Source organism: Papaver somniferum, chromosome 5 (genome assembly GCF_003573695.1).
Source record: "Papaver somniferum cultivar HN1 chromosome 5, ASM357369v1, whole genome shotgun sequence".
Lineage (NCBI taxonomy): Eukaryota > Viridiplantae > Streptophyta > Magnoliopsida > Ranunculales > Papaveraceae > Papaver > Papaver somniferum.
Genome location: NC_039362.1, coordinates 170,347,473 through 170,419,561, shown reverse-complemented (window position 1 = coordinate 170,419,561; position 72,089 = coordinate 170,347,473). Strand labels below are relative to the sequence as shown.

The following is a 72,089-nucleotide window of genomic DNA, read 5'->3' as shown; positions in this document are numbered from 1 at the left end:
AAGAACTGTATGATTTTTCAATGTTTGTTTATACTTCTAGCTCTAACATGATGGTCTTATTACTTTATGTGGATGACATAATTTTAACTGGAAATTCAGATGCTTTACTTGCTGATCTTGTACAGTTTTTAAGTAATAAATTTGCTATGAAGGAATTAGGAAATCTACAATATTTCCTTGGTATAGAAGCTGTCAGATCAGAAAGTGCAATTTTATTAACTTAGAAGAAATATACATTGTAGTTGCTTGAAAAGTCTCATATGTTGGAGTGTAAACCTTGTAGTACTCATGTTTCCAAAGGTCCAAGAGTTCCAGTTACAGAGGGTGTTTTATTACAAAATGCTACTGAGTATAGAACACTAGTAGGAATGTTGCAGTATTTATGTTTAACAAGACCTGACATATGCTTTGCATTCAATTATGTTAGTCAATATATGCATGCTCCTACTAACATACATATGTTATTGGTAAAGAGGATTCTTAAGTACTTAAAAGACACAATTGGTTATGGTTTAACTTTAAGAAAGGGAGATTTTGAATCTTTGACAGCCTATGCGGACTCATATTGGGGTAGTTGTCCTGAACCTGCAAGGTCTACTTGTGTATAGGAAATTTTTATAGGAATTTTTTTAGTCTCTTGGTCTAGCAAAAAGCAGCCAACTATGTCAAGATCTACTGTAGAAGCTGAGTATAAATGTTTGTCAATTGCCACATATGAGTTAGAATGGATTGCTTCTTTGTTTACTGAGTTGCATATTAATCTTAAGCAGCCTATTACTCTCTATTGTGATAATATCAGTGCTATCTATTTATCTGCAAATCTTGTTTCTCACTCAAAGGCAAAACATATAAAGATACACTATCATGCTGTTAGGGAGCTTATTGAGCAAGGATTTCTGGTTATTCAACATATTTCTTCAGAGCATCAGTTAGCTGATTTGTTTACAAAGGGACTTTGTGCACCTGTCTTTACTTCTCTACTGAATCAATTACTGGGAGTTTCTTCTTCAGCTGGAAGTTCAGATGGTTCTTCTTCTACAACAACTGAAAATTCTTCAGCTGGACTTCTTAAGTAGTTGATGCTTCTTCTTTTGTTCTTTTATTTTCTCCTCCTTGAGAGTTGAGTCTTTGATGTTTTCTTAGCTTGTGTTTCAAACTGTTAGTGTAATGTCCTATCAGTTTGAGGGGGGCTAATAAGTGTAGTCAAATTGTATTGACTTTAGTCTAGTCAGTTAGTGTGTCTGATTTAGAAATGTGTGTCTAACAATCTTGGTGTATTAAATAGCTGTCTAAAACAGACAGATAATGCATCTTATCTTTTCAAGAAATTGTAATAACATTCATCTTTTTCTTTCAAGTATTGTTTTCTTTGATTCAAGTTCTTATAATTCTGATAATCAAAATATAGATTTCTCAAGCTTATGTTTATTTAAACTTGAACACGTTATGTTTAGTTAAAGTGTATGAGTCGAGAACTGGATCAATTATCATTGAGAACATATACTATCACTTTTCCATTTTAGCCTGAAAATAGGCCAAATTGAAGAAAAAAAAAACAAAACAATAATAACTCTTTTCCAAAAAAATATCATAAATATTCAGATTTTGTCTCTAGGTTTTAGGTTTGGGGGTGCATGTGTGATATTTTTTTAGTCTGAAGTTGTTGGGTTCAAGCCCTGCGTAGTGGGAACTGGGGAGTGCCAAGTGACTCAAGTGAGACCACTGAGATGCATGCTCTCATTTTATAAGCAAAGACCCAAAAGGGCAACAGGTATGCTGCCTCAACATTAGACTACAACCAAACTGGAGGGCGAGACCAGATGCATCATGGATGATCAATTGAAGCCTTTGAAAGTGTTTCCGAGAAACTTACAGAAAGTTCAAGTGTAACTGACTTAAAAGGGACCTGTGAACGACTACTACCGTCTAAGATGTCACCTTTAAAGACTTTCTTTTGAACCATCATTTGGGGCATACCCAAATATTTTGGGGCCTCTTGAATAAGACAAAAACACAAGTGGAAATAGTGTTTCTAGGGTGCCCCTTATCTAGCCATTTTCATAATGGCAAAAATGCCCTCATTATATATATTTGTTAATTATTTTTAAATTAAAATAAAAAAAAGAATTATTTTATTTTTAATTTAATTTTTGACTTTTTAAAAAAAAATGTTACATTTTTTTTTTTTTTCGAATCCAAGTTCGGCGGACAAGTGATATGCTGAACCTAAACATACGTAGGTTCGGTTGATAATATGTCAGCAGAACTTGTGTTTTGTGAAAACATACCTAGGTTCGGCAGATTCGATAAAAAAAATAGTATATCCGAACTTAATATTATTCTTCATAAAGTGAAGTTCGGCTAACATCTTCGTGTTTAATTATCAGCCGAACTGTTCATCGACACTTTCAGGATGAAAAAAAAGAGAAGTTCGGCTGATGATTTTGATTTTATTGTTAGCCGAACTTTGCTCTGTAACGGCCTCAGAGCACATCATCTTTTAGATGCCATCAGTGATGCTACTGTCGCTGTCTCAGAAGACCTACTTATATCAATCACCAATGTTGTTAATCTGTGGCTTTCAGGTGCGTGTCCTCCTGCCCTAGGTGAATTTGTCGCAAGCGCTCCACTGACACCAATCCTCAAACCTGGTGGAGGTATTCGACCAATAGTTGTTGGCACGATATGGCGACGACTTTTTTCTAAGCTTGTGGCATCTGCTGTATGCAAGGATATGTCTAAATATCTTGGCAACCATCAGTTTGGAGTTGGTATTTCATGTGAAGGAGGAGGGATTTTGCACGCTGCTAATCGTCTACTAGAGGTTAAGGGATCTCATGACAATATGTCGATCCTGCTCATCGACTTCACTAATGCCTTTAACATTGTAGACAGGTCTGTATTAATCAAAGAGGTCATAGACAGATGCCCAAGTATTTCGCGCTGGGTTGAGTTATGTTACGCCAAGCCGGCGCGGCTGTACTACAATGAATATACTCTTTCTTCCTCCCAAGGTGTTCAGCAGGGCGATCCACTCGGTCCACTTCTATTTTCCTTAGCATTACATCCATTGGTTTGTAAGATTGCAGCACAATGACCCTAGACCTTTACAGCTGGTACCTTGATGACGGCGCGATAGCTGGTTGATGTAGTTTTTCAAGTCGTAAATAAAGTTCGTTCAACTCAGACTTGTAAAGACTCGATTTTAGACTTTATCTAATAAATATATACAAAATATGGTAACAGGATTACGAGAGACCGAGACACAGGATTCCACCAATTCTTATATTCATGTGGTTCAACTATTAATTCTAGACAATTATAGCTTATAAGATAACAAATATTGACTCTTTCTTTGCCAAAAATAGATTTTATAAAGTATTAGATGTAAATCATAAGTATGATACATCAAAATTTCTTAGACTAAGCATACACCATTAAACAAAATCACAAATAATCAAGAGAAATCATAAATCAATTTAGAATAGTGCAAAAATCATATAAGAATTAAATAGAATTACCACATGCGTAAAGAATGGCTTCCTCCATTGATCCAGTGTTGGGGATTGTCTCCTCATATTATTCACGTGCTCAAAATAGGTGTTCATAGCTCAAATGGGTGGAAAACAAGAGAACTAATAAAGCAGCAGGATTGTCACGGATATAATTGTTACAACTCACGGTTACAGAAGATACTGTTACAGAGGAAATACTAACAGAAGTAATTGTTGGAAAGTTGTTACAGTTTCGAAAGAAAAGGTGACGGTTCTGTCTTCTTCTTCCTCGACTGTGCTTTCTGCAACTCGCCTGCACTTCTCTGCTCCGGTTCCGTGGCTTCTTCCTTCACCCCAAGCTTGCCCCAAAGTCTCGATTATCTTCTGTGAACTTACAGCACCTCTTATATACGTCACAGGTCACAAATATGGCAAGAATATGTTCCGCGTATCTTTATTTTTCTTCTACACAAAGTTACGGCTCTTTCCTTTTTCTTCTCATTTTCTCCGCGTGATTCAGCTGTAAAACCTCTCCAAGTGGATGTGTTAAACGCCAGATAGAGTAAAACTTCCCCTTGTCTCACGTAACTTCCAAGTTAAAATTCACAAAATCCCGAGAAACTTTCCTTCCCATGTTTTAGGAAATCTCCCCATATCTTCCTTTGTTTTCTTGATTGTAGACCCAGTACCTTCCTGTCTTGTCTAACAGGGTTACATCGAACCTTTCCCGTGAAAATATCTGCCAATCTTTTCATGATTCTCGCCTGAAAGTCTCGTGATATCCTACTCCCTGCTTTGTCTCAAATAAATAATCGGGCCCTGTTTAACCCATTCAATCACCCATACTAACTCTGACCAACCAAAACTAGTCCAGCCCAACCAATTTCGGCTATTGAATCTCTTTAAACACCTTCCAAATTTCGAACCCTAACTCTGTTTCGTGAATATACGTTTTCCGCCAATTTCAAATTCAAAGTGGAGAAGAAGGATGCCCCCTATCCTATGATGGGGTGCCAATAGCCGTGAGGTGTAAATAGCAATCAGGGTACCCTTATCAGTGGATTACCCCTTAGTAATTGAGATGCCCCTTATCCAAACCGAGAGTCCGAATAGTAAGTATCCTCCACGTGCCTTTATCAACTTTTCGAGCCGATTTATCCACACATGTTTATTTCTCCAAAAAACACCTACAAAGACATAAGATACCAAAATAAGCACAAAATCGAGTACTAACATTACAGAGAATTGAGACTAATACAGACACATAAACGCGTCTATCACTGGTGATACATTAGAAGTTTCTAAAGCCCTGAAGATCATACAAGCAGATGGCCCAAGTCGAGGTTTACGCTTGAATATCTATAAATCAGAACTATTTTGGCCAACTGTGGATCCTCGTAGTCTAGCCTATGATGTCTTTCCTAAGGATGTAAGTAGACCTACTGAAGGTGTCAGATTGCTTGGAGGTCCCGTAAGCCTGAATACGCAATATTGCAGTGATATGGTCTTAGCCAGGATCAATAAAACTACTCAACTAATGGACTGTATCAAAACACTGAAGGACCCTCAAAGTGAACTCTTGTTGTTTCGCAACTGTGTTGGCGTATCGAAGCTGTATTTCGCAATGCGTACGACGTACCCTCAAGCACTTCGGGAAGCTACAACTCGTTTCGACCAATACTTATTGTTGTTCTTGAGGTATTTGATTACAGCCGATGGTGCAGGATACGGTCCACTTCAACATCGGATTGCCACGTTACCGATTAGATACGAGGGACTTGGAGTATACACCATGCAAGACACCACTCAATACTGCTATCTCGCATCATGTTACCAGACTCAACATCTGCAGCGAACCATACTCGGTAACACTACAGTCTCTGTCCTTAGCCCTCATTACCAGCTTGCACTCGATAACTACTTGAGGGTGTGTTGTCTATCTCCCACTTTCGACGTTAAAGAAATTGCCCCACAGCCCATGCATTCCCTGGCAATTATATTCTTTGATGTCGTTAAACGTGAGATTCCAAACACACTTCCCATGTCGGATCGAGACTCCATCCTTTGGCAATGCAACAGAATGGCCAATGCACAAGATTATCTTAAAGCCATTCTCATCGCCGGCCTCAATCAAGCAATAGGACCTCGTCAATTCCTGTATGTACTTCAGTATCGACTCGGCGTACCTTTATTTGACGAGGACAGTTCATGTGCCGCCTGCAACAGACTTATGGATCGCTTCGGAGACCATGCACTACATTGCGCCAGTGACATCGGTCTTAAATTCAGACACGACTTGGTACGAAATCTTTTTGTCGACTTGTGTTACAAAGCAGGTGTAGCGACAAGTAAAGAAGTTGTTGTTGGTTGTCTATCGAACAAGGCTAATGCTCAGCGACCTGCTGACATTCTAATCTACAATTGGGAAAACGGACGTGATGTTTGCTTTGATGTCACTGGCGTGTCGCCCTTTGCAGGGAGTGGATTTCACAACTTTACACCTGGTCATGCCATCGCTGCTGCTATTACTCGCAAACGGAATAAATATGCTGCTAATTGTTTGACTCATGGATACGGATTTAGTGTCTTAGGTTTCCCATCGCTAGAGGAACTGGGAGACGATATCACCGTACTTTTGAAAAGAATGATGAACTGCATGGGTGCACATGATGCTAATAACAACTTAGGTAGTTTTCTTTTTATAGGTTGGGAATTATTATTCAGAAAGGTGTTGGGGCACAACTTGTTGCTCGCCTTCCAACCCCTCCATCCGATTCTATGTAATACCGCTTTTGCTTGTTTAATAAAAGCCTGGCTCTCTTTATATAAAAAAAAAATTATAAAAAAAATAAACTAAAAAAGTTAATAGTAAAGATTAATTAATTAATCAAGGATATTTAAGTAACTTAACCACTCATTAGACACCCTTTATCACCCCACACTAGTCAGGATCATCCGTATGTAATTATGGATGCCCCAAAATCTCTATATATGCTCCAAAGAGAGTTCTTCCTTTTTTGCAACTGACTTTTTGGACGCACGTTTAGAACTCCGTAAAAGAAAGGAAAAGCATCTTGAAGATCCTAACTGACCTGAAAACAATGGACAGAAATCTGTAACACAGCTAAGCTAGGACCCCCGTCTCTTTACTACAAAAAGATTCCAAGTCTAAAGAAAAGCCTTAAACGATGGCTATTTTTGTTGTCTATGACTCCATTATTCATGTACCCTCTTTAGGATTTCTATTGCACGTATACTTTGGCCACAATTATATAACACTTTTATGTGTGAGTTAGTTATCTGTACTGAAAGGACCTACCTGTATGTGTTCTTTCAGCTAATTAGGCCACATTGGATTCCGAACATCTTCTTGAGCTGTGCTTTTTTAAACAGAGTAAAAGATATTACTTCTTCTTCAATTATCAACCAAAATCTCGGGAACGATAATGACCACAAGTAAAAAAGAGTACTGAGTTTCGGTTGTCGGCCGGCATGGGCTAGTTTGGATTTTGGTGGCATTGGCAAGACTAGCAACCAAGGAATAGGATTGCCCGCTTAAAAATGATGTGTTCTCCTAATCAATATCAAAGTGCCAAAATGATTATCCATTCAAAGTAAAACATCTATGGTTAGTAGTTAGTACCATTGCTTTTATTTCGAATAATATCTTCATTCATTGGGAAAGTAATTAAGATTTGTTCTCTGTTACCAAAAACTAAAAAAGAGAGGAAAAAGTGAGACACATCATACCTATCTCTAGATTTTCTGCAAATATTTTGAGTAAAAGAGGTACGAAATGCAACTTTCCCAATGATAAAAGGAAGAAAAGAGGTGAAGCAAGTACAATCATTTCTTTATAGTTGCATAAGATTTTTGTTGTTTTTGAATGAAATTGTCTTTTTGGCTATACTTTTTTTTGTGATTAAAGTTTTTTTTCGCTGTACTATATTGATGAGCATTATTATTGTTATCATGACTACAATATAAAGTAAGAAAGTTAAAAGTTGTCAATTGGTGAAATGTTATATCATGTCCAAAGGGATGAGGTGTGAAGATGTTTGTGATAGTGGTATAAGGATGGTGGGTTTCGATTGGTGGTGTCATGTCCAAAGTTTCTGAAGTGTGACTATGTTTGTGATGGTGGTGGGTGTGGATTTCGTCGGTGAGGGGATCACATCAAGAAAAAAGAAGGGAAAGTTTAAGACCAACTCTTAGGCAGGTTCCTATGAGGAGGCAAAGTCTTAAGTTTGTCATTTTTACATCCAGGCATGACAAAGTGGCAAACATGGTGGTGGAGTCTCGACCGCTCAGTCAAAACAACACCGAACGGTCTAGTTTAGATCGACAGTGGTTGAGACTCGACTGTTTAGTGCATATTATATCGCCCAGTAATTCTGATCTAACGGTCATAATTTTTCCCTATAAATATCCAATTCCAATTTCATTTCAACTCACACCTTTTTCTATTTTCTTAGCTTTTCCGGTTCTTAAAATATGAACATGGTTCATTTCATAGAAAAGCAACATGTTGCCGAAAATCAAAGAGCTAAACAACGAGTCAATGCTAAATGAAATAAGAAGAGCACGTCAGCGCAATTTTAGTATTGTTGGAGATGAATGCATCTGTAGAAATTATGTTGTATTCACTAATCATCCCATCGTTGATAGTGCATTACATGCCATGCCATTTTGGGGACGCGTTTTTCAAAAATTTGAAGAAGAAACGATGAACCTCAACAATCGTAACCTGCTGGTGTTGAGTGGTCGGTTTGTTACAATTTCAAGGAATATTAAAAAGTATATTGCTACGAGGGAAGCAGCTCTAAACATGAGGAGTGGTGAAACCCTGATGGACGTTGAATAAAGGTGTTGTGCAGAGTGGCTCTGTAACAACATAAAAAAGTTCTAATATGGAAGTTGTTATGAAGTCTTAAGAGTGTTGACCAAATTTAATCCAGTTTATAAGTTTTAATTTATTAATTGTTAATTTAAACATGATTATAAAAGTAGAATTTCATTAATCAAACAAAAGTGCAATTACATTAAACCGCCATTCAATAAAAATGTGAGTACATTAAAAGGAATTACATCTATTAAACTAACGATTTTTGAAGATATATTCCCCTAAACCTGTTTGATCCTCCGAAAACTTACCATCTTGAGTCTGAAATAGTGGTTGAGTAGCATCAGGAGAATATGGTATCGAAGATGGTTGAATTGGATGAGCAGGTGTTTGAATGGGTGAAATTCCGAAGTGGTTGTTGGGGTATACATTGCAGATTGACTAAATGCATCCATATTTACGCCACCACCAGGAGTAAGTACAGAGCCTTGGGGCATGACACCACTAGGGGTCTGGAATCGAATATTTGTCATCTCCACGTCTCCTCTTGTTGTTGTTACCTGAGTCCCTTCCACTAAATTTGGAGTAGAATGACGACTTTTACGACCTCCGGCACGACTTTTTTGACTGCTACCTGAAGGGTACATGCCATAACGACCTAAATCCATTTGAGAACTTGTTCCTACCGGAGTCTCAGACATTTGATAAGTCAAATTCTCCCGTTGGAGCCGTATCTCTCTCAAGTGAAAATTCTGGAATCCATCGAGAAGAAGAGTTAAAGTGTTCAACTGGTTCTGATACTCTTTTGGCGATGCCACCACACCGTAATATGGATACCTATGCTGCAAACCTTCAGTACTAAGTGGAACAGTAATAATATCTCCAACGGGAGATAAAGTCTGGACTTCCTAATATATTTGAGACATATTTGACGAACCCATTTGACTGCTTGGATACGTATATGATTCATCCGTCATTGGTGGAGGTTGGGATGGAAGATCGGTAAGTGGCAAATTTCCAAGTGCTGGAAAATCAACACTACTCAAGTTTAGTGGTTGAACATCAATATTTAGTTTGCATACCTTATGGAACCAACTATAGTAATCAAAGTCATCATCTGGGATTTGGATCAAATCTTCAGCTTCTTCCCAAGATTGTCCATTATTAATCAACGTTATCCAATCATCATGTGATTTTATTGAAGTAGGAAATGGGTTGATTCTTTTTACCTTTCTTCCTTGTAGCTGAAACATATGTCTTTATTGTCAATAGAAGTATACGGCATCACGCTCATGTTTATACTTGTTCAGCACAGTTGTCACATCCTCTGAACGGCATAGGTATTTTGACCATCATTTATTTGACCAATCCAATTATCGGTTTTGTACTTTTACACAACTAGCAAAATTATATGGTATGGTGCATTCACTATTTGATCATTCTCCCCGTGGTTTACCTTTGACTCTTATAAAAGTCCCTAACTTGGGACTTGACATATGTACCTCTACCATCTTAAGAGACTATCTTCATGCACGATTTCTTGAACCTAGTTATGTCCAAAAGGAAACTCAGTTGATAGTAACCCATCCTCTGGTTGATGTGGTTAATCCGGTCCAATATATAATAATTAATTTTGTTATCCCACCAAGATTTTATTTACCAAATGTGGGAGTATCTCAATTTGAAATGTGTCATTATATAATTTTTAGAACTAAACCTAATTATTTTAGGAAATTAGAATCGTTGACACATTTGCTTAAGAATGACCAACACTTCCATTGCGGTCAACTGTTTGAGTCAAATATGATTGACTATGAGGATCCTCAATTATTCAGGTTATTATTATGTGCTTCTAAATTATTATTTGAGTTTTTGCAGACTTTACAACCTGATATTTCAGATCTTACTTATGAGGAGGTGCATCCCATGAAAATATTTTATTTAGACCCCTTTATTGAACCTGAACCACAACTAGATGTAGTTGTTTTAAACAGAAAACTAGGCAAGGGTGTGCTATGTTTATTCACTTTATTGGTTTGTTGCAGTTTCCTTTTGTCTGTGATACCACTTTTTGATGCAGAAGATCCACAATTGTTTCGGTTACTGCTATATGATTCGAGATGATTAATTCTTTCTTATGACTGGCTGAAGACGTTAAACTTATCACTTCTTTGGAGGTAACCCAATCTCATGCAACACGGTAATATCTTTCCTTAACTCTTTTGCTTCAAATGGTAACAGTTTCTCCTTGTTCATGCTTTTAATTTTATCTTTAGAACATTGAGGACAATGTTAGATTTAAGTTTGGGGGTATGGGAGAAACTTTTTAGTAGCAATAAATAAACTCCAGAGCCTAGAAGTTTATGCCTATTAAGGATGGCATTAACCAATCTAAGTGGATGGAAGAATCTTGGTTGTAGGAGTTGAGGAACCAATCTGAGTAGATGGAAACATCTAAAGAGTCTATTCATAAAAGCACAGAGCTCGGGTGTTAGGAAAAAAACATGGTAGTTTCGCCATATCTCGTTGAATCCTTTTCACTTCAGTTTTTTTGTTTTCTTTTTAAAAATATGTTTCTCTAAGTGATTAGGTTGGGCTCACGAATCAAGTTGTTACCACTGCTAGGGTGAAATAGAGTGATTGAGATACCAAAAAAAATAATTAAAGAAATTGAGACCAGACCATCAGACCAACCGGAATAAATAAAGTCGACCACTGGTACCCTTATATATGCCAGCTGAGTTGACCTAGAATTAGGATTATCGACCACTGATTCCCTTGTATATGCCAGTGTTTTGATATTAGTCCAGACCAGTATCTCAGTCCATTAGGATAATTTCGTTTTGGTAGTGGCCTTCAGAAAGATATGGGAAACACCGTTCACCTTAGTCAACATCAAATCCATCTACGTTTTTCTCTACATCCATCTTCTTAATCTATCCATCTGATTGGTTGACTCCGGTTATGATGTCCATAAAGTATCTGAGTAGAGCTCTGTCACTTATATATGAATTTTAGTATGCTTGAGTGCAAACTCGTGTACAACAATTGGAATTTCGCATCAGGGTACTTCCTCCTGTAATCAATGAGAATATGCCAATCAAGGAGGTTCTTTAGTGCCTTTCAAAGTTCTGCGTAGATAGCTAGGGTCTGGAGTAAAGGTTTTGTGGGTACACCTTTTGTAAACCCACCCGAGACTATAACTCGGCCACTAGGGCCACATAGGGGTTTAAAAGCTTGTTATACATGCTAAGTGTGATCATATCCTCGACGAGATGGAGTTGTATGATTTGCTCGGGACTAGCAAATAATAAGTTTGGGGGTATTTGATAGACGCATTTATGTGTCATTTTGATATCTATTTTCTATATTGTTAGTACCCATTTTTGTACTTATTTTGCTATTTTGTATTTTTGTAGGTGTTTTTGGGAAATAAAGCTCGATGGACTAAAATGTGAAATTCCGCTCGTAAAATGGAGGAAATGAAGTGATTTATTATTTAATGGGCTAGGCCCAAAAGAAAGAAGATGGAGAATTATTTCATTTGTCCAATTATTTGGATATGGGAGTGTGGAGCCCATTATGTCAACATCATTTACAAGATATTAAAAAGATATATGGAGATATTTATTTTAATGAAGAAAATAAAAGTGTTAAGTAAGAAATCTACATGGAATAATTGATGGGAATTAAATATATAAAGAGTATGTAAAGAATATTATTCTTTATGGTTGGAGTTAATAAAGAATAAATAATTCTCAAATAGGGAAAATTGTAAATGCATGAGAATTATATTATTTGACACGTGGCACATTCTTATTAGAGGATTTTTCATTATCTTGGCATGTGGCATATTCTCATTCGTTGATGATGTAGCATTGGTGAATAGAAAAGGAAAGTGGATTCCTTTGAAAGTTATAAATACGCTGTGGATACAAGAAAAAGAGGGGTCCGAAGAGTAGAGTTTTTATTATCATTGTTTTAATTTATCTTTTGTAATAATGGAGTAATTTCTCCGCTAGGGTGGAGGAAGAAACTACTTCTAGCATGTAAGTTTTGATATTTAATTTTCTTTTAATTATTACTCTCCAATTAGTTTTAATTGTCTAGAAATTTTCTCTTCTTTATGTGCTTCATAATAACTGTTTTGGGTAGTTTAGTTACCGATCTTTTATAAACGAAGGAAAATTAGGCCTTAGGTTACCGACTTAAGTCGAATTGATATTTTATTAATGATAAATTTTCAAGGCATGAAATTGGGTTCAAAATTTCCTTTTGTAGTTTTGAGAGTAAATTAGAGAAATTAATTGTTACAACCGTTAGAAGTGGTGGAATCCGAAACCCTAATCTATCACTATTTGGTCAACAAAATTAGTTTTTCCTTAAAAATATTTTCTTTATTAATCTTAAAACCAATCTTCATAAAAGTCCGAGCAACGAACTTCTACGTACCACCTGTTAAACTACATCACACACAAATTAGTATCACACGTAAGGTGTGGGGATTAGTTTTGCACAATACTAGATGTCTCCTTTATATAGTCTTTCAAATCAGGGTTTGCAATCAATGTTAGCTTAGTAACAAAGCATTCAATATTCATCGTTAGATGAAAACCTGATTCAGATTCAAGCTAATATTTCTCAACCGTTGGATCGAAAACTTAGCTTGTTATACACACTTGACAATGCACGCTTCTAGGTTTGTTAACCGTACCCAAATGTATGCACTTGTTGGTTCAACAATAGTTAACCAAAAGTTTATCCATATGAGCATTTCATATCAATCATGTTCTTCTTCACCATAACTAGTTCAAATGACTTCAAATGAACTAGTTAGAGAGTTGTTCAATTGCAAGGAAATCTCATGTACTACACAAGACACAATTGAAGCAAAGATGATTTGATTCACTTGAATCGGTTCATGAACTTTTATAGCCACGGTTTGCAAACTGCACTCCTTAGTCTTTTTAAAGCTTAAGTCCAGAAATCATCTTCAGATATATAACCTTCTCAAGTTCGCAGACTAGGTTCGCGGACTTAAGTTATCGGGCAGAGTTTACAAACTCCAGCAGAAATTCTCGGGTTTGAGAACTTCGCCGGTTCGCGGACTTAGCTTCACGCAAGTAGTTTGTCAACTCCAGCAGAAATTCTCGGGTTTGAGAACTTCGGCAGTTCGCGGACTGAATTTGTGGACTTGGCTCACGTCATTCTTCCGGTTCTCTTGATCAACAAAGTTCGCAAACTTTGGTTCAAGGAACAGGACTTATGCATAAATGTGTTTCCACAGCAATGCTTATGTCCACCATTGGTTATGTAATCTAAACTCTCATTTCAATCATTGAAACATTCTTAGAGGACGTTATATAGTTGTTACACTATTTCTCATCAAAGTGATTAAAACATATCATGACTTTCGTCACTAGGTAAAGATAAACTTGATCGAAGCGAAAAGCTTACCAATACATATTTCGAGATATAGATAGGCGAGGTATACGCGGATCGAAATACCAAATGTGTATAATCCAAGTCTATATATATAGCATACGACTTCTTGTCTCAAAGAGTAGGAGATAGAGTAGATAGACTTTTGAGTGACAGATAAGTTCAAGTCTTCACATACCTTTTTTTCGAGATGTTCCACCGGTTCCTTGAGTAGTTCTTCTTCATGTATGATGAATCGCCATTAAGTTCTTGAGCTCAACTACACTTTCTATCCTAGTCCGATACTTAGCTATAATATACTAGAAATCAAGACTTATAATTTTGATCACTAACATTGACAAACATGCTTGAGATAGCAACGCGTGCGATTTCGACTGAGCAATGCTCTAACAATCTCCCCATTTGTCAATTTTAGTGACAAAACTATCAATACATATGGAATACAAAAAAGATAAAGAAACCTTAGTAGCTCATATTCCACATGTCTAATCTTCAACATTCCTTGAAATCTTCGTCACTTCCACGTACTCCAATGATCCCAAAGGTTGTAAGTTTAGCATCACCGCTGTTGAAGATCCGTAGCTATAACAATGATAAAGCATCGGTCTCGATCATTGTTTTACAGTGTCATAGTATTATTACACAGTGTCAAAGTCCAATTGTATCACAACTTCAACAATAATACTATGGTGATATATATCACTTCCCCTTAGTCAATACTCCATCTCACATGGAAACCACTCCCTCTTACACAATGATCCGAAAACCATATGTATTTGTAGTGTGAACTACATATTAATTCTCCCCCTTTTTGTCAATAAAATTGGCAAAGGTACAAGAACGGGATCATAATGAAATTTCCGAAAGAGACATTTCATGATTAAAAGAAAAAATACACACCAACTAATTTAGATGCAATCATAAAGCCGAAGCTAAATGCATTCATCAAGGAGTTTAAAGATACAAGATAACCCCTCTAAAATTCCACAGCCGCACACCCCTCAAGATATGACCATTAAGTACAAGTTCAAAAGAACTCTCCCCCATTTGATGTCATTCCTGAAAGAACAACAACGAGCGACCTTAATTTCAAAAGAAAAGAAGGATTTTGTTGGACACCAAAAACCATGAAAATGATTTTTTATATCCAAAAAACTCGATCAAATTAATCACAAGTAAACCCATGATTAATTTAATCGGAATACACAGTCAAATTAAACACAAGAGCTGATCGATTCAATTGATTATGCTCAACATAAGAGAACTTATGGAGACACAAAAATACTCAACTAGATTAATTACAAGAGAACCCATAATTAATCTAATTGGAATACACAAACAAACTAATCACAAAAGTAATCAATTTAATTGTCATTTGATTTGCTCGACATGAGCAAACTTACGGAGCAATAACTAAATAACCAACAAGATGATTAATTTAGTTCAATATGCTCGACATAATATATCTCACGGAACACCAACTAAGCTAAAAAATCTAACTTGGTTGTATAGTGCTCAACATAAGATACATTACGGAGCCTCACAGTAATACATAAAATATGGATCAGGGATGATCAATACTGCGGAATACACAAGGATTCATTCTATCTTCAATCACTATTTGCATAACGACAATTAATAGACATAATCCTTGAAAACAAAAGATTTTAACCTACCTTCCATCAAAGATTGACAATATAGGCTTAACTTTTGTATTTGTCAAAAGTCCATTCATTCTTTTACCAGTACGTGAATACCGATCACAAACGACTTTACTTTTGACAGAGTATGGGACAAACATAGTTCACGGACGTAAACACCAATATCCCATAACAAATTGCAATATAACAAATCATAAAGATTAATAATGCAAAAACATCATCTTCCAAATAGTTTTTAGAATTTAAACAAATAAATCTAAAAACATGAAGATGATAACGTTGGACATAGCCATGTGTAGTCACAATAATTTATATTCCAAACTTTGGTATTCCTTCTCAAAAACAAGAATAAATTCTCATAAGAAGTTTCCTAGGCATCAAGACAAACTCGTAATGCACATATAAGATAATTTGTCCTTTGAGAGTAAAATCAATCCTTTTCGCCCCGATTTATACCAAGAATAGCTACCAAAGGCGTATAAAAAGATTTTCAAAGAAGAACATACATCATTAACGACCATGCACCATAGTTCACATAAAATGATTGTGAACATTCAAGAATCCCATAGTAATGCGTACTACTGCCCATTCTTGAACTTCCTTCTTTGTGATTCACCAACAACATTCTTGTAAAAGCTACAAATGAGCTTAGAAGAGTACTACTCCATGAATCCAAGTGCCCAAGTCCAAGAGAAGTGGAACAAGTGCAACGAAACGGAGCAAAACACTCAAAAACAAGAGACAGGACAAATACCAATCTTAACTCATCCAAAATCAATAATTCTCGTCTCCATTTTGAAGAGAATTCAAAGATGAAGAGAATGCAAAAATAATGAGTTCATTCCGAGTTCGGACGAAGAAGTTACGGCCAAAACAAGTCGACCGAATATTGACGTCTACATGCAAATATGCATAACGGGTTTGCAAACGAATTTTCAAGTCCGCGAACTTAAACCCCTGGATTTTGTTTTTAAAAGATGTTATGCATATCTGGTAGGTGTACCATGAAGTCCAAACATCCCGAACTACTATTTTCAAACCTAAACATTTAAGAACCTTAAACACAGATTAAGTTAGATAGAAATGAACAATAAGAAAGGTACATGGATCATTATAAAAACACAAATCTTGCTCAAGTTTATAGAATACCTTTTGAGAAGAATCCAGTTGAACTCTACAGCCTTACCGAACATAATATGTGTGCCCCAATTCTCGTGCTTCCCTCACCGTATACATAACATGGCATTCCTTGGTGAGGATGCACTTACAACACAATGAAGTTGTGTTGGGGTGAACAACGTCTTGCTCACCACAAGTGACCTTTGGATTATCATAAAAGAGATCGCTTTTAGAACCTTTCACATCCAATTCCATTTTTCCAAAAAACTTTTTAAGTTCCAACATCATGGATACTGCCTTCTCCATAGTCATGTAATTTTCGGGAAGATCATTCCTTTTCACACTCAAAGCATCATTGGCTTTCTTTGGTACCCACTTCTAAGTGCGTTTAGGAACAACCGGGACCTTCTTACCATTACTCTCTTCTAGAGTTCACGGAAGATAATTGGATTGACTATTCTTTTGCAAGTTAGTCTTTCTCCAATTGGGAGCATCGGATCTTGTCTTCGTCTTTACGAAGTTATCCTTTTGATAACCATTACGATTGTGAAAAGGATTCGTATGACGTTTATAGACAAAACTAGGATTATCACAGCACTGATTCCTTTGCCTAAAGGTTGGACAGTTACAACCTGTAACGTTAAGGGGATTAGTCTTAACATATGATCTTGGTTTCGCAACTTCTCGTGATGCCCAAACAAGAACATCATAAAGTTTCTCATTCCTTATACGGAAACGACATCTCCTTTTCAGGTGACATTTATTTCCGCAATAGTGGCAAACATAAGGAATGTTCTTACCTCGATCTGTGTGTGCTGACTTGGGATGTTGATATACTTTGCTCTTTCGAAATTTAACTTCTGGTGAAGGTATTTCACTTTTTCCATCAGTGGAAACCTTTTGTTAAGAAGAATCACTAGCCTTAACAAATTTTACCTCTTTGCTAATACTTGGAGCATCTATTCCCTTATAGCCCAATCCTCGTGTATCACGATGATTTTTACTTTCCCCTAGCATAGTGGTTAATTTTCTTGAATTAGTATTGAACTTTTTCAAGTCATCTTCCAACATCTTGATTTTATCAAGAGCAGCAGCTAAATCAACCTCAAGGCGTTTTTCTCGAGTGAGACAAGCACTTTCTCTGTCATCAAAACTAATTTGTTGAGAGTTAAACCTTACTTTAGATTCTGCAAGTTTCTCTTCCAACAAAAAGTACTTTTGATAAAGATTATCACATTCAAGTGACTTTATACGTAGGTTTTCCTCAGAATCCTTGAGGATCGATAACATTTTCTTTGTTCTTCTTTGAGGTTCGTTAGAACGATTCGAAAAATAAACACCTGCGTAACATCTTCTCAATTTCTTGTTTTCTTGACAGAGAGGAGTCAGAAGAGGTGAGACATGACAAGTTGTAATCTTCTTCATCTTCCACGAATCAAAAAACTTAACATACTCTGAGACTTCCTCATCAACATCTCTATCAATATTTGAATCACCTTCATTAGAAAGTTCATCCGACTGTTCTTTTTTGAGAGTTTTCCAATCAACAGTTTTTATATCAAGAGAATGTTTAGATATTGACTTGGATGTGATAGTTCTCTCAGGTGAATCCAAGCTTTTAGAATCATCTGGTGATTTCTGAACTGGTACGTTATTAGAGATAGACTCGTCCATAATCAGATCACTACAAACACATACTTATAAGGTCTTTAACGTGTTTGCCGGATCTTATACCAATTGAAAAAGCGGGGGTCTAACAACACCACCCAATATTTCGCTTAGCAATCTGTATGGACTAACTCTGAATTACTTTCTAGAGAATCAACTAGATAGTCAGACTCAATCTAGGTAAAAGTATCTCAAGGAATTAATATCTCTCTCTTGTTTTGATTTACTCGAGCTAATAGAAATCAGCGAGTCTTTAATCAAACACAAGAAATAACTTGGATGGTAAGAAAGACCAATATCCAAGGATCAATCAATTTAAATCAACAATCAAAGGTTGGATATTCTAATTGATGATCTAACGCACAACCTGTATTATTTCAATTATAAAGATAAAACAATATAATGTGGAAATTGAAATAACACAGACACCAGAAATTTTGTTAACGAGGAAACCGCAAATGCAGAAAAACCCCGGGACTTAGTCCAGATTGAACACACATTGTATTAAGCCGCTACAGACACTAGCCTACTCCAAGCTAACTTCGGACTGGACTGTAGTTAAACCCCAATCAGTCTCCCACTGATCCAAGGTACAGTTATGCTCCTACGCCTCTGATCCCAGCAGGATACTGCGCACTTGATTCCCTTAGCTGATCTCACCCACAACTAAGAGTTGCTACGACCCAAAATCGCAGGCTTTGACAATAAACAAATCTGTCTCCCACAGATAAACCCTAAAGGTTTTGTTCCTTCTTTTGATAATAATCAAGGTGAACAGGAACCAATCGATGATCCGGTCTTATATTCCCGAAGAACGGCCTAGAGTTATCAATCACCTCACAACAATCTTAATCATATGGTAGCGAAACAAGATATTATGGAATCACAAACAATGAGACGAAGATGTTTGTGATTACTTTTTATATCTTGCCTATCGGAGATATCAATCTCAAGCCAATCAATCTGATAGTACTCGTACGATAGAAGATGCAAGATCATATCACACAACTAAGATAAAAGTAGTATCGGTCTGGCTTCACAATCCCAATGAAGTCTTTAAGTCATTAACCTGGTTTTAGAAGAAGAAAACTAAAGGTTAAAGGAGAATCGACTCTAGCACGCAAACTAGTATCATACGTAAGGTGTGGGGATTAGTTTTGCACAATACTAGATGTCTCCTTTATATAGTCTTTTAAATCAGGGTTTGCAATCAATGTTAGCTTAGTAACAAAGCATTCAATATTCAGTGTTAGATGAAAACCCGATTTAGATTCAAGCTAATATTTCTCAACTGTTGGATCGAAAACTTAGCTTGTTATACACACTTGACAATGCACGCTTCTAGGTTTGTTAACCGTGCCCAAATGTATGCACTTGTTGGTTCAACAATAGTTAACCAAAAGGTTAGCCATATAAGCATTTCATATCAACCATGTTCTTCTTCACCATAACTAGTTCAAATGACTTCAAATGAACTAGTTAGAGAGTTGTTCAATTTCAAGGAAATATCATGTACTACACAAGACACAATTGAAGCAAAGATGATTTGATTCACTTGAATCGGTTCATGAACTTTTATAGCCACGGTTTGCAAACTACATTCCTTAGTATTTTTAAAGTTTAAGTTCAGAAATCATCTTCAGATATATATAACCTTCTCAATTTCGCAGACTAATGTCGCGGACTTGAGTTACCGGGCAGAGTTTATAAACTCCATCAAAAATTCTCGGGTTTGAGAACTTCCCCGGTTCGCGGACTAGGTTCGCGGACTGAGTTTGGGGACTTAGCTCCACGCAAGTAGTTTGTCAACTCCAGCAGAAATTCTCGGGTTTGAGAACTTCGACATTTCGCGGACTGAGTTCACGGAATTGGCTCACGCCATTTTTCCGGTTCTCTTGATCAACAAAGTTCGCAAACTTTTGTTCAAGGAATATGACTCATGCATAAATGTGTTTCCACAACAATGCTTATGTCCACCATTGGTTATGTAATCTAAACTCTCATTTAAATCATTGAAACATTCTTAGAGGACGTTATACAGTTGTTACACTGTTTGTCGTCAAAGCAATTTTCAAAGTGATTGAAACATATCATGACTTTCGTCACTAGGTAAAGATAAACTTGATCAAAGCGAAAAGCTTACCAACACATATTTCGAGATATAGATAGGCGAGGTATACTCGGCTTGAAATACCAAATGTGTATAATCCAAGTCTATATATATAGCATACGACTTCTTGTCTCAAAGAGTAGGAGATAGAGTAGATAGACTTTTGATTGACATATAAGTTCAAGTCTTCACATACCTTTTTGTCGAGAAGTTCCAACTATTCCTTGAGTAGTTCTTCTTATTGTATGATGAATCGCCATGAAGTCCTTGAGCTCAACTACACTTTCTATCCTAGTCCGAGACTTAGCTATAATAGACTAGAAATCAAGACTCATAGTTTTGATCACTAACATTGACAAACATGCTTGAGATAGCAACGCATGCGAGTTCGACCGAGAAATGCTCTAACAATACTTGTTTTCCTTCATTCATATGAAGTGTTTGCACAAGTACAGGAACGTGTTCCTTTATGGAGAAATACCAAATGCAACAACGACGAGAACAACTTCAACATATCCATGGAATCAAGCACACCTCAAATAATAACAACCTCAAGATCATTAACAACAACTTCATCAACGGCAATAATAATTACCAAGATTTCAAGGCAGATTCAAACCGATTTCTACCAATCCAGTAGACGCTTGTTACTTAATTTAAAATTTAGTTTACATTACTTAAATCTTTTATATCATCTTGATTTGTAATACGCTAAAAATTCTAGTCGGATCTTTTGAAAATCGCACGGTTACATATGTCAGCGATGCAAATACGTCTAGATTTTTTTTTTTTTTAAATGTTTTCCCAAGGTATAGATTTATCAAGGGAATTTGAAAATTCTGATTTGGTTGTAATGTGTGTAAAATACGGTAATTATTGTAAGAGTGCTGATTAAGAATTGGCCAAAAACAACTTTGATGATTGTATTTGATCTTATAAACTTTGTAACAGTCAGGACCCCCGCCGGGTCTATCAATCAACATTCGAGGCATGCTCCCTTTACGAAAATAAACAAATTTGTCAGACTTGTGCACACCTTTATCTACGTAACACTAGGGATACTATTATGGCAATAACATCGAAAAAGAAAAAACATTGTCGAACAAAGTTTTCAGTTGAACAAAAAATAAATTACTCCTTCGAAATTTTTTTAATCTATTTAATTATGAGGGAGGATCTCCTCAAACTTTTATTTTCACACTATCTCACATTTTAGGCGTTATTTTTGTGAATAAAAATCAAACGGCGCCGTATTTGAAGCTAATATTTCGGGGATATGTTTCTCTTGCATAGCTCTGTGTTCCTACCAAATATGAGCGTATTCTGAAACGTATAACACCACCATCTACTACTTTGAAAATTAGTCGTTGAAATCAACGGATTTTTAATCATTGAAATTAAGATTGGTAGATGATGGTGTAATATATTTCGGAATGCACTTATTTTTGGTAGCTATGTAAGGCTTTATAAAAAGATCATATCCACAAAATATTAACTTCAAATCTGATACGATATGCTATTTATTCACAAATAAGCGCCTATAATGTGAGATAGTGTAAGAATTAAAATGTGAAGGAATACTCCCTCCCTCTTTAATTATCCTGGCCAAATTGGAGTATACCTATATTAATTGGGGTATACTAAATTTAAACCCATCCAACCTAGTGTGCTAAGGGGTGTCTAAAAGATGTTAAAAGACCAAATTATCCCACAAAAAACCATGTCGACTAAAATCCATCCAAAATCTTTTTCCAAGAAATAAAAAAAAAATCAAGAAGAAAGTGTATCATACGGGTTTTGAGATTGGGTACAAAATCATACCCAATCTCAAATCCTTTATGACTCAACATTTTTTCCAAACGTCGGCAGGGTATTTTTTTTGTCGACCTTGACGACTTTTCATCTCTGAAATTAGCATTTACAGGGTCGACACGTTATTCATCATTATACCTTATAGTCGGCAGGTTATGAAATTAATACCTTGCCGACTAATCTTGCATTTGTAACACCTTCTATGTATGTCAAAAATCCTATAGTCGGCAGGGTATTGTTTTGTCGACCTTGCCGACTTTTCATAGTCGGTAGCGTATTCTTTTGTCGATCTTGCCGACTTTTCATATTTTCAGAATTGAAAGTGTTGATTCCTTCTGTAATTTTGAGTATGAAATCACTCAGCAGTTTTGCAATCCCCTTTGTAAAAGTGGTTGGCTAGTGTAGTTTCATTTCCGTTACAAAAAAAAAAGAAAAAAAATCTTCAAAAATCATAACACATAATCCATGAATTCAATCCAAACAATACCTAATTTGAGAATTTTAATTCAACTAATTAACTAACTAAATTAATTAACCAAACACATTCTTAGTGTTAATTAAGCAAGAATAGATTAGGTATTTTGAAAATAACTGGTTAAGGGACGGTGTGTTTTACTTTTTAATGACCCGGATTTTGTCTTATTAGATATATAGTTAAATAATACTAATCAACCACCGACTTCATCAAATCTATATACAGTGTCTTTTTCCAATTAGTTTATTTTAAACGCTGGAATCCAATTGAAACTAAGGTATTCCTTTTTGTTTTCACATGTTTTTTAATTGAAAAGGTCAGCTTAGTAGGTCTTTGTGGTCGGACCCACTGAACTATTAGACTACAAAGAGAAGGTTGTTCCTTGTGTCCCGCCAACATTCATTTCAGAATCAAAGATATTTAATATTTGTATAATATATTACTAATCACCGTCTCCGATGAAGAATATAATTCATCTCTTCTATAAATTTCAAAACCCGCAACAAAGATTCGACAAAACAAGATTTGGGTATACTGATTAAATGCATCCTAATTTCCTAGCTAAATTTTTGTCTCATTGTCTCTTCTCCTTTACTTCTGGATGCTGCGTTCTCATGGTCTCTATCCCCTTCTCACATGGTTATTGTGAGATCAAGTCTTGTAACGTAAAACCAACCAAGTTGACTTGACCAAGCTCCTATGCCCATGCCTAAAAAAGAAAAAGAAAAAGAAAAAAAGGAAAAGAACTCCAGTACCCATGCTTGATGCAGCGAACCGGAGATTTGAGGTAAAACTGCTGTGAAGCGAAATGAGGGCACGGTAATTTGGTAAGTAACCAAGGCTATTCTTTTACACGAAACGTCCGCTACTGCGCGCTTAAAGAATTACCGGAGGAGAAGCAAAAAAAAAAAAAAAAACTTAGGATAAATTCAAATTAGTACTAGTAATAAATAAAAATTAAGAGATCCAACAAACGGTCCAATTGATTCTTGATGTAAGGGTTAGTCAAAATGCGAAATATTCAGACAGTACAGTTGTTTTGTCGCTCCCTAATGTCCATGTATTAATGTTTTATTTATATAAATCAAAAGCAATCAAATTATATAAACATAACATAACCGTATAGGATTGGCCAGACAAGATGATATCATCATATCATATGGAAATCTAATTCGATAAACAAGTTATACCTTTTTCTTTCATTAACTAGTGAATTAACGTACGTTATGTTCCAATCAAAAACAATAAAAAACTGCACGTCTTGTTCCAAAGTGTCCAACATATATATATATATATATTTTTATTTTTGAAAAAGAGACTAGTCTCGTATATATTGATAATTTTTCGATTCGGGATAATTCGTATTCATATAGACAATAAAGATCTTCAACTCTCTTCAACAAAGTTACAGGACCTTTCTTCAACAAAGTTACAGACTTACAGGACATGAAATCAATAAAAAATCCCACCATCTCCAACTGATTCACTTAATTTTTTTATTTTTATTTTGGTGTCGTAGTTTTTAAATTTGTATATTTTGCATTTTTTATTCAATTTAAAATCTATATATAGTACTGCTGACCCTAATTAGTAATTCGAGCGTATCATTCGTGAATCTAACCTGTCCGAGTACGAATGGTCCGGCCTAATTACTCCAACCACGAACCCAATTCGTGCATTATACGGGCCTTGCGAATAATTCGTGAATAATTTGAATTTGTGTATTAGTCAGACGATTAATTCGCTCAAATTTTACAATAATTCCCCTACTTTTAGAAAAAGACATCCAACCACCAAACCAAGCGCTCCTTTACGATTTCTAATGAACGTATTTTATATACCCTTCACTAAAATCCTAAAAATCTTAAGTTAATTACTCAACCACATTTTAAAATGTATTTAATATGTGCCGGACTCGTATCAGCAAAACGAATTATACACGTACGTATATTATCCTTACTGCCGAATTTTGCCTCGTTGATCGGATTTTTGACCGAATCCAAAATATCTGAATCCGTGTAATACTCGTACATTTATCATCCCGAAGTTCTCTCCATCCCGAATTGCTAACTAAGGTAGTGACCCAAAACAAGTATTAATACTACTCTATATTTTGAAAGTACCGCGCGGTTAGGATTTTCTTTTATCCTTTCAACAATTATAGAAGTCCCGATAGACAAGTCTCGAGACTTCTTGTTCGTCTCACAAAATCATGAGACCCAAAAAGTGGCTCCCTATTGATCTCGCGGGGGCGGGGCTCATGAGTCAGTGGCATGGAAAAGAGTTTTGTGATGTCTAACACTATTTTTTTTCCTTTTTATTTGGATTTGTGGTTACAAGATATTAAAATGATGATTACAATGTCTTTTTTTCTCGGAAAAAAAACAACCCTCATTTGTTCGTAAGATTTTCACATTTCACATCCCAAATTATAAGTGGTTGTGAGACGTGGAGTACATCCTAAATTGAATTTCCAAATGTTTTGGATAATAAATTTGTTATCGAAAACAGACAAGTTTGAAACCCAAATATTTTCGAATCCACTAACGTAAATAAAAGTTGTTGCTCTAAAGTTAATTTGACAACATTCCCATTATCTACATCAAAGTTGGTTGCGAGTCACTTTCAAACATGATTTTGATTCCACTATTCTCAGTTGCTATCGGAAAACAACCTTTGCTGCCTGTATTTACAGTTTTTTTTTTTTGGCATTCCAATTCCATTGCGGCTTCTTGTTTCCTGTATTTTTCTGCATAATCATAGATAACAAGACTTTCATATGATTTAGCCTTTGCAGGCAACATTGTGAACGTTATATTCATTTTCAGGAATAGAAAGCCATGTCTCTAATTGATTGACTTGTAGTAATTTTGAGATTATCCTTTTGTATTGGATCATAGAATAAAGTCTTCCTAGCATTGTAATTTGGATTGCTCATACACATGGTATTGTTGGTATACTTTACAACAATGTTAGCAACAATAATACTACTTTTTATTTTTTTCATTGGAAAATGTATAATACCTTAATTTTCATACATACCAAGTTACAGTACCACACAGTTCATGTCAACCCGAAGCATAGACACCTCTATTTTTACTACTAAACCGATTATGGAGGGTAAACACTTATGAGAAACATAATCCATATCGAATTCAAATGCATCCAGATTTATTTAGTAAAGTTGCACCACATGAATAGATGTGGTTAAGTTTCATCTTCTTCATGTAACAAGTTACAAAAGGTAAGGATCCCTGGAATTATTGTTACCACCATAGTATGATCGAAAGAATTGAATGGATAGCCTTCCATATAAAATCTCTTGTGAATATGGTAATTTTTCTCCCAAATCTTATACCAGTTTGTATTCTTATAGCCACCGGAGTTTAGTTTTTTATATAACGATTATATAGAAAAAAGTATTATTTGCTGTTGAGACTCCAGCGAGCCTTTTCTTCGTAGCGATTCTTAGGTATTTCTAATATTTTTATTTCAGATAAAATTTTCCTACCATAATGTGAATTTAGTTTATTATGGTCCCAGGCGTTGTCATTTATAATCAAGTGGTATATTTTTAGATATATTAGCAGGGGCATTATAAGTTGCAGACTTTTAGATATATTAATGTTAGGTACCCAAATATATATCTATATATCGATAAACTCTTTAGTTCCAATTTCCCAATGGGAATTTTCATGTATCTTAGATATTCCTAATAGAATCGCTTTCTGAATCCAACTGTTAGTGTGTTTAGGTTTAGTACAACGTAATCAATTTCGGATATAGACCTCGTTTCGGTCGGAACTGGCACACTGGGTCAACCTTATCTCGGTGAAATTTCTGAGTAACTCCCAAAATTTCGTTTTTAAATTTTATATTAAGAATTGGTATGCCAGAAATTTTACACACATTCTACCTGGTTATTTGGTGTATCATATTTGAACCACTAGACTAGTAACTACTTAAAATTAAACTTATTTTCTGGAAACTCTAATAATAGTATGCTGAAATAACTGAAACTACATACTGAGAATTTCAATTACAAAAAAATTTCAGAGTACTTGTAGTGGCTTCCTACCCCTATTTATATTATATTATAGATATTGATTTTCTTAAAATATGTGCTATAAAGTCTTTTCGTATCATAGTGATCTTTATATTATCTTCACATTAATCTTTTTCAATAAATTCAGTGAAGTTTTTGACTCGGACTCAGATGACAGAATTTTCATTTTCTTCCAAGAGGGATCCCAAGATAATTTAAGTGGAAATAAGCTCAAGCGTAACAACAATTCAATGCTTAGGGAAATTCCTATAGCAATGGCCAAATTGAAAATTTTGTTGAGCCAGGTGGATGGCCAAACACGTTTATCCACTATGGGAAAAGAAGTGGGCGGTTGATCATAAAGCGCCAGGTAAAAGAACACTCGCCAGAGTGTGTAGCTCAAACTCGGCTTTGGAACCACAACCGCGGGAGTTTGAAGGTTAAACACGGCGTGCTTTCTACACACGCTGGCGTGTGAAGCAAAAACGCCAACAGATAGTGTTGAAAATTCAAAATTCACTTGTTTACCTCTATAAATTACCATCATCTTCAAACAATTCACTCACACCAAAATTCACTTCTCTTGAATTTTCTATTCTAAATCTATTTCAATTTTTAGTTTTATCGTTGGTGAAGTGGCTGAAAAGGCGATCACACTTTTTTGCGATGTAAAACTTGAAGCTGATGTTTCTAAGATATGTGGGAGTCTTAAAAAGATTGAAAATTGTAAGATGGAAGTGCAAGTTTTTGAAGTTTCTACAAGAAAATGTTCCGCTAAAAGGCAAAGAAGAGCTCCAGTTTTGAAAGTTAGCAACAAAAAATTCAAAAACAAAGGCGAAACTGTGAAAAAGCGCGTTGAATGGAAGATACGTCAAATGAAGATAAACAAGAGGCCAAAGCTTGTACTTTATTTTTATTGAAGTTGTTTAGTACTTTCTATTATTGTCTAAGTTTATATCTTGTAAAATAATTGGCAGTAATATCAATGAATGGAAATATTTAGAATTTAAAATAGATTTCCACTTCAGATTAAGAGATATTTATTACATTTTAAACTTGACAGCAAACCCAAAACAAACTACATTTTAATAAATGACAACAAACCGAAATCAAACTATATCAAATCCAGCGACATTATCTCTATAGAGTTCATAGGAATCATAGCATTCAAAATGCTTGAACTCTCTTCCGGTTTCTTCAGTAAACTTGGTATGAGCGATGGTTTTCTGTAAAACATATAAACAACAAGTTAAGATATTTATGATGCAGTTGATCAATGAGAACAAAGGTAAGATAGTCACCATGTCTTTGTTGGATAATCCATAATTGCTACGGTGAACTATCCACAAAACTTCAGTATAATGTTTGTCATCATTAGTGATAAATGATAATCTTAGTTCTCGGATCTTACTGGTTCTTATGGTTTCGTTCCGTGATGCTACAAAATGTTCCAATACTCTTTCCCAGAAACAATCATTGTTAATTGGTCTCATTATACGATGTAACCAACATCGAACAAGAGTAACATGTTCTTCCATTGTAAAGACCGGGAGAGGCATTGGAGTGCAGTAACGATGTGCTTGAGATGGACCATATTTAAGAATGTAGAAACACGCTTCCTAAAGAGTTTTTTTACCATAAGCTTCCTCCCAATTATCAAGAGTTGTTTTGATCACTTCAGCTTTAATTACACCGATGAACCTTTCTCGATCAATTTCCCTTACCAGAGCAACAAATGGCTGGACTGCAAACCTAATATATTGAAAACGAGCATATAATCGACGAGCATCTTGGTATCCCTGATTTCCCGTCAGTGAGACGAACATTGTAAAAATGTTCTCCCAAAAGGGACCTCTTGAAAGATCATACCAAATGGGAGGAAAAAGGCTCTTGGTCCTGATGGCTTCACATGCCTTTTTTTATCAAAAGCACTGGTACATTGTGGGAGATGTTGTCATTGATATGAAACAAACCTGCTTCAGAACCGGACATATTGCTTAGGTCTTTAACCATACCAATATTGCTCTTATTCCCAAAGTCCCTCTTGCTGAACTGGTTACTCGATACAGACCTATAGGACTCTGTTTCTTTCAAAAAATCTGGCCAATAGACTTAAACCCTTTATGAAAAACATAATTTCCCAAAATAGAAGTGCCTTTATTCCTAAGAGGAGTATTTCTGACAATATTCTGCTAGCCAATGAGGCCATATACACTGTCAATCATAATGATAAAGTTGAAGGCATAGCTGCCATCAAACTTGATATGTCTAAGGCTTATGACAAGCTGGAGTAGGATTTTCTAGAAAAGGTTTTAACTAAAATGGGTCTGTCTAACCACTGGGTTAAACTAAAAAACCATTGTGTTTCTACTGTGTCTTATTTTTTCATTCTTAATGGTAGCCCTACTGGATTTTTCCAACCTGAAAGAGGGATAAGACAGGGAGATCCTCTTTCTCCCTATCTTTACATCATTTGCTCTGAAGATCTATCTTCTTACATTGATAATCTTCAGAAGAAGGGTTTTTGAAAAGGTGTCAAAGTCTGTAAAGATTCCCCTGAAATGACTCATCTTTTGTTTGCTGATGATTCTCTCCTGTTTTCTAAAGTTACTTCTCAAAATTTTGAAGTCATAAAAGACTATCTTCAAAAGTATTTCCTGGCCTCTGGGCAAGAAATAAATTTTGAAAAGTCTGGTATTTTGTTTAGTAGAAAGAATGGCAAGTTTTCATCTAAATCTTCCTACCTGGGACTCAGAGGCCCTAGGCCTTCCCCTTGTAAAAATCTTTGGAAGCTTATCTGGAAAGTAAGAGTTTCTTACATAATTCAAGTTTTATGTGGAGAGCAGCAAGAAATGATTTACCCTCCAGAACTATCCTTCACACTAGAATGCCTATGCATAGTATGGATTGTCCTAGGTGTCTGATCCTCAGGAAACTATTATGCATGCTCTGATCACTTGTCCCTTTGCCAGCAGAGTCTGGTTCATCTCTGATTTCAACATAAACACTCAATTTTTTCAAAATAAGTATTTTATTGATTGGCTTCTTTTCTGGTTAATTGATCCTCAATCTAAACTCTCTAAGGATGACTAAAGTCTTTTTGTGGCTATTTTATGGTCTCTTTAGACCAGTAGAAACAATCTCATCTTCCAAAGTATCAATGAAAACCATACTACTATCCTAGTTAGAGCCAGAGTTATGCTCCTCACTAGGAAAACTAGTTTGACTATCTTTACTGTTACTTCTGTCAGTATTTGTGATAAATGGATGCCCCCTTCTTTTGGATGGATTAAATGAAATATTGATGGTGCCTTTGATGATATTTCTGGACCAACTGGTGCAGGGTATGTGATGCGAGACTTCTCAAGAAAAGCAACCTTTTGTGCATCCTTAGTCTTTGAAGTACATTCTGCTGAAGAAGCTGAAGCAAGAGCCATCTGGGGAGTACTGAAGAAAGCTTTGAAGCAACAGTTAACTCATATCATCATAGAAAGTGATGCGAAATCCCTTATCGACCAATTTTCTGCTGGGAATTTTGATGGGGATTCGTACGGATACTATCTTTAAATACATTCACTTCTTTTCTTGTAAGTTAACTACTTGTATTTTTAGTTTCCAACCTCGTTATTGTAACTCTATAGCTCATGAGCTTGCTCTATAGGCTAAGAAAAACAATTCTACCATGTACTGGTCTACCCCTCATGTTTAGCTTCTACCAACAGTTGAGGAGGACCATTAGCCTTTTTGAAGGCCTTTGTTTAAAAAAAAAAAAAAAAAAAGAAAAAGAAAAGAAAATATACCAAAGATTACCCTATGAAAAAAAAATGCTTTTCATATTGTTATATCCTCTTTTTCAGTAAACTTGGGACCACGATTTCTAGCAAACATTTCTGCAAAGTGAGAGAGATTAAGAATTTTATAAAGAAAGAAGAAGATGCGAATTTGGAGATGGGAAGAATGGAACTTATAGGATGAGAAATAAAATCGAGTCGTTGGAAATTTAGATGTTGGCGTTTGTAGTAAAGCCGCACGGCTTTACCATGACCGGACGACTTTACTATGATCGCCCGTTTGAATTACCAACGACTATTTTTTTTGTTATTTGATTCTTTAACCAAACCAACAGATTTCTTTCAAGCCAATAATATCCACCATGTTTTCTAAAGGAAAAATGAAGAAAATACTATGTGTCGAAGCAAAAGAGGTTTGTCCATTATGTTTCATGGATAACCACTGTCTTATGCAATGCACTTGGATGTATTCAAAGTGTCCGCGGGAAGGTTGTTCACGCATCAGAATGGTGATTGAATCACAACCGGAAAAGCTCAGGTATTTGCAATGTCAAGATCCCAACTGTCCGGAGGAACCACATATGCTAGATGATGCTATGAAGGTTAAAGAAGAAGAAAAATTTGTAACACTCTGCAAAAACTTCAAACTTAAAGCCAAATTGAAGAAGAATTTATTACACTGCAAGCATTGTGGATGTGGAGATCACGAATACAAACATTTTCCACAAAGAATCAGTGGATGCTCAAAGCCCGGTTGCAAGACTTTTAAGCATTTGTGCACTTCTTCTGAAGACACATATGGAAGGCATCTCTGGGAATGTCTTAGGTGTTTTTTGGTGGAGTGAACTGATTGAAGTTGAAGGACAAATAGATTCACTATGGAATTATGTTATTTAGTTTGGTGTTTATTTTGTGTTATTATGATTATCTAAATCAAACATGTGGATGTCTTCACATTTTCACAATCAATATCATAAATAAAAACATACTGCATCATCATACATGAGAATAAAGAAAATAAATTAGATTAAAACAACTACTACATATGCGTCAATTCTCGTTGGATGGTGGAATTCCTACGACGATGTAAGGATCGTATCTGTTGAGCACCCTAAAAATGTTGAAACAAGCACGGAAGTCGAAAGGACGTCCGCCGTGAGATACTGCCCACATCGCTAGTGTTCTTGGTTCCACTTCATTTACAGTTTCACCATAGAGTTTATTTTTGTGATTGTGCACTAGCACAACTACGAATTCCGATACATGACGACTAATTACACTAAAACGATACGACAATATGTGAGAATCATGCCCATAAATGTTCCCCGTTTCAGCGACGAACATTCAATAAACTTTCTCTCAGAAACACAACGTCGATTCGGCTACATTCCTAAAAATAACTTCATGTATGTGAAAAACAAAGGCTCTACAAATAGCTAAATCCTCTTGTTGAGTGAATCTAACACCACGAACTCTAGAAGGCATTTTTGTAGATGATTTGAGAGTGAAGAGATTTAGGATGTGTGAATTTGGAGTTGAAATGAGGAGTATTTATAGAACTGAAAATTCTAGTTGTTGGATGACAAGATTTTTCAATCGTCCAAATGTCGTCGTTCGCGGTTTTGGTTCACACGCTGGACGATTGAGTTCAAACACTGGCGCGTGAAGGAAAACCGGGCGGTTTCGGGACACACGCCAGTGTTTGTGGTTCAAACACCAGCGTGTTTGCCAAAACCGCCCGATGTTTCATCAATGTGCCTGTTCTTCCGTCCCACTCAACAAGCCAACAATTTTGTTGGTTTGCCAATTCATTTTTCATGTTTGTTGATTCCACAAACAAATCCCATGTTTGTCCACTGCGACACTTTCGTTAAACTTCATTTTCAAACTAGACACCATTTTATACGTAACAAGAGTATTCTTCATGTTCAAAATTTGCTCCTTCCTTTCATCAAGAAAACAATAAACTACAAATGATTAATCCCAATATAAGGTTCGTCTTAGAGGCCCTAGCTTTCTTCTTTTCCCGGACTACTCGTCAGGTCAACAGCTCCCGGCCTAGGCAATAACAATCAGTATTTGCCCTTCCCTATCACAAAATAAAATAAAATATATATATACATATATATATACAAAAACAAAAAACAATCTGCATCAGTCAAACACGGTACTACCGCCTCCGTCGTCCACAAAATAGCCTTCACATTCCCCTGATTGTCCAAGTGCCTGCCTTCCCCATGCTGTCCTATAAGACTTTTAGCAAGTTGTGTAATAAGTGGAACTCGATTTCTTATACACGTGACACCATTTCTGTTAGTATGTATGATAACGTCTGAAAATTGGTCCCACCAAATTCAGCTTGTATCGTGGCGTTCCCGTTCCGTTACGTCTCTATAAATAGTGACTTCACATTTCTCTATCTCTTCTCCCTGTGTCATCATCTATCACGACAGCACCCCCTCTTCACATTATCCCCCCTCCCACACCGTTCAGTATATTCTAGAGTTGAGATTCTAGTTACTCTGTTTTGCTTCTTAGTCTCCACCGAAAAACCAATGCTCCTACTAATTACAACAAGCACATCGTATCACATGCAGTACACGTGCTAATTAACATGTCTTAAGCTCAACTTCAATGACTAAAATAACCCCCTTAGACACTGTATGTGAGAAAAAACGCTTTATTCGGAAGCCATGTGATTTCTGCAGCTTTTAATTAACACAACCCAAACCCTTTTTTTTCCTCTAGTCGTGGGATGCGAAATCACACCAAAATGTTTGATGAAAATGAGAAAAACTTTCTTGACCTCACACCAAACCTTTTTTGCTTAACACGTATCCCAATTTACTTAAAATGCTACCAGAAATTACATATCACCAGGAAGTATCAAATCGAAAATTTGCCCAATTTGTATAGTGGAGTATTTATTTCACGGCCATTTGACAATACCCCACGTAAACTCAGCATATTTTCATTTTAGGGTAAAACATTCTCCACCTTAAATAAGGGCAGTTTCGGTATTTTTGCCATAAAAGGAAGTTTGAATCCGGGAAAGCTACGTGCTAACATACGCCAGATGCGCATGCGTGTTGCTTTCACATAACTCTATACACTATATTGTGACTGGGGAGCCTTTTGTTTGTCGTAACCTCCATTATTTTTTTAAAAGCTTCAAGATAGACAGAGAGAAGAGAGATTCAGTCATTCTTCAGTCCTCGTCGAGTAAAATTTCATCACTGAATTTTTTAATTGAACATAATTTGGTGTTTCGCCATTGTCAAATCAAAAGATTCAAAAGTGCTTCTTCTTTCTTTTTTCTTTCTTCTGTTTTGCTTTCTTCGATGAAGTTCAGCTACAACAAATCTCGTCGTCTACTCCACTGCAGATTTCATTTGTTTTAATTCACAGAAACCGAGAATTTCTTTGCAAATTGTGACTAGTCTCATTCAATTTTCATTTTTCCCGCTTCTTGAATGAAGTAGGAGTAATAGTTTATCACTTTCTCTCTCAAGGTCTATCTCTCTATCTCTCTGTTGCTGTTTATCGGTAATCTTAATTACTAGTACATCTTTTTTATTAATTATGCTATTTTTTGGTTCAGGTCAGGATATTACTCTGTTCTTCATTTAGTCTGTTCTTAAAAGGAGAAATTAAAGATGAATACCAGAGTCAGAACAAGAATTCAAACCATGAAAGCAGAAGCTCCAGTGAACCATGAAAAAGTAGGGATTTTTAAACTGATTTGTATCTTTTAATTTACTACTCTCTGTCAAAAATGGGTTTCTTTATATGGTTGTAACTTGTAAAGTTTTATAGAGTCATCAAAGCTTACCTTTTTTAAAAGATATTAATGGGTCCTCAGATTTTCTTTGGTAGATAAGCTTTCGCTTTCTCTCTGTTTATCATTTTTGTTTTATCTTTTAACTTGACGAAGTTTCAAAACTGTAAATCTTCTGAGATTGCTAGATCAATGTGTAAGGCTTCTGTGCCTTTGATTGCAGTATTGTTTTGCAGATTGTGGAAATTTCTTATCTCAAAGTATTTTATTCGGACAAGAAACAAAGATTTTTTACATAGGTGGGAATTCTGTCTAACTTATCCTGATTTTGTTTTTTCTGTGTGTGAAGCTGGAGAAACAAACTAGGATTGCATCAATGGAATCCGAGAAATCTACAACTGCCAGTCGTCGTAGATCAAGAAGAGAAAGAAAAATGGCTTTACAACAAGATGTAATTCATCTATCTATTTCCCAGTCTCTGTGTGTGTCCATTATCTCTGTTATACTGCTGTAATGAAATCTAATTTTACAGGTTGATAAGCTAAAGAAGAAACTAAGATATGAAGAAAATGTTCACAGAGCATTAGAAAGAGCTTTTACTAGACCATTAGGTGTTCTACCTCGTCTTCCCCCATATCTACCTCCATATGTAAGTACATTTTTATGAATTGCAGTCATAATTTAGGGGCAAAATTCAGATTTAGAGCTTCTTTATTTAATGGAAATACATTTGTATGATTGAATGAAAGTCAAAATTTTGATTTCAGACATTAGAACTTCTAGCTGAGGTAGCTGTTTTGGAAGAAGAGGTTGTTAGGTTAGAAGAACAAGTTGTAAATTGTAGACAAGGGCTTTATCAAGAAGCTGTTAAATCTTCATCTCAATCGGAAGGAAATTCATCAACATCGACAACTTCTAGACATATACCAGTTACTACTAGTATCAGTACAATTTCTTCCAATTCAACCCAATTGGCAACTGACTCGGTTTCGGACCGAACCGTGAGTAATGTTAATAGACCGACGGATGGAAAACGATCCTTGAAAAAGTTCCATCCTCATTCGGTTCAATCATTAGAAGATACTAGGGGTAAAGAGAATCATTCTTGTATTAACGCTACCAAGACAAAGAAAGACCCAGGTGCAAGAATCAGAACCACGATAAAGAAAGCTCCAATGGTGAAGAATTTTGGTCTTAAAAAATCACAGGTATGGTACTGAGCATCAATAATTTCTTATACAAAGCAATTCGATTTTAAATGTATATAGAGAATTTGAACAAAGGTTTTTTGAATTTCAGCTAGAATGTAGTATAGACCAAGATAAGGCAGAACATAAAATTCATGGAATTCAAGATGAAAGAATGTCAGAAGGGGAAAGCAATAGCCCGAACAAAACTTCGGAGGATATAGTGAAGTGTTTGTCGAGCATCTTCTTAAGAATGAACACACAGAGAAATAGAGGAATGGAGTCTAATGAAAATTGTGAAGAAATGGAATTTGGAGACCCTTATGGTATTTGTAGTAAGGAGTTATGTAAAAGAGATATTGGGCCGTATAAACATCTTTGCACAATTGAAGCTAGCTCGATGAATCCTTGCTGGAGAACTAACTCTATATTTCTAATCCAAAGACTTAAGTAAGTTTCGTTGAGGTTCATTGGTTAGGTTTCTCTTAATTGTACTGTAATCCTTTCAATAATACTAGGCATTTACTATGTCGTTCGGTTTTCAGGATTCTTCTCGGAAAACTAGCATTAGTTAACTTACAGGGACTTGATCATCAACAGAAGCTCGCTTTTTGGATCAATATCTATAATTCTTGTATGATGAACGTAAGTAGAAAAACTTTTCGACCACCTTCAATAAAACTTTCTACATTTTCCCAATGAATTTGAAATCCTTATAATCTTTGTCAATTGGAAAAAAAAATATTGCTTTACTGGTGGTATATGCTTCTTCAGGCCTTCTTAGAGCATGGGATACCCGACAGTCCGGAGATGATTGTTGCATTGATGCAGAAGGTAACATATACTTACTTACCGGCCTCTATATTTCTATGACAACTTGCTTTCATATAGACTGGATGTTCATTATGTTGAGGCTGCTACCATCTCCTCATGTTACTAAATTGTGTAGCTAAAGCACCTCTAATTTCTCAGGCAACCTTAAACGTCAGCGGACAGTCACTGAATGCGATGACGATCGAGCATTTCATTTTGAGGCTGCCTTATCATTTAAAATCGGTAAGCCATTGTTCATATCAAACTTTTTTGCTTTCTACCTTGTTCGAGAATTCAGAATATGAAAACCTATTGTTTTCATCAGACATATTCTAAAGGTACAATAAATGAGGAAATGACTGCAAAAAGCCTATTTGGATTGGAGTGGTCTGAGCCTTTGGTTACATTTGCACTCTCGTGTGGAAGCAGGTCCTCTCCAGCTGTAAGTTTTTCTCCCCTAAGTTTCCTATTCATTCAACTCATCTAAGAGCGACAATATTAGTTTCCTAAGATATACTGAATTTTGCAACACCGTCTTATCTGAAGGTGAGAGTATACACTGCTTCCCAAGTTGAAAATGATCTTGAAACAGCTAAAAAAGACTACTTGCAAGCAGCAGTTGGCATCTCTAAATTGCACAAATTAGCGATTCCAAAATTGTTAGATTGGTACATGCTCGACTTCGCAAAGGATTTAGAATCATTACTGGATTGGATATGTCTGCAATTACCGACCGAGTTAAGGAAGGAAGCACTCAACTGTATTGAGAGGCGGCGAAAGGAACCTGTTTCACAACTCGTAGAAGTGATGCCCTATGAATTCAATTTCAGGTATCTTTTCCAACGGTAATATTACGTTTGTCATAGTTAATCTCTAGTTTGTACAGACTATTGAGGGGAGGGTCTGTAGACATCTACAGTAAAGGAAGAAAATAAGCTTATATAAATATAGAAATCTATTTTTAGATAACATATAAAATCTATCAAATCTGTTGTATGTAATTGGGAGGGGAGTGTTGGTTTTCATCCATAAGAGAAAGGTTTTGCGGTTTTGGGTTGTATCTTTTTTTTTACTCAAAGAATTGAATGAAAATCAGGAGATTCTTTGTGTTCATTGCTGCCATTCTCTAATGATTTAACCATGCTCAAGTTTTTATTGTTGTGTGTTCTGTAGCAGACACCTATAAGAAATTATGTCACCATGCAGTAGTTTGAAGTGAAAACAAGATAGTATACGGTCTGAAATTAGCAAAGATTTTGTTGTCTTCATATAGTTTGTTTTTGTCAGAGAGATTGGCTGTGATACCTGATGTCACTCTTTTCTTGATTTTATATCCGAAATTGTGAGGCAATGGTGAAACTAGATTTTGTTATCTGGAGAGAAATTAGTTATTAGATGTGAAGAAGATATTGAGACAGCTTTACAGCGAAGAAGATTGGGATCTTCCATATGAAATTCAAGTAAGTGGTCCTCTGTTTAACTATAATGAGGCAAAGAAACAATTTGCTTACAAAAGGTAGAGAAAGAAAGTAAGAGAGGGGACTAGTCACTACCACACACTATATCTGATTAATACTTCTGTACTAGTGCTATCCCAACTCACCAACCCAATCTTTTATATTCAAGATTCCCAAGCGTTCAATTCATTTGCTGTAAATTCCTCTAGACCAAGTCTTATGGTAGAATCCTTTCATCTTCCACGTCACCTCAACACTTGGAACTGTGGATGGAACCGCAAGTGGAATAGTGAAAGAATTATTCATAATAGCACTAAAAAAACGCTATTAAGAATAGCACCGAGTGCTATTAAGAATAGTGTTTTTTTCTCAGCCGTTAGATTTCAACAATTCATTTTAAATATACGGATAAAAAAAATGCTATTCTTAATAGCACTGAGTGTTATTCTTAATAGCATTTTTTTAGTGCTATTCTTAATAACGTTTCTTGTCTGCTACTGCGCTATTCTTATTGGCTTTCACATGGATTCCACGAACCCTTCCACGAAACCGTGGAACCCTGGGGGATTTTCTGTGAAAGACCCCAACTTGGAAGCCACTAGACTTGACATTCCATGATTTTTCCACACTTGGAATAAGTTGGATTCCTCCATAAGACTTGCTCTTACACGAATCTTCGATTCAGCAAAAAGCCCAAATTTAATTCACTTAAGCCAAGAACTATGGTTAGCGATTTCGCATTCCTATATCTTAACTATAGCACCATCCAACTAGTATGGTCTTTCTTGTAGCTTAAATGTAGCGATATTGCTTAGCTACATTTCAAAGTCGATCACATCTAATGAGTTTTGTAGAGTAGAGAAATCATTTGAAAATTGAGTTTCCGTGGAATTTTCTACTTTACGGAAACCAAGTATCCTTGCAATATTCAAACGAAGCTCGGTATCCGTTTCTGGTTTTCACTATTTTACGCTAAAACTTTTATTTTTTCCTGTTTTTATTTTACTAAAAACTCTTCTTTTTATTTTACGAAAGGGATACTCATTATCCGTTTGGCACTATTTGCCTGTTGTTTAGCTAAGGTATGCCTTTTTCCCATAGTGAGATGACTTTTGGACCCATTTCGCTACGCTTCAAATAAAGGATAACTAAGGGATATCCCTTACCATAGTGCTTGGCCTTAGCTAATTAGAATTTCTTTTTCTTTGGCTTTTTCTCGTGTTAAACCTAAGGCTAAAAGTTATTATAAAAAAAAAATCTATTTCCATTAAATTATAAAAAAAGTGTGGTCTAAGACTCCAAAAGTATGTTTTAAACTTAATTTCAAGCAATTCTATAGAAAGTCCTTTCTTGCCTTCCCGAGATTTTTTTTTCCTCCTCTTTCCTCCTCCTCTTTCCTCCTCTTCTTCTTCCTAAACGAAAACCCCATCTTCCCTTGCCGCCTCCTGCTCAGATCGGCTCCTCTGGAGCAGATCTGAGCAGCCACGTCTCTCGTTTGATAGACATGTTTTTCCTTTAATTAATGCTGTAATTTCTGTTCCTTTTGTATTTGTTTTCGTTTATGTTTTTTTAGGGTTTGTTCTATGCGATTTTGGTTTTGTTTGTTAGGATATATTGTTGTTTGTGTAAGCATGGTTTGTGATCTGTTTAAGACAAGAAATCAAGGCGTACCAACAACTTCAGCACTCATCTACCAACAAATCTTGGCATCAGCAACTTCCTCGTCTACTAGGTTTAGTTTTATGTTTATCTGGCCTGCTCTGTTACTTTCTCTTGTGGATCTTGTGATCATCTCTGTTATGGGGTTCTTAAGTTTGGGTCACGAGCTGTTCGACAGCCGTTCCAAGTTTGGTTATGATTTTTTCCGGCAGGTACAAGAGTTCCGACGAGTTCATTGTTTCCAGTTGATAGAGTTTCAATTCAACCTTCTTCTAGCTGTAGTCTTCAGAGTATTTTAAAAAAATGTTCTTCAAGGGTTGTGGATCATGTTTCGCCGATTCAAACCCGCCCGGATACAAATGGGTGTTACTGGTTCTTTGGGATTCTGTTGAGTGTGATTCCGTCAACTGAGATTCGGTTACTAGAGATTCGTTCCTTGGTCTGGTGTGAGAGTGATTTGCAGGCAGGGCTATGTAATTTGTTTTTCATGTTCTGTAACTTCCAGGTTTAATCCCTGGTTTATTTATTAAGAAAGAAAAAAAAAAGCCTTCCCAAAGAAACTGATTCCATGGAATACACTTTCCAAGAAATTGTTTCATTTTTCTATTATCAAACACAACCTTTAATATTAGTGCGTGTTTACTTAAGGGAGCACATGTTTGTATGATTTATAGGATCTGTTGACAAAATTACAATCTTAAATATTAGTGGCTTTATTTTGACATGTTGGTGCTATTTCTTCATGATACTCGAACAAAAACTAAGAAAATATTTTCAACGTTCACCACATCCTCACAAAAGATCAGTACACTTCGTCATACATGATCTTACCATTATTAGTTGGAATTTCGACTTCCAATAAATGGTAGCCAAAAATACATTAAATTTGTTTGTATTTGGTTTTCGTTGTTGCTATGTTCTTCATTTTGTTTCTTTTCTGTATTTGGATTCTCTTGTAAGAGCCTGTATGAGAAATTCCTTGGTCCATAAGCATACTAAAGTGAAATCTTATAAAATCCCAATTCAAGTTATTTAACCAAAAGATCAGCGGATATCAAGTATATGGAAAACCTAGTTTAAGTAATTTTCAAGAGATGGATCAAGATAGCGAGGGACCTCGTAAATGAATACAAATGGTTTGTGCTACAAAATTTTGTGTGGGCAAATCCACTAGGCTACAAAAGGGGATGTTTCCCGAATCCTTGAATATATTCCTTACCTGTATATCCTGGCTCCCTATTTTACCCTTTCTAATAAATGTATTTGGGGTATTGAATTTTTAACCTGTTACTATGGCTCTCATCTATTCCTTCTTGAGTTATATCTCAAACAAGACGAAAAACTATTATTTGACTACTATATTGAAATCAAGAAGATAGATGAAAGTGATGAAGACCGGTTGCAATATTTATTTTATATCAATATAACCCAAGATTCTGAGATGAATTATTTTTTTTGCATGATAAATCTTTCCATCGTTTCTCATCTCAACAAGATTCGAATAAAGAATCTGGACCTCATAATGGTGTAAGTGTGTTACTTAGTTGAAAACTCAAGTTTTTTATGGTCAACAATGGTGGAAACCTTATTTTAAGTCATCGTTCGTAGGATTAAAAATTTGTATACTCGAATGTGATTCAGAATCTTAGTTAATAGATATTAGTTTATTTGTACTTTTCCCCGCTGAACTTATTTAAGACCGTAAAATGGTTTTATGTAATAATAATGAAGTTCAGCATGTCTACTTTTTCGAGATCTGTGTTGTAGGGCAAAAACTAATTCTAGAGAAAAGAGTAAAAGTAGGTAGGTTGATGAGAAACGAGTCTAAACCATAAACAAATGTACTACACAGGAGTACTGTAGATTCGAGAGATCAATCTGTACAATTCTGGCCTAAACCAAGAAATGGCCGTTCCAGTCTTGCTTCGGTCACAAAATGAATGAGAACGGTTGATCTTAGGGAGGGAAGCAGAGAATATGTTGAGATCAGAGAGACAAGCTCCATAAGATATGTCTGTGTATGAATTATCTCATGATAGAACTTGCTTGTAAAAATGGAAGTTGTAAGTTCTCTATGTTCTCTGGAAATTTGTGTTAGTTGTTCATAGTCGAACACCCTGATATCGTAGGAAGTGGAGGTATTTGAGTAGTATTGTGAAGGGAAGACTGGTTGGTTTTACATCCACTAATCCTCTACTTTTACCAATTGTCCGCCTTTCCTGACATTTTCTCGTAATGGGTATGTGAAAACGCGAGGGTACCAAATTACACCACCAACTTTTTCTTAGGAAATTTGTATGGACAAACTCAATACAACTCCTAGAGTTAAACTCAATCAAGGAATAATATCTAGAGTTATATATCTCTATCTCTCGCTCTTGCGATTAGAACGTTTACAGAATCAAATCCGTGAACCTAATCAAAAATAGATAACTTGGACGGTACCAAAGACCAATGTCCAAGAATCAATCAAGTCGTATCCAACAAACTAGGTCGGATGTATCTATTATGATTCATCAATGAAAAACCTGTGATATTTTAATTATAAAGATAAACAATATAATGCAGAAAAAGAAATAACGCAGACACCAGAAGTTTTGTCAACGAGGAAACCGCAAATGCAGAAAACCCCAGGGACCTAGTCCAGATTGAACACCAAACTGTATTAAGCCGCTACAGACACTAGCCTACTACCAATTAACTTCGGACTCGAATGTAGTTGAGCCCTAAAAGGTATCCCACCTATTAAGCTAAAGTCGCGCTCCTTATGCCTCTTGAATCCCAGCAGGACTCCGCGCAATTGATTCCCTTAGATAACGTCACACCAAATATGTCAGTCAGAATATTTTGAGCTACGTTAAATAAACTTGTATGAGTACAAGATAAATAAATAAGCACAAATGAGAGTACCAAAAAAACATAAATAAGGAGGTAAAAATTTATAAATTTGCTCATCAGAGTCCAATTACATGATATACAAACCACATATATTGAATTTTATGTGTTTGGCACATCTTATCATGTAATGCTTCATTTTTACGGAATTATCACTGAAGAAAGATAAAAAAAGACTAGCTAGAGAATGGATATTGAAGAATCCAAAGGCAAATCATAGAATTTATATTGAAAATTAAAGCATATATCATGTTCATCAAAACCCATCACCAAACTCGATCTGGAAAAGACCGAAAAACATAAAATTAAAACATGCAACTACTAGGGTATATTAGTGCACTTGATTGGGGTTTTTTAAGTGATGGTTGATACCATAAGTCAAAACACCCAATCCAATACTGCAATCAACGATGAAGAAAAAGATATGATTACTTTTTATAATCTTTTCCTCAATCAACTTTACATCTTACTTACTTTAGTTAACATTATGTTTTGTTAGGCATCTTACTTACTTTAATTAACATTATGTTTTGTTAGGTTTTCAACATATATTCTAAATTTAATATGGGTGTTGTCAGTTGTTATGGAAAATATGTTTGTGACAATGGGATTATGAAGTTATCAGGAAAAAAATAATTACGAGATCGAATGTTAAATGGTTAACAAAAGAAAACTGTCAAGTGTAGTTTGACTAATATAGTAAAAGGTGGCATTGAATACTTAGGGTGAGATATCTGCATTAGAGTTATACATTTGGAGGTAGTTTAATTAATGATGAAATTATTATTTCGTGTAACTGGGGATACAAAACGCTTAATAGTGAACGCAGGCTTCGGCTACAACCTGAAACTGCACTACCTCCTTTAATTAATCTAAGGCAAATGGATCCTAAGTACATCAAATAACGCATACATTTGTGTTATCTACATAGACCACACTACGTGTACTAATCCACCTGCAAAAATATTTCTACAACTTATTACATTATACTATGTTGCCGCCCCCGAGAACAATTTAAGGAACATATCATTTTAAATTTGAACTTAGAACAACTAGAAAAATAAACGAATAATGGGTTTTGATTTATATAGTTACTGATCCAATGTGGTGATTTTATGGAGTTGTAAATTAATTTTAAGATCTAACTTTAAATTCTGTCTGTGTCATACAAGAAAGCAAGAAACACATTCGTTCATTCAAATGTTGATGTTACACTTTTTGCTTTAATCTATATATGGTTGTGCATGACCAGTGACCACTCTCTTTTAACCTTTCCAAAATCATTCGAATCAAGCAAGGTTTGTGAGGTGTTATCAATGGAATCCTAAGTTGACCGTGTTGGAAAATTTTATTTCAGCGGATACAAAGAACCAATACATCGTAGCATAGATTTTCGTAGAATATGATTGATTAAATACTGGTAAACATATACTATTCCGTATTAAGAATCTCGTCTTATGTTTTGTAATTTTAAAAATTAGATTAAAGGATGAGATTAAAATATCAAGTGCGCACTCGTTATAAATCATGTGCAAAACCATTCTCAAACATTCACTTTAATTTAGATTACGTGATGTATTTTAACGTAGCTCAAAATATTCTGACTGACATATATTTTAGTGCAATTAATCATTGCGCAACATGACATGTGGCCGGGAGGGTGTCGCGTAATCATTGCGCAACATGACATGCGGCTTAATCGGTAACGCGCAGTGATGGCGCTACATGGAATTTGACGGAGTCAGTGATGCGCGATGATTGCGCAACATGGCATTTGGGCAAGTCGGTGATGCGCAATGATTGGCAACTTTGGCAAGGTGCTGTGAGAAATTTTTGGTGAGTGGTTAATTGGTTATGGAACACAGTTATGTATTTTAGATTTTGGAGCTAGCTCGACAAAATCATTTATACCAACAATTATATGAAATATTATGAGATGAGTCACACAACTATAATATTACGAAAGTGGTCAATCCGTACTTGAGAATCCTTGTCATCACAACAGGTAATGTGACGAATTTTATGCAACCTCATTTTCTCAAGCTAAAATATTGAGGTTGCATTCAGGATTATGTTCTTTGCCTACAGGTTGTGCAAGGCTTGGTCAGGCCGGCGTAAAAACTATGTCCTATATTTGGGAGCAAACATTGTCTCCTACCCAACCCGGTACTTGCTACTGAAAAATGGGTTTTGGTTCTTGGTTCTTGGGATGAGTGAGACACTCATCGCTTGTGTCACTGGGTGACTTTTCAAGGTCCTTTGTGTATTCAGAATTCTTACTTTTGTGGTTCTTTTACTCCGTTGTCTCCTCGGTTTTGAAGTTCTCCGATTATTCTTCAAAAGTTGACTCATTCTATGCATGTCATTCTGAAGTTTAACTATCCTTGAGTTATTCTTCTCGATTTTCCGACATTTTTCCTGAACATGTCCCTTGCATCTGTTAGAGCACTGCTCGGTCGAACTCGCAAGCGTTGCTATCTCAAGCTTGTTTGTCAATTTAAGTTGCCAAAACTATAAGTATTGATTTCTAGTCTACTTATAGCTATGTCTCGGATTAGGATAAAATGTGTAGTTGATATTTAGACTTCACGACGTTCATCGATTGAAGACGGAGAACTACTAAGGGGAGCTTGTGGAACTTCATCAACAAAAGGTATGTGGAGACTTGAACTTATCTATCACTCAGAAGTCTATTTCTATTATATCTCCTATTGAGACAAAAGTCGTATAGCTATATAGACTTTAATTTATACACATTTGATATTTCGATCTGAGTTTATCTCGCTTACATATTTCTCGAAATATGTGTTGGTAAGCTTTCGCCTTAGCCAAGTTCATCTTCTATTCTTGACGAAAGTCAAAAGATGATCATGTGAAAATCGCATGGTAACATCTTACATGATTTGTGTGAGACAATCATTTGATGTAGACTCGGAATGTTTCGTATTGATCTACTGATCATTGAAAATTGCTTTGAAGCTAATAGTTTGTGTAAGGAAGTTATTCCTGTCTTCTAAGAATGTTTCAATAATTGAAATGGAGTTTAAAACAATTAACCATTGATTGGATATGACACAACATGCGTACTTATATGCTAACTGTTGCATGTTATTCCAAGTCTGGAAACCATAGTATGCATACCCGTATGCGTACTGGTTCAACAGTTGAAGTCTGGGGACTTAATATGCGTACTGGCGTAACATACCAAGTCCGGGAATTTAGTATGCGTACCCGTTTGCATAATAATTCAACTGAGTTAGGTCGTGAACGACAATATGCTTACCCTTTTGCATACTGGTGGACAGACCAAGTCCGAGACTCTAAGTGTGCGTACCCGTCTGCATACTTGAGTGGGTTATGTTTTAAAAATTGGTTTATTCATGAACAAATACATTTATATAATAAGGAATGCAATCTTTTGCAAACCGTGGCTATAATGTTCATGAATTGATTCTAGTGAATCAAAATCGATTTTGCTTCGATTGTGTCTTGTATACTTATATGAGAATATAAACAATTGAAAAACTCTATAACTAGTTTCATTTGAGTCATTTGAACTAGTTATGATAAAGATGAACAAGGTTGATATGAAAGTGTTCATATGGCTAACTTCGGTTAACTATTATTGGGCCAACCAAGTGTACATGTTTAGGTACGGTTACCCATATCCAAATGAAGGCACATTTCATTTGTGTATAACAAGCTAAGTTCAATCTAACGGTTGCAAGATATTAGATTGAATCTAATCAGGTTTTCATCTAACGGTAAATATTGAATGCTTTGTTACCAATGCAATATTGATTGCAAACCCTGATTTGAATACTATATAAGGGATAACTCTAGCAACCGGGAAACCTAATCCCCACACCTCCTGTGTGATACTAGTTGCGGCTAGAGTTGATTCTCCTTTAACCTAGGTTTTTCTAAAACCATTATAGGTTAACGACTTAAAGACTTCATTGGGATTCTAAATCCAGTCCCAACTATTTTCTCTGTAGTTGCGTGTTCTGATCTTACTTTGTTCTATCTTATTGAGTACTATCTTCTCTAATATTTTCTCGAGATTCAATCTCCGATAGGTAAGATAAAAAGAAGCCACAAACATCTTCGTCTCATCGTTTGTGATTCCAAAATATCTTGTTTCGCTACCATACGATTAACATCATTGTGAGGTGATTGATATTACTAGGCTGTTCTTCGGGAATATAAGTTCGGTGTATCAATTGGTTCATGTTCACCTTGATTTATCAAAATACGGAACAAAAGCTCGTAGGTATTTCTGTGGGAGACAGATTTATCTATTCAATAGACTTTTTTGTGTGATACAGATTTGTTTATCAAGTCTTCGACTTTGGGTCGTAGCAACACTTAGTTGTGGGTGAGATCAGCTAAGGGAATCAAGTGCGTAGAGTCCTGCTGGGATTCAGAGACATAAGGAACGCGACTGTACCTTAGTGAGTGTGAAATTGGTTAGGGTTCAACTACATTCCAGTCCTAAGTTAACTTGTAGTAGGCTAGATTCTGTAGCGGCTTAATACAGTGTGGTGTTCAAATCTGGACTAGGTCCCAGGGTTCTTCTGCATTTGCGGTTTCCCCATTAACAAAATTTCTGGTGTCTGTGTTATTTCTTTTCCGCATTATATTTTTATATAATTGAAATATCACAGTTTGTGCATAGTTTAATCAATTATATAATCCAACCTTTGGTTGTTGATATAAATTGATTGGCACATGCACATTGGTCTTTGGTACCATTCAAGTTATTTATCTTATTGATCAGGCTCACAGATTCCTATCTGTTCGATTGCAGATTGATTTGAGAAATAAAGATATAACTCTTGGATATATTTTTCCTTGATTGAGTCTGACTGTCTAGTTGATTCTCTTGAAAATATATTGGAGTTAGTTCTTACATATTGCTGAAACGATATATTGGGTGTGGTTGTTAGACCCCCTATTTTTCAATTGGTATCAAAGAAGGCAAACACGTTTAAGACCTTATAAGTCTGTGTTTGTAGCAATCTGACTATATGGATAGTTGTGCTATCTCAAACAACGAATCACCAGTTCATAAACGTTTTGACTTGGTTCAAAGCTATGATTCTCCTGAGAAATTTTCCTCATCATCTCCATGGTCGGAAACTGTGGATAACTTGGAAACACGCCTAGATGAACAATTGGATGATCTTTCAAATGTAAGTGATTCAGTTGATGGATATTATGTTGATGAGAAAGTCTCTCAATACATCAAGATTTTTGACCATCTCATAAAGAAAAAGAAGTCAACATCTTGCTTGGCTGAGTTTCTGACTCCTCTTTGTCTAGAAAACAGGAAAATGAGAAATCTCTTTAAAGGCTACGATTGTGGATATAATCTCCTACAATCTCTTCTTAAAGATCGAGAAGAAGATGTGCATTCAAGAAATTCTGAATGTTAAAAGAAGAACTTGCTGAATCTGAAGCTAGATGTAACTCTCAACAAAGTTGTTTTAAAGACAAAGAGAACGTTTTTATCTCCCGAGAAAAACAGTTGGAGGATGAGCTCTTTTCTGCTCAAAACAAGGTAATTCTGCTGGAAGAAAGCTTGAAAATGTTTGATCTTAGTCCAACAAAATTATCCACTATGCTGGGAGCTTGTAAGAAACATCGTGATACACGAGGTTTGGATATGAAGGAATAGACACTCCAAGCAGTGGTAAGATTAATTTTGTTTGCGCTAAAAACAATTTCCTACAGAAAACTTGCTCTAATGGAAAAAATGGAAAATTACCTTATGCGACAGAAGTCTCAATAAACAAAGGATGTCAACCACCTACTCATATGAGAAAGATTAATAACATTCCCTTCAGATGTTATTATTGCGGAAACAAAGGTCATCTTGAAAAGAGATGTCGTTTTCGTTTGCGGAATGAAAAACTTCATAACATTCTTATCTATATGTCTAAGGAAGTAACTGAACCAGAATATTATTTTTCTTGTCTTAAATGTCCAACTCTCAGACAAGAAAAGTGCTGTGATGAGCCAAGTCTTTCCTGTAAAGATAACACAAAAGCTTTCTAGAATTGTAAAAAGAATTGTGTTATACGGACAAACGACTGCTTTGTTGATCCAATGAGTAAGAAAACTTCTTCAAACTCTTCTTCTATGACTAAAGGAAGTGTTGGATCAAAAGCTTCAATCGTTCTTGAGTATATTCATATCAATAATCGTGTTACGGAACTAAAGACCAGTATAAATAGACTCAACCGCATCATTAAAAAGGAAAGGAAGGCAGCAACTGCAGGTATCTCTTGTCCTATTCTTGTAAACTCTCTTGAGACTAACTCTATTGACTTTTCTGAAGATTTTCAAGAAAGAAAAGGGAAAATGTCAATACCCTTGATGAGCTATATGCTCGTCAAACTACAATTTGACTACTTACAAATGTGCATCCTCTTTGAGACCGTGTGAGGATGTTCATAATTATCAAGAATCCTTTCTTCTTGACAAAGTGGTCTTTGTTGTATCTATTTTTCCGTTTAAGAATAAATTGATCATCTTACTGTTGAGCCTTTATCCGGTTAACTATTACATAATGTAATATAATTGATCAATAACTCTTGAGAAAATTCTCTTTGTTGCTCTCTTTTAAAATTCTCATTTGTCTCCCTCTTGACAGTTGATTTGTTGATTTCAAAAATTACCTTGTGCTTTATTCCTGAGCTAAGTTGTTCTGTCTTTTTTTTTTATCAAAACATATTTCTAAAATAGTCTCCATTTGGTTTCTCGGTTTTGAACCTGGTTCATAACCACAAACGTTCGTGCACCTGACCCTTACCGAACGCAAACGAGTAACCATAGGGTTTCCCTATGAAAATCTCGTATATATATCATGGACTCCTTCTGATATATACTCTTTTCATAACATCAAGTTTTCTTGAGATTTGTTTTGGAGTGCACAATGGATGGATGCAAAAAGGAAGACAAAGTTCTCGAGTTTCCTGAGAACCCGTTATCATATCCTGCTACCATGCAGTTGATCATGAAAACAAACTTCCAGTTCAGATGTCATCTCAATTGGTGGGAAATCTTCTTCGATATTTTGGGGTTGTACGTGAACAACTTGAAATTGCAACAAAGAATCTTGAATTTCTGAAAACGAACCAAAGAAAGCAACTGATGAACTTGTTTTTGTTCGATCTCTGGTTGTTGATTATGTATGAACACCTTGATAGACACATTTTTATGTCCGATTTGTCTCGATTCTATATATTGTTTGGGCTCGTTTTTGTACTTATTATGGTGTTTTATTTATTTGTAGGTATTTTTGGCTAATAAACATTTTTGGAAAAAATTGGCTCGAAAAGTTGACGGAAAGCACCCGGAGGACACTTTCTATTCGAACCCCCAGCTTGGATAAGGGGAAAACACATGACACCCCTTAAGGCATCTGCTAAAGGCACCCCTAATCTGGATAGGGGGCGCCCTTTCTTCTTCACGGTTTCAAATCCAGAAAATTGGCGAGAAAAATTTGGCAGTTTTGGTAATCGTGATTTGGAGGAGTTTGAGGTCGATTAAACCTCTGATTTTCATAGGATAGACTCCTTATGGGGCTAGGAATCTGATATAGGTGTTTAAATCGATTAGACTGGGCTCAATCGAGGGATTTTTATCACAACAGAAATATATGGAAAGTCACGTGTGTAACCTGTTTTAGGGAATTTTAGAGAGATTAAAGTGCTGTAAACCTTCCCAAAGATTTGTATCTATCTAAGGAAGAGGTTAGAATAAAAAGGAAAGCTCAGAAACGCGTAGAAATTCTAAAACAAGAAATTGCCGCAACTTTGCCGTGAAGAGAAGGAAAGAGATTTTGGAAGATTTGGGAGAGATTTAATCGGTATTTTTGATATAAATAGATGTCTTGGGTCATATAGAAGAGGTGTCGAGAGTTTGGGGACCTAAGGAGAGCCAGAGAAGAAGAAATCAGAGCTTTACCAAACTCTGTTTCTGCTGCTGCTTCTGCTGAAGAGGAAGAACGCGAAGAACATTGACGCACAGGGAACAGTCGCAGAACAGTTTCGTTGTTTAACAGCTGAAGAACATTAAGCTGTGCAGGACAGTCGTATTCTAGGGTCTTAAATTTCTTATCCTGTAACAGTTGATTAGCAACGTATATCTTCAGTATTGCAACACCAACTGTAACGGTGACTTCTGTAACATCTATACACCGTTGCAGTTCTGCTGTTTTATATATTCTCTTCAATAAAACCACCCTTTGAGCCATGATTTATTATTTTGAACTTGTTTTTGATATGAGGAGCTAAACCCCATTGCTGAGGCGATAGAGGAAGCTATTTTTCCAACAAAAAGCGGTATAATCTATTTAATTTAATTTATTGCAATTATTATGATTATTTGCCTTGGATTATTATTGAATATGATTTTTATTTGAGTGATTGTGATCTATTTTGATGGAGCATGCTTAGTTTATAGACTCTTGATGCTTCATGTTTGGTATTTACAATTATTGCTTTAGAAAATCTATTTTTGCAATAGTAAGAATCAAATTGAACAAGAAAATTGCATGAATATAAATATTGGATTAAATCACTTTGAATTTGGAAAATAGTGGAATCTTAGCCTCAGTGTTCTTTTAATATTGATATCAACTTTGATTGAGTTTGCTATAATTTTTAGTGAGTTTTCTATTTTAATATTAGAATTTAAGTTTAATTAATATCCTTCACAAGTCTGAGAATCAAACCACTTTTATCACTATCTATAAATCACATCAATTTTTAGCGCCGCTACCGGGGACTTGTTTTTAAGGTTTTATATTTATTTTATTTTATTTATTTTAATTTTTTTAATTTTTTTTGTCCTTTTTTATGTTTTTGGGTATTTATCTTGTGTCTACAGGTTCTGGATCATAAAGAAAATTGAGTCAAGGAGTTTGGTGATTTCATAAAGACTTGGAGCTAAAGATTAAAGCAAAAAGAACAGAAAAGAAGACAATTTTATTTTAGACAATTTTAGTTTAGGGTTTGTTTATTTTATTTTAAAAAAAAAAATTGTATTAGGGTTTATTATTTTTGTAATTTTTCTTTATTTTTTTGGACTTTTGGACTTTGGGACATTTTTTTTTATTACCCTACGGAAGGGTACTTTAAATATAAACTGTTTGCAGAGAAGGAGGACAATTACGATTTTGTCTCAGCACCTTGGGTTCGTACACTAGACATCGGAATCAGTGGCCCGAGTCGACTACAACCGATTCATCCCCCGTATGGAACGGGAGATAAGATTCTAAACACTCGCGAATCCCCTGTCAGTGAGTTACTGGACTCCTTCGTATGCATATATGTTGAGGACTGAATACAGACATTTATTTCTCTAGTAAAGGGCAAGGCCTGGCCATACAAGATAAGGGTTCAGATTTCATCACCGTTCTCTTCTTGTCCGCTTTAGGAACACGTAACCTACGTGAACCTAAGCTTAAAATTTTGACTAGAACGAGACCGATAGGGTAACGAGCTTAACAGGAAAGTCATTCGAAAAATATTGGTTACTCTTTTAAGCATACTTCGAAGTTCTTGACGGTTTCTGTAAGTTGAATGCGTGACTGCGCCGCCTTGTAATACCGGTGAGTCCTTGGGTATCAAAGCTCCACCGAGCTTCCCTCTCCTCTATTCAACTTACGTTAACTCGGATTGATTCCAGAGGGGTTTGCTTAAATTGTAAAGAATTCCCGTTCGAAGGATTAGAAGCTGGTCTAGAAACAATCTAAGTGGAGCAATCATGCTTTTTGTTTGCTAGAAATCAATAGGTTTGATTTGGTTGAGACGGCCTTGATCTGTGTTTGATTACCCTTCCAATTTAGAAAATTCTATTGTATGCCTGAACGTAAAAGAGACGCACTAGGTAGATTTGTTAAAGATAAACCTAGTAGTTCGAAGCGTCTCGATTACCTTAATCTAGAAAGTCTGACTTTTGAAGAGTCTGTTTTTGAACGTCCTTTGACTGAGGAGAGGAACCCTGTTTCTCCGATAGCGCCAGGAATGGCAACTTTAAAAGCTTTGTTGAATCCAACTAGGACTACTCGTCCTTCGTGTATTAAGTTAGCTGAAACGGAGGCACCCTATGAACTGAAACCTGGGACCTTACATATGCTCCCAATCTTTTTAGGGAAAGAAAATGAAAACCCTTATTACCATGTTAGGGATTTTGAGGAAATTTGTAGTACTCTAAGAATTAGAGGCTTACATGATGATTATTTGAAACTTAGGTTATTCCCATTTTCCCTGAAAGATAAGGCCAAGTCGTGGATGTATAGTTTGGACTCCGAGTCAATTGAGACATATGAACAACTTACATCTGCCTTTTTCAATAAGTTTTTCCCTAGGCACAAAACATCGTCTATTAGGACGCAAATATGCACATTTTCACAACAAGAGGGAGAATATTTATATAGGTATTTGGAAAGGTTCAATGATTTATTATCCCAGTGTCCTCATCATGGTTTAGAAAATGTTAGGATAGTTCAGATCTTTTATGAGGGTTTAGATTACTCCACAACGACCATGGTTGAGTCTCTATGCACTGGTGGATTTGAAAACCAAACTGTTGATGCAGCGATGGAAATTTTTAATGAAATCTCCGAAAAAAACCCAGCAATTGGAAAATAGTAGGGCACCCCAGAAAACAATTCTTTTAAGTAGAGGAAACGTTAATAGGGTAGAAGGAAGCTATGAATCAGATCCCAAAATTGCTGCTATAACAAAAAGGTTAGAAGCCTTAGAAGTGGGCTAGACTAGTGGTAGAGTGGAGCCTTTTTGGGAAGGCCAGAACATTGAAGAGCAGGCCAATGCTCTTTAGAATAACACTAGATTTGATAACCGTCAAAAGATTGACCCATATTCAGAAACCTATAATCCTGGTTGGAGAAACCATCCGAACCTTTCGTGGTCTAAGGGCCAAAGTCAAGGTCAGTTTAGTAATTCTAATGCTCCCCCAGGTTTTGGATATACTAAGAATCCTTCAGGACTAGCTCAGTTTCAGAATCAGTCAGATAAGAAAATCCTAAGTTTAGAGGAATCTCTCGCCTTGTTAACTCAGCAAACTGCAAAATTTCAGTTATCCGTAGAACAGAGTCTACAAGCTAGTAACAGGATAGGACAAGAAAATAGTCAGGCTAATTCCGAGTTAAAAACCCAGGTTGGTCTGATAAGTGATTCTTTGAGAGAAAAAGGTAAGTTTCATAGTCAAACACAACCCAACCCTAGAGGAGTTCATGAATTAGGTGCAAAACCATCGAATCAATTGAATGCTGTTAGAACCCTTAGAAGTGGTAGAGTTGTAGACAATAAGGTAACCATGCCCGATAGTGAACATAATGTAGTTCACCCCTCAGGATCTCACCTCTCAGGACCAGTAGCTGAAGAGACTGATAAAGTTTCTGACGATGTGAATTCGATTCCTGAAAGGTCTGATTTTAGGCCTAGAGCCCCATTTCCTCAGCTATTAGTACCAACAAAGAAGGAATTGAACTTTAATGATATAGTGGAGGTTTTTAAGCAAGTTACCATAAACCTTCCCTTATTAGATGCAATTAGGCAAATTCCTGCTTATGGCAAGTTCCTTAAGGATATGTGTACGCGAAAGCGAAAACTTAGCGTCCATAAGAAATCCTTTTTAGCTAGTCACGTAAGTTCAATCATTCAGAACACCACAACTCCAAAGTACAAAGACCCAGGTTCTCCTACCATTGCTTGCACAATAGGTAACTTCCGGGTAGAAAAATCTTTACTTGACTTAGGAGCCAGTGTGAACTTACTGCCATTCCATGTATACTTACAGCTAGGACTTGGTGAAATGAAACCTACTCAGATGACACTGCAGTTAGCTGATAGGTATGTTAAAATCCCTCGAGGTGTTATCGAGGATGTTCTTATTGAGGTCGACAAGTTTATTTATCCAGTGGATTTCATGGTCCTAGATACCCAACCTGTCCCTGACCCAGAGAACCAGATACCTGTGATTTTAGGTCGCCCATTTTTAGTTACGTCTAATGTGATCATTAAATGTCGAAATGGTATGATGAGTTTATCTTTTGGTAATATGACTATGGAGATGAACATTTTTAATGTCAGTAAGCAACCTCATGAGCTAGATGACACATGTGTTGAGGAGGTGAACATGATAAAAGCCTTAGTTCATGAGTCATTACCAAACATCTTGTCTGAAGACCCATTAGAAAGTTGTCTATCCCATTTTGGTTTAGATTTTGACGACGATAGCACTATTGAACAGGTGAATGCTCTATTATATTCTACCCCTGTATTAAACACTGATAGATGAAAAGCTAGGTTCGAAACATTACCAGTTTCTGAGACTACCCTAATTCCTTCTTTAGAAGAGCCCCCAAAGTTGGACCTTAAACCACTACCCGATACTCTAAAGTATGTTTTTTTAGGCCCATCTGAGAATTTACCTGTGATTGTAGCTTCCGATTTGGATAGTGATCAGGGAAGTAGGCTAGTAAATGTACTTCAAGACAATAAGGAAGCTTTAGGGTGGACTATAGCAGACATTAAGGGTATAAGTCCTACTGTGTGTATGCATCAGATTCATTTAGAGGAAGACTGCAAATCTTCTAGGGAGATGCAACGTCGACTGAACCCTAACATGAAATAGGTAGTTCGAAAAGAGGTGCTTAAGTTATTAGATGCGGGTATTATTTACCCAATTTCAGACAGTAAGTGGGTCATCCCTGTTCAGGTTGTCCCCAAGAAATCAGGTATCACTGTAGTCCAGAATGATAATAATGAATTAATACCAACCCGAGTGACCAGGGGTTGGCGTGTGTGTATCGACTATAGGAAATTGAACAAGGTCACAAGGAAGGATCACTTTCCCCTTCCTTTTATCGACCAAATGCTAGAGCGATTAGCTGGACATAGTCACTATTGCTTCTTAGATGGCTACTCCGGTTATAATCAGATCGTTATTGCCCCAGAAGACCAAGAGAAAACCACTTTTACCTGTCCCTTTGGTACCTTTGCGTATAGACGCATGCCTTTCGGGCTATGTAATGCCCCTGCAACTTTTCAGCATTGTATGATGAGCATATTTTCTGATATGGTAGAACGGTTCTTATAGGTCTTTATGGATGATTTTTCAGTGTTTGGTTCATCTTTCGATGAGTGCTTGCATCATTTGACATTAGTGTTGACTAGGTGTAAGGAAAAAAATTTAGTGCTTAATTGGGAAAAATGCCATTTCATGGTTAAATCAGGAATTGTGTTAGGGCACATCGTCTCTTCAAAGGGTATAGAGGTAGACAAAGCCAAAGTTGACCTTATTAAGACTTTACAGGTCCCAAAAACCGTAAAAGATATTAGGTCATTCCTAGGGCATGCAGGTTTTTACCGTCGATTCATTAAGGATTTTAGCTTGATTTCTAGACCTCTTTGCAATTTGCTTGCAAAAGATGTTAAGTTTGTCTTTGATGATGCTTGTTTAGAGGCTTTTGAGAAGCTTAAAACTTTACTCACTACTGCCCCGATAGTCCAGGCACCTAACTGGAACCTACCCTTTGAGATTATGTGTGATTCTTCAGATTATGCTATAGGCGTCGTTTTAGGACAACGAGAAAAAAATTACTTCATGTGATTTATTATGCTAGCAAAACTCTGAATGATGCCCAAATGAACTACACAACTACCGAGAAGGAACTTTTAGCCATCGTGTTTGCCTTGGATAAGTTTAGGTCCTACCTATTAGGTTCTAAGATCATAATCTATACAGATCATGCTGCTTTGAAATACCTTTTATCTAAGAAGGATACCAAACCTAGATTGATTAGATGGATCCTATTGTTACAGGAATTTTCCCCAGACATTAGAGACAAAAAGGGTGCAGAAAATGTAGTAGCAGACCACTTGTCTAGGCTAGTTGTTAGTTCCCCTAGTGATTCCCTTCCTATAAGGGATAGCTTTCCTGATGAACAATTGTTTCTGTTTCCCAATCACCTTGGTATGCAAATATAGTGAATTATCTTGTTACTGGTCGAACCCCTCAACATTGGGGTAAGCAAGATCGTTCTAGGTTTTTAGCCGAGGTTAAGCATTTCTTTTGGGACGATCCTTATCTGTTTAAGTATTGTCCGGACCAGATTATTAGGAGATGTGTATCTGAGAGTGACCAGTCTAGTGTCATCTCCTTTTGTCATGAACATGAATGTGGGGGTCATTTTAGTGCTAAGAAGACTGCTGCTAAGATTTTGCAGTGTGGATTTTACTGGCCTTCGTTGTTTAAAGATTCCCATAGTCATTGTGTTTCTTGTGAGCGCTTCCAGAAGTTAGGAACCATTTTCCGTAGAAATATGATGCCTTTGAACCCTATTTTAGTGATTGAGGTCTTTGATGTGTGGGGCATTGATTTTATGGGTCCATTTCCTATTTTGTTTGGTTATTTTTACATACTTGTCGTTGTAGACTATGTGTCTAAGTGGGTTGAGGCGGTTCCGTGTAAAACGAATGACCACAGGGTCGTAGTCCAGTTTTTGAAAGAGAATATACTTACACGTTTTGGTACGCCGCGAGCTATAATTAGTGATGGAGGTTCACACTTTTGTAATAGACCATTTGCTCTTTTAATGAAACAATACGGTATTACCCATAAAGTATCAACCCTATATCACCCTCAGACTAGTGGTCAGGTAGAGGTTTCCAATAGGGAAATTAAACGTATTCTAGAGAAAACAGTTAATCCAAATAGGAAAGACTGGTCGTCGAGGCTTAGTGATGCCTTATGGGCTTACCGTACTGCGTTTAAGACACCCATTGGAAAGTCACCTTATCGTTTAGTGTTTGGCAAGGCATGTCACCTGCCTGTTGAGTTAGAGCATCGAGCCTATTGGGCTATTAAGAACTTAAAATTTTCACTTGACAAGGCAGGAGATCAAATAAAGCTCCAACTCAATGAGTTGGACGAGATTCGTAGAGATGCATACGATAGTGCTAAGGAGTATAAGAACAAAATGAAACTTGTGCATGATAGGAATATTTTACGAAAGTCATTTTCTCCAGGAAGTTGCGCTCTCGGTGGACCGGTCCTTTTGTGGTCCGTACTGTTTTTCCTCATGACGCTGTTGAGATTGAGACACCAGATGGTAGTAGTTCTTCGAAGGTTAACGGTCAGCGATTAAAGCCCTTTTTAGAGCCTTTTCCTACAGGTGATGTTTAGGAGGTCCCTCTGGAGGACCCTGTTTACCTTGATTGACCATCGAGGCGATTTTGTATGTTGTATAATATTTTTGTAGGTTTTTGGTTACACTTCACCCAGGTACTATCTTTCCGACTTCTCTCTTTACTATTTCCTCATGTTACTTATATTTTTGGTAATGTTCTTTGATTAGAAACATTGAGGGCAATGTTAGATTTAAGTTTGGGGGTGGGGTAGAACTTTTTGTTACCTGTTCGTTGCAATAAATAAACTCCAGAGCCTAGAAATTTATCCCTATTAAGGATGGCACTAACCAATCTAAGTGGATGAAAGCATTTTGGTTGTAGGAGTTGAGGAACCAATCTGACTAGATGGCAACATCTAAAGAGTCTATTCATAAAAGCAGAGAGCTCAGGTGTTAGAAATAACATGATAGTTTCACCATATCTCGTTGAGTCCTTTTCACTTATGTTTTTATTTTGTTTTGTTTTTAAACTATGTTTCTCTAAGTGATTAGGTGGGGCTCACGATTCAAGTTGTTACCAATGCTAGGGTGAATTAGAGTGATTGAGATACAAAAAAAAAAGAAAAAAAAAGGAAAAAAAAGAAAAAAAGAGAAAAAGAGACCAGACCATTAGACCAACTGGAATAAATTCAATAAAGTCGACCACGAGAACCCTTGTATATGCCAGTTGTGTTGACATAGAGTTAGGATTATCGACCACTGGTACCCTTGTATATGCCAGTGTGTTGATATTAGTTAGACCGGTATCTCAGTCCATTAGGATAGGTTCATTTTGGCGGAGGCCTTCAGACAGATATGAGAAACACCGTTCACCTAGTAAACATCAAAACCATCTATGTTTTTCTATATCCATCTTCTTGATCTATCCATGTGATTAGTTTTGACTCCGGATATTGATGTCCATAGTGCAACTATCTGAGTAGAGCTTTGTCACTTATATATGAATTTTAGTATGCTTGGAATTTCGCATCAGGGTACTTCCTCCTGTAGTCAGTAAGTATGCCAAACAAGGAGATTCTTTAGTGCCTTCCAAGGTTCTGAGTAGATAGCTAGGGTCTGGAGTATAAAGGTTTTGTGGGTATACCTTTGGTAAGACCTCCGGAGACAACACTCCGCCACTAGGGACACCTAGGGGTTTAAAGGCTTATTGCATACACTAAATGCAATCGACGATGCCTGCGACAGTGAGTTAGGATTTTATTTCTATTTTATTTTTGCCCGAGGACTAGCAAATAATAGGTTTGGGAGTATTTGATAGACACATTTTTGTGTCCGATTTGTCTCGATTCTATATATTGTTAGGGCTCATTTTTGTACTTATTATGATGTTTTATTTATTTGTAGGTATTTTTGGCTAATAAACATTTTTGGAAAAAATTGGCTCGAAAAGTTGACGGAAAGCACCCGGAGGACACTTGCTATTCGGACCCTTGGCTTGGATAAGGGGCAACCCTAGGACACCCCTTAAGGCAGCTTCTAAAGGCACCCCTACTCTGGATAGGGGGCGCCCTTTCTTCTTCACGGTTTCAAATCCAGAAAATTGGCGGGAAAAATTTGGCAGTTTTGGCAATCGTGATTTGGAGGAGTTTGAGGTCGATTAAACCTCTGATTTTCATAGGATAGACTCCTTATGGGGCTAGGAATCTGATATAGGTGTTTAAATCGATTAGACTGGTCTCAATCGAGGGATTTTTATCACAACAGAAATATATGGAAAGTCACGTGTGTGACCTGTTTTAGGGAATTTTAGAGAGATTAAAGTGTTGTAAACCTTCCCAAAGATTTGTATCTATCTAAGGAAAAGTTTAGAATAAAAAGGAAAGCTCAGAAACGCGTAGAAATTCTAAAAAAAAAATTGCCGCAACTTTGCCGTGAAGAGAATGAAAGAGATTTTAGAAGATTTGGGAGAGATTTAATCGGTATTTTTGATATAAATAGATGTCTTGGGTCATATAGAAGAGGTGTCGAGAGTTTGGGGACCTAAGGAGAGCCAGAGAAGAAGAAATCAGAGCTTTACCAAACTCTGTTTCTGCTGCTGCTGAAGAGGAAGAACGCGAAGAACATTGATGCACGGGGAACAGTCACTGAACAGTGTCGTTGTTTAACAGCTGAAGAACATTAAGCTGTGCAGGACATTCGTATTATAGGGTCTTAAATTTCTGATCCTGTAACAGTTGATTAGCAACGCATATCTTCAGTATTGCAACACCAACTATAACAGTGACTTCTGTAACATCTATACACCGTTGCAGTTCTGCTGTTTTATATATTCTCTTCAATAAAACCACCTTTTGATCCATGATTTATTATTTTGAACCTGTTTTTGATATGAGGAGCTAAACCCCATTGTTGAGGCGATAGAGGAAGCTATTTTTCCAACAAAAAGCGGTACAATCTATTTAATTTAATTTATTGCAATTATTATTATGATTATTTGCCTTGGATTATTATTTAATATGATTTTTATTTGAGTGATTGTGATCTATTTCGATGGAGTATGCTTACTTTATGGATTCTTGATGCTTCATGCTTGGTATTTACAATTATTGCTTTAGAAAATCTATTTGTTGCAATAGTAAGAATCAAATTGAACAAGAAAATTGCATGAATATAAATATTGGGTTAAATCACTTTGAATTTGGAAAATAATGGAATCTTAGCCTCAGTGTTCTTTTAATATTGATATCAACTTTGATTGAGTTTGCTATAATTTTTAGTGAGTTTTCTATTTTAATATTAGAATTTAAGTCTAATTAATATCCTTCACAATTCTGAGAATCGAACCACTTTTACCACTATCTATAAATCACATCACACCTTCAGTTTTGTTCTTCTTAGTAATTATATTTTTGTCTAGGAAACTTCTTATGAGAATTTATTCTTGTGTGTTTAAGAAGGATAACTAGGGTTTGGAATAGCCTATTTTGTGGTTACACATTGCTATTGTCAACGATTTTCATCTTGCAATGTTTTTAGACTTATTTATTTAAATTTTAAAGTTTATTTGGAAGATGTTTTGCAGTATTAATCTTTATTGTTTCATATATTGCGAATAATGTTATGGCATATGTGTGTTTACGTCCGTGAACTATGATTGTCCCATATATGTCAAAATTTAAGTCTATTGTGTCATTATGAAAATATTGATGGAAAATAGAATGAATTTTTGATTTGCAAAGATTAAGTCTGTGATATCATTATGCAAATATTGATGAAAAATAGAATGAATATTTGAATATTCCGCAGTATTGATCTTTCCTTGATCCACTTCTATGTGAAAGTATTGTATGACTCCGTAAGTTATCTTATGTTGAGCATTTACGATTAAATTAATCATTAAGGTTCCTTTGTGGTTAATTTAATTGAATATTCTGGATACAAATTCATGTTTCATGTAATTCGTTAATGTCCAAAGAAATCCTTCTTTTCGTGGAAAGATAAGGTTGCTATTGTTGTTCTTTCAGGAATGACATTTTATGAGGGAGAGTTCTTAATTGAACTTGTGCTTAATTTCCAAATCTTTGTGGGGAGTGCGGCTGTGGAATATTGTAAGAGTTTTCTTATATCTTTATAAACTCATTGATAAATACACTAAGTTTCACTATGTGAAATTGTATGGACCCTCAAGGACGTCAACGCTAATTGACCGGTTTAGCAATAGTCAAGAGACGATTTAGTCGATAATGACTCGATTAGCTAATATAGATTTTAACTAATAGAAATTAATCTAACAACGATTTAGATATGAAACTAGTACCACTGGATTGATCTCGAAAAGTTATGTGAGATGGACTACTCGCACGTGTCATTCGGATACCTAACGAAGAAGATTTTATCATATTAGTTAGAGGGGCTAAATAGTTATTTTCTATACAACCGTCTTGGCCGCCCCTTATCTTTTTGAGGAGTGTCCCATTAACCAAATTTGGTCTTATCTACCCAACCGGGAGAATAAACTCGCTCTTATTATGTTTTCTTCTTCTTCATTCTTCGGTTTTCTTCTCTTCTCTCCTGTTCTTCTTTCTCTATCAAAATTGAGAGATCAAATGGAACTTTTGAGATCGTGAGAAGAGGGGTAAGAGCAAGGGATCAGTGTTGGTGCTGGTGTTGATTCAAGAAGTTAATTCTTTTCCACAGGAAGATTTAATTCACAGAGGGAGTAAGTGAGGGTTAAAGTTTTGATTTATGGCTTGAAGACTCAGAAGACGAAGAATAGAGATGAGGTTGGATAAAGAATGATTGGGTTAAGGTTTAATTGAAGGATTGAAGTTGTTTGGAGATGATTTGAGAATTAGGTTTCATGAGAAGTTCAGAGGAGAAATTAGAAGATGGAATTAAGGTGTTACGGGAAAGATTAGAGATGAGTTTGTCATGAATTAGGTTTGGGACTAAAGAATTACTTGAGTTGTTAGTTAGGGCTCGGGAATTGGTGAATTGGAGTATTTCTGAAGTTAAGGTTGATAAATTGGAGCTCATGAAGAACTAGGGTTTCATTCTTGTATCAAGAAGGTGATGGAGTTATTGTTGGTGTTGATTCAGTGGACCTATCTTGAGGTAAACGATTTCTCGGTAACTTAGTAAAGTTATGATGTTCTGTTTTGAGTTTATAAGGTTTTTCATGATAGAACAGTTAAAAAGAGTTTACCATGTATGAAGATGTTATAATCAATTTGATTGTGTTGCTGTTTGGGTATATGAAGTTGATTAACAGGGATTAGATGTATGAGTTAGGTATGAATTGTGAAGATGGAACGGGAACAGAACTGGAACTATTATGGCATGAAGTTGTAGTTGAATATGCAATTGGATTATGGTTGAACTACCAAAGGTAGTGATTCTGTAGCTCATGAAGTTGAGGTTACGGAGGAGTTGTAGGATGAGTTCGAGTTAGTTATGTTACAATGTTGTAAATTGGCTGAGACCTTGGAGAAGACATTGACAGAAGTGGTTGCAGGGGATTGGTAAATGTTGAATTGTAGATGCTAGTAATTGAAGATATAGATTGTTGCAGTATTGAATTAGGTTGAATTGGTAGTGTTGTAGTTCATGGGGTTGGCAGTTGTCACTGAAATGAATTTATGTAGGTTAGGTTGTTGTTGAACTAGTGGTTTTGAATGAAAGGCTTCCGAAGAATTCAGTTAAGATGTTATTGAAATGAGTTTGGTGTTGATATTGTTGAACTGCGAGTGGAGTATGGGATTAATTGGGTGATGAGAATTACTAATGGTTCATTTGGGGCTTGCCACTGCTATTGCAGGTAAGCCGAGTTTATGGTTGTGAATTAGTATGAAGTTTACACAACTTGAATGTATGATTGAAGTAACACAGTTGAAGTGGTATTGCAGTTGTAGATAATTGTACTGAATTACAATCAGTGATGGAATTGAATTTTGGTTGTAGTAATTTGAAACTGGTGATAATTCAGTTTAGTGGATGTGTTGGTAAAAGCTGCAACTGCAGGTAATTGAGATGTGTTTATGTTTGCAATTTGATGATGAAGTTTGCTTAATAATATATGAATTGAAGTTGTATTCGAGTTATGCTTTGTGCAAGGGTGTTAGTCTGAGTCTCTTTAGTTTAGCTGACTCGACCTAGTATTTCTGACTCAGGTTATCTGACTGAGTCGACTCGGTTTTTGAATCGGGTTTGAACCTCTGAGTCACTAGTCATGACTCAGTTGACCGAGTTAGATATTTGACCTGACCTTGACCATTTACCCTGGACTTTGACCTTTGACTGGACGTTGACTGTTAGTCGAACCATTTGACCATCATTGACCGTTAGTTGACCCAGTTGGCTCAGCACTTGAGTAATGGGCTAAGTCTAGTGGGCTTGGGCTTAGGTCAGTTTTCTTAATTTGATGGTTTGGACCATTTATGGTCTGAATTAGACCTTGACTTCTTCTACAAAGTTGTAGATATTCACTTGACTTAACTATGGACTATAGAATCAACCTAATACAATTAGTAAACCTTAGTTTTGCCAAAGATAGAGAATGAAAGGTGTAAAGTCCTAAATGGGCTTAGAACCATTAGTTAGACTTGTATAATACTTGTGTGAGCCATTTTAGCTAGAATCTTAGATTTCTTGTGTGATTAACAGTTAGTTATTAACAACGATCGATTCAAAGGATGAACCAGCGGATCGCGGATCTCGAGGTACGCGTGGCTTGTCATCAAAAGACGTGGGAATACTTTAACTCTTTTGAAACCATTTTTGTTTTCTTTTACTAAAGTTTATGTTTACCAAATTCATGCATTATCTGGTTGTGCATTGTTTTATTTAAATTCCGAAAGTATATAGAATACGCTCCTTCATTTTGGTGTGTAAGGAATTGGTCGACACCAACATTGATGTGTAAGGAATTGGTCGACATCAATGCATAATATTGGATGTGTAAGGAATTGGTCGACATCCAATATATTTCATTGTCAATGTATACAATTGGATGTGTAAGGAATTGGTCGACATCCAATAATACATTGTTTTGTCGAAGGAGTTAGTTCCATATACCATGATTGTTTGTTTCTGTATTTTGGATGCCATTTAGTGTTTTGGGAAAAACATGATTTGTTATTGGATGTGTAAGGAATTGGTCGACATCCAATAGACTTCATTATCAATGTATAATATGGGATGTGTAAGGAATTGGTCGACATCCGATATATTCATTGTTTTTCCAAATCATTCCAATGATTACTTGAAAGTTAAATGTTATTCCTACTGGGCACTCTGTGCTCACCCTTTTCCACTGTCAGTTTTCAGAGACAGATCAGAGTTGCGCAACGAAAGCCACAAGTGTTGGCTCCGTTAATTAGTTAACTTCTGCTATGTTTATTATGTTGTCTATTGTAATTGTAAACCAATTGACTATTGTATATGTGTCATTTGAGAGAAGTTCATGTATATATATTCTGAGCGGGGTTAGTTTTGGGATAAGTTTTGTAGCATATTTCTTAATTGAATGTTTAAGTATTTGAATTCGATTCGTGGTGCCTCTTTATTTAGTTAGTCTCTTGGATTAGTCAGCTGCTAGTTTAGGGAGCGCTACAGTGTTGGTATCAAAGCTGACTATTAGATCTTATATGGGAATAGGTAGAATTATCCAGTGCCAGTTAGTGAACTAGATTAGTTTAGAACTGGGTTGGGTTGTGAGATAAATCTTAATTACTAAAAGCTATCAATAGTTAAAAGATTTATTTGATTGATTTGTTTGTTTGCATATGTAGTGAAGTAAAAATTGTAGGGTACACCATTAACTTTAGCTAATAAGGATTTGGGAATAATTAATTTAAAAATTATGAACACGTACATTATTACATACTAAAATTAGTGAGTTTAGTATTATTTAAAAATGTCACATAGAAATTTATTGAACACCTTGACTTATACATAGGGTCAATAATCTATAATCACATAAATGTTAATATTATTTTTGAGACTCAATAATATTTCTAAGAGTAGTTAGAATCATAGTTCGACCATCAGTGTTAATAAAAAAAATACTATAATAGTAATTATAAATTATAATAAAAGTAATAATAATTTTAATAAAGGAATGTTAGCATTTATCAATTAGTGTTATATTAACCTTAGTTTAACTAAAATTTCAATGAGGATATAATATAAATTGTGTGTAGACTCAAATTTAAATTATATTAAATTACCGATGCCAACATTTAACGAGATATAGTATATGGACTCAGTATGAATAAGTAAAATCTATCATATTAACCCTTACGTGAATGCGAAATTGTATTTAGAAGATTAATACTTAGTATACCAACTGGACTATCAACTAAGAATAATGAGAATGATAATGCAATTGATAATAATATTCAAGAATTAGACTAGTAGCAAATCTATAGTAAATAATATTTAGAAAATTTGTATATGTATTAGACTAAAGTTAAAATATCAGATATTATAAATTTACGTGAATCGAATTTGGATTATTTATCTTGATAAAATAAATAAATAAAAATAATGACAAATAATAAAATAAATTTTGATAACTAAGTTGTTTAAAATGCTGTGAACCATTTATATATTTACAAAGTAAATTAATAAGAACTACGGTGAAGTTTAGAAACTAATTAATTTTAATAAATTAATAATTAGTTAATCTAGCACTAGAGAATAGTAAAGGTTGTGTTTTCTATGTTCGTATGAACGCATTGTTGGGATTGACAAACTTTGACAGAGCAACTGCATTCAGAGATGACTGATCATAGAAGTATAATTTAGTTCTTTTAGAAAAACCGATAATTACAAACTCAATTAGAAAGATTCGTAGGGAATCTACCTTGTAATTAGAGACAATTATCTTATGAAATAAAAATTAGTATAGTTGAACCTAGAGCCGCAAATCCTAGTAATAGAAATCCATATAGGTTTGTGTGTTTTTTTTATGTTGTTTGCACTTAGAAAAGAGTGGATTATTCTTTAAGGTGGGGAGTTTTGAAGACCAGAAGGTGGTTTGATTTTCGAGGACGAAAATGTATAAGGTGGGGAGAATGTAAGGACCCTCAAGGACGTCAACGCTAATTGAGCGGTTTAGCAATAGTCAAGAGACGATTTAGTCGATAATGACTCGATTAGCTAATATAGATTTTAATTAATAGAAATTAATCTAACAACGATTTAGATATGAAACTAGTACACTTGGATAGATCTCGAAAAGTTATGTGAGATTGACTACTCGCACGTGTCATTCGGATACCGAACTGAGAAGATTTTATCAGATTAGTTAGAGGGGTAAAATAGTCATTTTGTATACAACCGTCTTGGCCGCCCCTTATCTTTTAGTGGAGTGTCCCATTAACCAAATTTGGTCTTATCTACCCAACCGAGAGGATAAACTCGCTCTTATTATCTTTTCTTCTTCTTCTTCTTCTTCTTCATTCTTCATTCTTCTTTCTTCTTCAGTTTTCTTCTCTTCTCTCCTGTTCTTCTTTCTCTATCAAAATTGAGAGATCAAATGGAACTTTGGAGATCGTGCGAAGAGGGGTAAGAGCAAGGGATCAGTGTTGGTGCTGGTGTTGATTCAAGAAGTTAATTCTTTTCCACGGGAAGATTTAATTCACAGAGGGAGTAAGTGAGGGTTAAAGTTTTGATTTATGGTTTGAAGACTCAGAAGACGAAGAATAGAGATGATTTTGGATAAAGAATGATTGGGTTAAGGTTTAATTGAAGGATTGAAGTTGTTTGGAGATGATTTGATAATTAGGTTTCATGAGAAATACAGAGGAGAAATTAGAAGATGGAATTAAGGTGTTACGGGAAAGATTAGAGATGGGTTTGTCATGAATTAGGTTTGGGACTAAAGAATTACTTGAGTTGTTAGTTAGGGCTCGGGAATTGGTGAATTGGAGTATTTCTGAAGTTAAGGTTGTTAAATTGGAGCTCATGAAGAACTAGGGTTTCATTATTGTATCAAGAAGGTGATGGAGTTATTGTTGGTGTTGATTCAGTGGACCTATCTTGAGGTAAACGATTTCTCGGCAACTTAGTAAAGTTATGATGTTCTGTTTTGAGTTTATAAGGTTTTTCATGATAGAAGAGTTAAAAAGAGTTTACCATGTATGAAGATGTTATGATCAATTTGATTGTGTTGCTGTTTGGGTATATGAAGTTGATTAACAGGGATTAGATGTATGAGTTAGGTATGAATTGTGAAGATGGAACGGGAACAGAACTGGAACTATTATGGCATGAAGTTGTAGTTGAATATGCAATTGGATTATGGTTGAACTACCAAAGGTAGTGATTCTGTAGCTCATGAAGTTGAGGTTACGGAGGAGTTGTAGGATGAGTTCGAGTTAGTTATGTTACAATGTTGTAAATTGGCTGAGATCTTGGAGAGGACATTGACAGAAGTGGTTGCAGGGGATTGGTAAATGTTGAATTGTAGATGCTAGTAATTAAAGATATAGATTGTTGCAGTATTGAATTAGGTTGAATTGGTAGTGTTGTTGGTGTTGTAGTTCATGGGATTGGCAGTTGTCACTGAAATGAATTTATGTAGGTTAGGTTGTTGTTGAACTAGTGGTTTTGAATGAAAGGCTTCCGAAGAATTCAGTTAAGATGTTATTGAGATGAGTTTGGTGTTGATATTGTTGAACTGCGAGTGGAGTATGGGATTAATTGGGTGATGAGAATTACTAATGGTTCATTTGGGGCTTGCCACTGCTATTGCAGGTAAGCCGAGTTTATGGTTGTGAATTAGTATGAAGTTTACATAACTTGAATGTATGATTGAAGTAACACAGTTGAAGTGGTATTGTAGTTGTAGATAATTGTAATGAATTACAATCAGTGATGGTATTGAATTTTGGTTGTAGTAATTTGAAACTGGTGGTAATTCAGTTTAGTGGATGTGTTGGTAAAAGCTGCAGCTGCAGGTAATTGAGATGTATTTATGTTTGCAATTTGATGATGAAGTTTGCTTAATAATTTATGAATTGAAGTTGTATTTGAGTTATGTTTTGTGCAAGGGTGTTAGTCCGAGTCTCTTTACTTTAGCTGACTCGACCTAGTATTTCTGACTCAGATTATCTGACTGAGTCGAGTCGGTTTTTGAATCGGGTTTGAACCTCTGAGTCACTAGTCATGATTCAGTTGACCGAGTTAGATATTTGACCTGACCTTGACCATTTACCCTGGACTCTGACCTTTGACTGGGCGTTGACTGTTAGTTGAACCATTTGACCATCATTGACCGTTAGTTAACCCAGTTGGGTCAGCACTTGTGTAATGGGATGAGTCTAGTGGGCTTGGGCTTAGGTCAGTTTTCTTAGTTTGATATTTTTGACCATTTATGGTCTGAATTAGACTTTGACTTCTTCTACAAAGTTGTAGATATTCACTTGACTTAACTATGGACTATAGAATCAACCTAATACAATTAGTAAACCTTAGTTTTGCTAAAGATAAAGAATGAAAGGTGTAAAGTCCTAAATGGGCTTAGAACCATTAGTTAGACTTGTATAATACTTGTGTGAGCCATTTTGGCTAGAATCTTAGAATTCTTGTGTGATCAACAGTTAGTTATTAACAACAATCGATTCAAAGGATGAACCAGCGGATCGCGGATCTCGAGGTAGGCGTGGCTTGTCATCAAAAGAGGTGAGAATACTTTAACTCTTTTGAAACCATTGTTGTTTTCTTTTACTAAAGTTTATGTTTAACAAATTCATGCATTATCTGGTTGTGCATTGTTTCATTTAAATTCCGAAAGTATATAGAATACGCTCCTTCATTTTGGTGTGTAAGGAATTGGTCGACACCAACATTGATGTGTAAGGAATTGGTCGACATCAATGCATAATATTGGATGTGTAAGGAATTGGTCGACATCCAATATATTTCATTGTCAATGTATACAATTGGATGTGTAAGGAATTGGTCGACATCCAATAATACATTGTTTTGTCGAATGAGTTAGTTCCATATACCATGATTGTTTGTTTCTGTATTTTGGATGCCATTTAGTGTTTTGGGAAAAACATGATTTGTTATTGGATGTGTAAGGAATTGGTCGACATCCAATAGACTTCATTATCAATGTATAATATGGGATGTGTAAGGAATTGGTCGACATCCGATATATTCATTGTTTTTCCAAATCATTCCAATGATTACTTGAAAGTTAAATGTTATTCCTACTGGGCACTCTGTGCTCACCCTTTTCCACTTTCAGTTTTCAGATACAAATCAGAGTTGCGCAGCGAAAGCCACAAGTGTTGACTCCGTTAATTAGTTAACTTCTGCTATGTTTATTATGTTGTCTATTGTATCTGTAAACCAATTGACTATTGTATATGTATCATTTGAGAGAAGTTCATGTATATATATTCTGAGCGGGGTTAGTTTTGGGATAAGTTTTGTAGCAGATTTCTTGGATTAGTCAGCTGCTAGCTTAGGGAGCGCTACAGTGTTGGTATCAGAGATCACTATTAGATCTTATATGGGAATAGGTAGAATTATCCAGTGCGAGTTAGTGAACTAGATTAGTTTAGAACTGGGTTGGGTTGTGAGATAAATCTTAATTACTAAAAGTTATCAATAGTTACAAAATTTATTTGATTGATTGGTTTGTTTGTTTGCATATGTTGTGAAGTAAAAATTGTAGGACACCATTAACTTTAGCTAATAAGGATTTGGAAATAATTAATTTAAAAAGTATGAACACGTACATTATTAAATACTAAAATTAGTGAGTTTAGTATTATTTAAGAATGTCACATAGAAATTTATTGAACACCTTGACTTATATATAGGGTCAATAATCTATAATCACATAAATGTTAGTATTATTTTTGAGACTCAATAATATTTTTAAGAGTAGTTAGAATCATAGTTCGACCATCAGTGTTAATAACAAAAATACTATAATAGTAATCATAAATTATAATAAAATTAATAATAATTTTAATAAAGTAATGTTAACATTTATCAATTAGTGTTATATTAACCTTAGTTTAACTAAAATTTCAATGAGGATATCTTATAAATTGTGTGTAGACTCAAATTTAAATTATATTAAATTACCAATGCCAACATTTAACGAGATATAGTATATGGACTCAGTATGAATAAGTAAAATCTATCATATTAACCCTTACGTGAATGTGAAATTGTATTTAGAAGATTAATACTTAGTATACCAACTGGACTATCAACTTAAGAATAATGAGAATGATAATGCAATTGGTAATAATATTCAAGAATTAGACTAGTAGCAAATCTATAATAAGTAATATTTAGAAAATTTGTATATGTATTAGACTAAAGTTAAAATATCAGATATTATAAATTTACGTGAATCGAATTTGGATTATTTATCTTGATAAAATAAATAAATAAAAATAATGACAAATAATAAAATAAATTTTGATAACTAAGTTGTTTTAAATGCCGTGAACCATTTATATATTTACAAAGTAAATTAATAAGAACTACGGTGAAAGTTTAGAAACTAATTAATTTTAATAAATTAATAATTAGTTAATCTAGCACTGGAGAATAGTAAAGGTTGTGTTTTCTATGTTCGTATGAAGGCATTGTTGGACAGGGCAACTGCATTCAGAGATGACTGATCATAGAAGTATAATTTAGTTCTTTTAGAAAAACCGATAATTACAAACTCAATTAGAAAGATTCGTAGGGAATCTCCCTTGTAATTAGAGACAATTATCTTATGAAATAGATATTAGTATAGTTGAACCTAGAGCCGCAAATCCTAGTAGTAGAAATCCATATAGGTTTGTGTTTTGTTTTATGTTGTTTGCACTTAGAAAAGAGTGGATTATTCTTTAAGGTTGGGAGTTTTGAAGACCAGAAGGTGGTTTGATTTTCGAGGACGAAAATGTATAAGTTGGGGAGAATGTAAGGACCCTCAAGGACGTCAACGCTAATTGACCGGTTTAGCAATAGTCAAGAGATGATTTAGTCGATAATGACTCGATTAGCTAATATAGATTTTAATTAATAGAAATTAATCTGACAACGATTTAGATATGAAACTAGTACTCTTGGATAGATCTCTAAAAGTTATGTGAGATGGACTACTCGCACGTGTCATTCGGAAACCGAACGGAGAAGATTTTATCAGATTAGTTAGAGGGGCAAAATAATCATTTTGTATACAACCGTCTTGGCCGCCCCTTATCTTTTTGAGGAGTGTCCCATTAACCAAATTTGGTCTTATCTACCCAACCGAGAGGATAAACTCGCTCTTATTATCTTTTCTTCTTCTTCATTCTTTATTCTTCATTCTTCTTCAGTTTTCTTCTCTTCTCTCCTGTTCTTCTTTCTCTATCAAAATTGAGAGATCAAATGGAACTTTTGAGATCGTGCGAAGAGGGGTAAGAGCAAGGGATCAGTGTTGGTGCTGGTGTTGATTCAAGAAGTTAATTCTTTTCCACGGGAAGATTTAATTCACAGAGGGAGTAAGTGAGGGTTAAAGTTTTGATTTATGGTTTGAAGACTCAGAAGACGAAGAATAGAGATGATTTTGGATAAAGAATGATTGGGTTAAGGTTTAATTGAAGGATTGAAGTTGTTTGGAGATGATTTGATAATTAGGTTTCATGAGAAATACAGAGGAGAAATTAGATGGAATTAAGGTGTTACGGGAAAGATTAGAGATGGGTTTGTCATGAATTAGGTTTGGGACTAAAGAATTACTTGAGTTGTTAGTTAGGGCTCGGGAATTGGTGAATTGGAGTATTTTTGAAGTTAAGGTTGATAAATTGGAGCTCATGAAGAACTAGGGTTTCATTATTGTATCAAGAAGGTGATGGAGTTATTGTTGGTGTTGATTCAGTGGACCTATCTTGAGGTAAACGATTTCTCGGTAACTTAGTAAAGTTATGATGTTCTGTTTTGAGTTTATAAGGTTTTTCATGATAGAAGAGTTAAAAAGAGTTTACCAAGTATGAAGATGTTATGATCAATTTGATTGTGTTGCTGTTTGGGTATATGAAGTTGATTAACAGGGATTAGATGTATGAGTTAGGTATGAATTGTGAAGATGGAACGGGAACAGAACTGGAACTATTATGGCATGAAGTTGTAGTTGAATATGCAATTGGATTATGGTTGAACT

At 35.6% G+C, this 72,089-nt stretch overlaps 1 protein-coding gene, 1 long non-coding RNA gene and 1 pseudogene across 3 annotated transcripts; 2 read left to right on the top strand and 1 right to left on the bottom strand.

Moving 5' to 3' along the window:
* Positions 1 to 33,622: 33,622 nt before the first annotated feature.
* Positions 33,623 to 37,351, top strand: LOC113283610. Of its 2 annotated transcripts, XM_026532941.1 has the most exons (11): positions 33,623 to 33,972; positions 34,062 to 34,182; positions 34,588 to 34,689; positions 34,771 to 34,887; positions 35,006 to 35,446; positions 35,538 to 35,875; positions 35,971 to 36,070; positions 36,200 to 36,259; positions 36,398 to 36,481; positions 36,564 to 36,680; positions 36,785 to 37,351. In XM_026532941.1, exons 2-11 carry the CDS (start codon positions 34,117 to 34,119, stop codon positions 37,085 to 37,087), a joined length of 1,728 nt encoding a protein of 575 aa, XP_026388726.1. In that variant the 5' UTR covers positions 33,623 to 33,972; positions 34,062 to 34,116; the 3' UTR covers positions 37,088 to 37,351. The 2 variants fall into 2 exon arrangements, with proteins under 2 accessions (XP_026388726.1, XP_026388727.1); XM_026532942.1 differs by lacking the exons at positions 33,623 to 33,972; positions 34,062 to 34,182 and adding an exon at positions 34,394 to 34,434.
* Positions 37,352 to 52,650: 15,299 nt separating this feature from the next.
* Positions 52,651 to 52,750, bottom strand: LOC113284825 (annotated as a pseudogene).
* An 8,560-nt stretch (positions 52,751 to 61,310) lies between these two features.
* LOC113283609 lies at positions 61,311 to 67,969 on the top strand. The gene is made up of 2 exons (XR_003327535.1): positions 61,311 to 62,500; positions 67,435 to 67,969. It is a non-coding gene; the product is annotated as an uncharacterized LOC113283609 (long non-coding RNA).
* The last annotated feature ends 4,120 nt before the right edge of the window (positions 67,970 to 72,089 follow it).

Bases quoted from the DNA above. Each gene is read 5' to 3' on its own strand.
- LOC113283610 (XM_026532941.1), top strand. From the start codon at position 34,117: ATGAATACCAGAGTCAGAACAAGAATTCAAACCATGAAAGCAGAAGCT. The intron at 36,071-36,199 runs GTAAGTAGAAAA...ATGCTTCTTCAG, and splicing joins ATAATTCTTGTATGATGAAC to GCCTTCTTAGAGCATGGGAT. The intron at 36,482-36,563 runs GTAAGCCATTGT...TGTTTTCATCAG, and splicing joins TGCCTTATCATTTAAAATCG to ACATATTCTAAAGGTACAAT.